This window comes from Triticum urartu, chromosome 3A, assembly GCF_056163025.1.
Source record: "Triticum urartu cultivar PI428250 chromosome 3A, HENAU_Tu73, whole genome shotgun sequence".
Lineage (NCBI taxonomy): Eukaryota > Viridiplantae > Streptophyta > Magnoliopsida > Poales > Poaceae > Triticum > Triticum urartu.
In genome coordinates, this window is record NC_141875.1 from 592,501,962 (window position 1) to 592,574,050 (window position 72,089).

Consider the following 72,089-nt stretch of genomic DNA (forward strand, 5'->3'; position numbering starts at 1 on the left):
ATCATATTGACATGTCATGATCATGCATCATAATGTGCATTGCATTGATTGTATTCTTTCTGTGTTTGCCGGTGATTGCCCCCCCCTGGGTAGACGTATGTTTCGACTACGTGTTCGATGACAACGATGAAGAGCTATATCATCTTCAGAAGTGCCAGGCAAGCAAAACCCCCTTGCTCATTCCGATACAATCCCACTCTCTCGCTCCTGCCCTCTTTTACTGCATTAGGACAATAACGATTCATCTGTTACTTGCTGCGGTAGTTGAACCCCTTATCCTCTGCATGACCTGTCATTGCCACAGTAAATAGATGAAACCCACTAGCATGAGTAGGAGTTGTTTTGAGCCCTAATGTGCCTACTCATTCATGCTTGTTTGTCATGCCTGTTATTGCATAGACTTGTGTCAGTTCTGATTCATCGGGGATGAATCGGAGGTGTGTGAACATGATTTGGTAAAGGTATCGATGAGAGGCCATGTAGGAGTACATGCTGGGTTGTTTCATTGAAGCCATCCTTAGGAACTGAGTTCTGTGTTTGTGATCCATGAAACAGCTACTACCACACATTGGGCCCTGAAATATGACCCCGCTCGACTTACTGACCCCTCTCGTCCTCTGTCCAGGTGTTGCAACTAGTTTCTGGTGTTTATAGGATATGTGTTGGCATCCATGCGTAGCGCTGACCCTAGTGGTGGGCTATGATGCGGTAGATACACCGTGGCACAGTGTACCGGGCGCCCGTTTGGTGTCTCGGGAACCCTGCACACATTGTTTGGGGCTGTGAGCGAAACTCCGGCCGGATCTCCTCGCGGATGGAACCCGAATAGGTGATAAACCTGGACTAGAGACTTGTGCGGTTAGTCAGGTCGTGGTCTACACCCACGTCGGCTTTCGCTTGAAGTCTGCCGAGCACATGTCGTGTGCATATGCTAAGTGGTGGAAACATGTGTGACGGAATACACCCCTGCAGGGTATAAAACTATTCGAATAGCCGCGTCCGCGGTAAAGGACTTCTGGGTTGCCTATAACAGTTCATAGACAAGTGAAAGTGGATACTCTAAAATGCGCAAGATAAGCGTGAGTGCTATGGATGGCGTTCTCGTAGGGAGACGGGAGCAGATCCATAGTGGTGTATTGATATGGTGAATATGTGGACTCGTGTGCGCCACCTCAAAAGAGTTACTTGCAGTCGTAGTTTAAGATAGCCACCGAGTCAAAGCTGGCTTGCTGCAGTTAAACTCCACCACCCCCCTGTTGATACTGATGCATATGTAGCTAGTTCTGATGTAAGTCTTGCTGAGTACTTTTGTACTCATGTTTGCTTAATTTATGTTTTGCAGAGAGACTTCAGTCTTGCTAGTAGTTTCGCGTGGACTTCGACGTTTAGCTTGATACCTCAGCTACGATATTGTGCCCTTGGCAGGATCTGGTAGATAGTCAGGCTTCTCAGCCTTTTTCATTTGTAGATGTCTGTACTTAGACATGTTAAGCTTCCGCAGGTGCTTTGATTTGTATGCTATGTTTTTTGGGTCATGAGACCCATGTTTGTAATATCTCGCTCCTCGGAGCCTAATGAATAAATATTTGAGTCGTAGAGTTATGTTGTGATGCCATGTTGTATTTACACATATCAAGCATATTGTGTGTATGATTGAAATGCTTGGTATGTGTGGGATCCGACAATCTAGTTGTTTATCCTTGGCAGCCTCTCTTATGGGGAAATGTAGTCTAGTGCTTCCATGAGCCATAGTAGTCCACTACAGCCCGGTTCACCGAAGTCCTGCTAGCCCAGCACTACTGCTCAGGACACTTGACTGGCTGGCATGTGTTTCACTTGGTTCCTGTGTCTGTCCCTTCGGGAAATGTCACGCGGTGACATCCGGAGTCCTTCCTAGCCTGCTACAGCCCGGGTTCCCGGAGTCCTGTTAGCCCAGTGCTACAGCCCGGATTCACACGTTGCTGACCGACATGCCCGATGTGATTCATGTATGCCTGTCCCCATAGGTTGGTGCCGCTTTGGGTTCACGACTAGCCATGTCGGCCCGGGTTCTCTGTCATATGGATGCTAGCGACACTATCATATACGTGAGCCAAAAGGCGCAAACGGTCCCGGGCCATGGTAAGGCGACACCCGTGGGAATACCGTGTGTGAGGCCGCAAAGTGATATGAGGTGTTACCGGCTAGATCGATGTGACTTGGAATCGGGGTCCTGACACTTGAGAAAAATAGCAAACGGTGGGTGAACAAATTACCGTTGGGCAATTGATAAAACTTCAAATACTCATGACGATATCTAGGCAATGATCATTACATAGCCATCATGTCCAAAATTAGTAGACCGATTCCTGCCTACATCTACTACTATTACTCCACACAACGACCGCTATCTAGCATGCATCTAGTGTATTAAGTTCATGGAAAAATGGAGTAATGCAATAAGAACGATGACATGATGTAGACAAGATCTATCTATGTAGAGATAGACCCCCATTGTTTTATCCTTATTAGCAACGATACATACGTGTCGGTTCCCTTTCTGTCACTGGGATCAAGCACCGTAAGATCGAACCCACTACAAAGCACCTCTTCCCATTGCAAGATAAATAGATCAAGTTGGCCAAAAAAAACCCAAATATCAAAGAAAAAATATGAGGCTATAAGCAATCATGCATAAAAGAGATCAAAGAAACTCAAAAACTTTCATGGATATAAAAAGATAGATCTGATCATAAACTCAAAGTTCATCGATCCCAACAAATACACCGCAAAAGAGTTACATCATATGGATCTCCAAGAGACATTGTATTGAGAATCAAGAGAGAGAGAGAGAGGAAGCCATCTACCTACTAACTACGGACCCGAAGGTCTACAAAGAACTACTCACGCATCATCGGAGAGGCACCAGGGGAGGTGGTGAACCCCATCCGAGATGTTGTCTAGATTGGATCTGGTGGTTCTGGACTCTGCGGCGGTGGGATGAATACTGCGTCGACTCCCCTAGGGTTTCTGGAATATTGGGGTATTTATAGAGCAAAGAGGCGGTCCGGGGGGCACCCGAGGTGGGCACAACCCACCAGGGCGTGCCTGGGCCTCCTGGCGCGCCCTGGTGGGTTGTGCTCTCCTCGAGCACCCCCCAGGCGCAGGAATGGCCCATTATGTTCCTTCTGGTCCATAAAAAATCTCCGTAAAGTTTCGTGGCATTTGGACTCCGTTTGATATTGATTTTCTGCGATGTAAAAAACATGGAAAAAACAGCAACTGGCACTTGGCACTATGTCAATAGGTTAGTACCAAAAATTGATATAAAATGATTATAAAACATCCAATATTGATAATATAACAACATGGAACAATCAAAAATTATAGATACGTTGGAGACGTATCAGTAACTCAAATATTCGCCTCCGCGATGAGATCGTAGAAACTTTATTTTCTTGTTACGATGATTCTCCACCTCACTATGAAATGCCTTGAACTTTTCAAATGTTTCAAACTTGTGTTTCATCAAGTAGATATATCCATACCTACTCAAATCATCTGTGATGGTCAAAAAATAACAATACCCACCGTGTGCCTCAATACTCATCGGACCACATACATCGATATGTATTATTTCCAATAAGTCATTAGCTTGCTCCATTGTTCCAGAGAATAGAGTTTCAGTCATCTTGCCCATGAGGCATGGTTCACAAGTATCAAATGATTCATAATCAAGTGACTCCAAAAGTCCATCTGCATGGAGTTTCTTCATGTGCTTTACACCAATATGACTGAAACATCAGCCACAAGTATGTTGCACTATCATTATCAACTTTGCATCTTTTGGCATTAATATTATGAATATGTGTATCACTATAATCGAGATTCAACAGGAATAGACCATTCATCAAGGGTGCATGACCGTAAAATATATTACTCATATAAATAGAACAACCATTATTCTCCGATTTAAATGAATAACCGTCTCGCAATAAACAAGATCCAGATATAATGTTCATCCTCAACGCTGGCACGAAATAACAATTATTGAGGTATAAAACCAATCCCGAAGGTAGATGTAGAGGCAGCGTGTGGGATGGCAATTTTATCCATGGATCTGGATACCCATGGATACCGACCCGGTTGGGCAAGGGTGTGGAGCGCATTTCTGCCCATGGGTCCGTGGATATGGATACCCACGAACAGCTGGGTTGGGCACGGTTATAGTTTGTGCTCCATGGATATGCAATGGATATCCATATGACATGTGGGTCCATATGCCAGTGACAGTAGAAAGAACGAATAAATAGGAAATGGCAGGCAATATGCAACTGGTGCCATAAGCTATATGCTGCAGAATCAACCTCTAGTATGACACGCTTAAGGATTCATCGTATTACTTGTTGCCTACTTATGCATGTAGCTTATGTTGTCATTTGTGAGTGAGTGATGATGAGTTAATTTTATCTTTTGGAAGGCTTCATGCTGACTTTTCTATGCCCATGGAGCTCCATGGGTATGTGGGTATCCAGCGCGTTTGGGCATGGGCACAAGTTGTGCCCATGGATAATTTGGTGGATGGGCAGAGGGTAGGAAGATGGGTCCTGGGTTGGATTTGGACCAGCTCCACCCGCCCTAAACCCGACCCATTGCATCTATGCCGACAGCGATAACATCGACCTTGGAACCATTCCCGACGCGCATCGTCACCTCGTCCTTAGCCAATCTTCGTTTATTCCGCAACTCCTGTTTCGACTTACAAATATGAGCAACCGAACCGGTATCAAATACCCAGGCCCTACTACGAGCATTAGTAAGGTACACATCAATAACATGTATATCAAATATACCTTTGTTCACTTCGCCATCCTTCCTATCCACCAAGTATTTGGGGCAGTTTTGCTTCCAGTAACCATTCCCTTTGCAGTAGAAGCACTCAATTTCAGTCTTGGGTCCAACTTTGGGCTTCTTGACGGGAGCGGCAACTTGCTTGCCATTCTTCTTGAAGTTCCCTTTCTTTCCCTTGCCCTTTTTCTTGAAACTAGCGGTCTTGTTAACCATCAACACTTGGTGCTCCTTCTTGATTTCTACCTCTGCGGCCTTAAGCATTGTGAAGAGCTCGGGAATTGTTTTTGTCATCCCTTGAATATTATAGTTCATCACGAAGCCTTTGTAGCTTGGTGGCACTGACTGGAGAACTCTGTCAATAACACTCAACTGGAAGATCAATTCCCAGCTAAGTAAAGTGGTTATGATACCCAGACATTTTGAGTATGTGTTCACTGATAGAACTGTTCTCCTCCATCTTACAGTTATAGAACTTGTTGGAGACTTCATATCTCTCAACCCGGGCATTAGCTTGAAATATCAACTTCAGCTCTTGGAACATCTCATATGCTCCATGACGTTCAAAACGCCTTTGAAGTCCCGGTTCTAGGCCGTAAAGCATGGCACACTGAACTATTGAGTAGTCATCAGATCGAGCTTGTCAAACATTCATAACGTCTACATCAGCTCCTGCAGTAGGTCTGTCATCTAGCAGTGCCTCAAGGACATAATTCTCCTATGCAGCAATGAGGATAATCCTCAAGTTAAGGACCCAGTCTGTGTAGTTGCTACCATCATCTTTTAACTTAGCTTTCTCTAGGAACGCATTAAAATTCAGGGGAACGGTAGCACGGGCCATTGATCTATAACATAGATATGCAAAACTATTAAGACTAAGTTCATGATAAATTAAGTTCAATTAATCAAATTACTAATGAACTCCCACTTAAATAAACATCCCTCAAGTTATCTAAGTGATACATGATCCAAATCAACTAACCCATGTCCGATCATCACGTGAGATGGGGTAGTCATCAATGGTGAACAACTGTATGTTGATCATATCTACTATATGACTCATGTTTGACCTTTTGGTCTCTAGTGTTTCAAGACCATGTCTGTACATGCTAGGCTCGTCAATTTTAACCCAAGTATTCTGCATGTGCAAAACTGTCTTACACCCGTTGTATGTGAACGTAGAGTCTATCACACCCGATCATCATGGCGTACTTCGAAACAATGAACTTTGGCAACGGTGCAAACTCAGGGAGAACACTTTTATCTTGAAATTTAGTGAAGGGATCATCTTATAATGCTACTGTCGTTCTAAGCAAATAAGATGCATAGTGATAAAGAAAAGCAATTACATGGCGCTTGCATTTCATACAATAATTAAGAGACAACCCTAAGGCTCCTGCCGGTTGTCGATATTACAAAACATGATCATTTCATACAACAACGTATATCACATCACGTCTTGACCAGATCACATCACAACACATGCCCTGCAAAAATAAGTTAGACGTCCTCTACTTTGTTGTTGCAAGTTTTACATGCCTGCTATGGGCTTCTAGCAAGAACCGTTCTTAACTACGCAAAAACCACAACGGTGATTGTCAAGTTTGTTGTTTTAATCTTCTTCAAGTACCGGCCGTAATCAAATTCAATTCAACTAAAGTAGGAGAAATAGACACCCGCCAGCCACCTTTATGCAAAACAAATTGCATGTCAGTCAGTGGAATCGGTCTCATGTGTGTGGACATGTAAGGTTAGTCCGGGCCGCTTCATGCCACAATACTGCCGAATCAAAATAAGACGTTGGTGGTAAGTAGATGACCATCACCGCCCTCAACTCCTTTTGTGTTCTACTCGTGCATATCATCTACGCATAGACCTGGCTCGGATGCCACTGTTGGGGAACGTTGCATGGAAAATTAAAAATTATCTATGCACACGCAAGATCTATCCATGGAGATGCATAGCAATGAGAGGGGAGAGTATGTCTATGTACCCTCGTAGACCATAAAGTGGAAGCATTTAACAACGCAGTTGATGTAGTCAAACACCTTCGCGATCCAACCGATCAAGTACCGAATGTACGGCACCTCCATGTTCAGCACACGTTCAACTCAATGACGTCCTCGCCTTTCTTAATCCAGCAAGACTGGCGAAGTAGTAGATGAGTTCCGGCAGCATGACGGGGTGGTGAACTTGTTCCCACAAGGCTTCGTCGTGCACTGCGGAAAACTAGATGGAGGACTAAACTGTGGAGAGGGGCGCCGCACACGGCTAAGAGATTGTCGTGGGTTTGTGTGGCGCCCCTCCCTCTCATATATATATATATATATATATATAGGTGGGGGGAGGCAGCCTTGCATGCGCCCCAAGGTGGCTAGCCGGCCCCCTTGGGTGCCTGCCCTTTAGTGCCCCCTTCCTTGTTTGCCTGCGGGGGGAAGGCAGGAGGAGGTGGCGCCCCCCCCCCCCTTCCTTCCTCTTAGGTGGAGGGAAGGAAAGAGGGGCTAGCCCTCTCCCCTTTCCATCCATAGGGCTAGCGGCCAAGGGAAGGGGCGCGCCATCTCTTTGTGGGCTTGTGTGTTCCCCCCTCTTGGCCCATAAGGCCCATTAACCTCCTGGGGCTTCCCGGAACCCCTTCCGGTGATCCGATGACTACTCGATACACTCCAAAACCTTTCTGGTGACCAAATAGCATCGTCCTATATATCAATATTTACGTCAGGACCATTCTGGAGCTCCTCGTCATGTCCGTGATCTCATCTGGGACTCCAAACAACATTCAGTCACCAAATCACATAACTCATATAATACTATATCGTCAACGAACGTTAAGCGTGCGGACCCTGGGTTCAAGAATGATGTAGACATGACCGAGACGCCTCTTCGGTCAATAACCAATAGCGGAACCTGGATGCCCATATTGGTTCCTACATATTCTACGAAGATCTTTATTGGTCAAACCTTATGACAACATACGTAATTCCCTTTGTTTGTCGGTATGTTACTTCCCGAGATTCGATCGTCGGTATCTTCATACCTAGTTCAATCTCATTACCCGCAAGTCTCTTTACTCATTCCATAATACATCATCTCGTAACTAACTCCTTAGTCACTTTGCTTGCAAGCTTCTTGTGATGTGTATTACCGAGAGGGCCCAGAGATACCTCTCTGATACACGGAGTGAAAATCCTAATCTCGATCCATGCCAACTCAACAGAAACCTTCGGAGATACCTATAGAGCATCTTTATGATCACCTAGTTACGTTGTGACGTTTGATAGCACACAAGGTATTCCTCTGGTATCCGGGAGTTGCATGATCTCATAGTCGAAGGAATATGTATTTGACATTAAGAAAGCAATAGCAATAAACTGAACGATCATATGCTAAGCTAGCGGATGGGTTTTGTCCATCACATCATTCTCCTAATGATGTGATCCCGTTATGAAGTGACAACACATGTCCACGGTTAGGAAACCTTAACCATCTTTGATCAATGAGCTAGTCTAGTAGAGGCTTACTAGGGACACGGTATTTGTTTATGTATCCACACATGTATTTAAGTTTCCGATCAATACAATTCGAGCATGAATAATAAACCTTTATCATGAATAAGGAAATATAATAATAACAACTTTATGATTGCCTCTAGGGCATATTTCCATCAGTGTGTGCATACCTCGAGTGGTTGGACTGCAATGCCAACGAATGTGCCGCCGCCAAGTCCAACTCCATCCTCAAGGCCCTCGATGTGCAAAGCGAGCGGGTCGATGCGCTTGCCGCTTGGAGACCGGAGCTTGAGGCCCGCTTCGCCAAGCTCGAGCTCTCCATCATCACATTGCAAGCAACATCCGCTGCACCTGTGACCTCTTCGGGTGGACCGCCGGTGATGCCTCCCCTCCTCATGGTGCCCGGTGACTTCCACGGGCTAACTAGCCACAACACGATGTGTCTCCCCAAAGGACTCCCGTCGGTGACCTTTGAGTAGCCGGCAGACCCTTCGGTCACAAGTATGGTTGCCCTCCCTACTCCTACGCTCTCTGCACCTATACTCACAGCCATGGGGCAGCAACTGCCCACTATGGCGTTCCCGGTTTCACTGGTGACAACCCCCAACTATGGCGCACGCTCATAGAGGAGTATTTTCACATGTTCGCAGTACACAATTCGTATTGAGTGCCGATGGCCATACTCAATTTCTCAGGCACTACAGCAATTTGGTTGCAATCAGTTCAGAGAAAATTGACAGGCATGGACTGGGACTCATTCACAGCTCTGCTTGCATGTGCTTTGGCCGTGACAAACACCAAATGACGATTCGATAGTTTTATGCCATTAAACAGCTTGGTTCTATCGCAGATTACATCAAGCGAGTTCAAGCATTGATTCATCATTTGATTTCCTATTCGGAATTAACTCATCACTATTTCTTCTTGACATGTTTCATCGAGGGCCTTCGACCGGATCTCCAATCCAGACACTACATGCTCGCTGGCTTTACTTCAGGAGGAATTAGCCGACGGCAAGGCGCTGCTGCAACACAACAAAGCGAAAACCTCATCGTCTACTCAAGCACAACATTCATACCCAGCAAGTACAAGCCCAACTCCAACATTCTTCAGTCGAACTGCTCTTGTTCCTATAATAGTAGAAGATTGCAGAGGCACTGATGTAGCACGAACCAGTCCTGAAAACTCCAAACAAAACACACTAAGAGCCTTTAGGTGAGCCCATGGGCTATGCTTCAGGTGTGGTGAATGTTGGGGGAAAGATCATACATGCCCAACCATGGTTTAGCTACATGTTGTGGAAGAGCTTCTAGACATGATAGCTACTAATTCAGATAGTGAGAACATCACCACAAAAACTGGTCGAAGGGGATGAAGAGAACTTGTGCACCCTGTCCCTTCAGGCGTTGGATGGCTCCCCGATTTTGGTGTCATGCAAATTCAAGCCTGGCTTCAAGGTCATGAGATGTTGTTGTTAGTTAACTCGGGCAGTTCCTCATTTGTCAATGCTCAAGTGGCCACCAAATTATAGGGGAAATTCGATCTTCCCACACCTTGCAGTGTGAAAGTGGTCGACGGGAGCATCATTCAGTGTCACCGTTACATACCAGCTTGTGCATGGTTTACTCAAGGCCATGAGTTTCCCACTGACTTCAAGATCATCTCAATGGGTGCCTACGACGCTATACTGGGCATGGATTGGCTTCGCAAATATAGTTCGATGCACGTCGATTGGGAAGCCCATCACCTATCAGTAACAACACCAAATGGGAAAGTTGCAATTGAAGGGATCCCATCTGCCGAACAACAACAATGCTCTATCATATCTTCTTCTGAGTCACTTAAGAATTGTAAGCACGGGTCAGTGGCTTATGTGGTGCACTTATCTGCTTTATCTGTAGATGGTACCACTGAAACATCAATACCACAAGATATTCTGCGTGTGTTGGAACATTTTATAGATGTGTTTGAAGAGCCAAAATCACTACCTCTGAGAAGAAGTCGTGGCCACATGATCCCACTAATCATTGGGGCTCAACCTGTCAACTTACGTCCCTACAAATATGATACGTCTCCGTCGTATCTACTTTTCCAAACACTTTTGCCCTTGTTTTGGACTCTAACTTGCATGATTTGAATGGAACTAACCCGGACTGATGTTGTTTTCAGCAGAATTGCCATGGTGTTATTTTTGTGCAGAAATAAAAGTTCTCGGAATGAACTGAAAAGCAACGGAGATTATTTTTGGAATATATAAACAATACTAGCGAAAGAATCAACGTCAGGGGGGCCACACCCTGTCCATGAGGGTGGGGGCACGCCTACCCCCCTGGGCGCGCCCCCTGCCTCGTGGGCCCCCTGATGCTCCACCGACGTCCATCCTGACTCCATATATTCACGTTCGGGGAGAAAAAATCAGAGATAAGGATTCATCGCATTTTACGATACGGAGCCGCCGCCAAGCCCTAAACTCTCTCGGGAGGGCTGATCTGGAGTTCGTTCGGGGCTCCGGAGAGGGGAATCCATCGCCATCGTCATCATCAACCTTCCTCCATCACCAATTTCATGATGCTCATCATCGTGCGTAAATAATACCATCGTAGGCTTGCTGGACGGTGATGGGTTGGATGATATTTATCATGTAATCGAGTTAGTTTTGTTAGGGTTTGATCCCTAGTATCCATTATGTTCTGAGATTGATGTTGCTATGACTTTGCTATGCTTAATGCTTGTCACTAGGGCCCAAGTGCCATGATTTCAGATATGAACCTATTATGTTTTCATGAATATATGTGAGTTCTTGATCCTATATTGCAAGTCTATAGTCACCTACTATGTGTTATGATCCGTTAACCCCGAAGTGACAATAATCGGGATACTTACCGGTGATGACCTTAGTTTGAGGAGTTCATGTATTCACTATGTGTTAATGCTTTGGTCCGGTACTATATTAAAAGGAGGCCTTAATATTCCTTAGTTTCCAATAGGACCCTGCTGCCACGGGAGGGTAGGACAAAAGATGTCATGCAAGTTCTTTTCCATAAGCACGTATGACTATATTCGGAATACATGCCTACATTACATTGATGAACTGGAGCTAGTTCCGTCTCACCCTATGTTATAACGGTCGCATGATTGATCGCATCCGACATAATTATCCATCACCGATCCATTGCCTACGAGCTTTTCATATATTGTTCTTTGCTTATTCACTTTTCCATTGCTATTGTTACAATCACTATAAAACCAAAACTGCTACCGTCACTTTTGCCACCGTTACCACTACTATCATATTACTTTGCTACTAAATACCTTGTTGCAGATATTAAGTTTCCAGGTGTGGTTGAATTGACAACTCAACTACTAATACTTGAGAATATTCTTTGGCTCCCCTTGTGTCGAATTAATAAATTTGGGTTAAATACTCTACCCTCAAAAATTGTTGCGATCCCCTATACTTGTGGGTTATCAATACTATTTTCTGGCGCCGTTGTCGGGGAGCATAGCTCTATTCTTTGAGTCACTTGGGATTTATATCTATTGATCACTATGAAGAACTTGAAAGATCAAAGAACCAAGATTTTCCCCTCAACTACGAGGGGAGGTTAGGAACTGCCATCTAGCTCTGCACTTGATTCACCTTCTGTTTTGAGTAAACTTGCAACACCTACACATGCTATTGATTCTGATAGGTCACATGTTATTGATGATGCCACTTCTGCTTTGCATGATATTTATGATGAAACTACTTCTATGCTTGATACTACTGTGCCACTAGGTGAATTTCTTGATGAACAACTTGCTAGGGCTAGAGAGAATGAAATTATTGAAACTGATAATATTGATGAAAGTGATGATGAAGATTCTCCCCCTAGATATGAATTGCCTGTTGTGCCTGAGGGTTATGTTATGGATGAAGAAACTGCTAGAGACTTTATTGCTTGCAATGATAGGAGTGATCTTAAGAAATTATTAGCTAAGCTGAAAGAAAAATCTCTGAATGCTAGAATGAAATATGACCCTACTTTTGCTACTTCACCTATCTTTATTACTGATAAAGATTATGATTTCTCCATCGATCCTGGGTTAATTACTTTGGTTGAATCTGATCCTTTTTATGGCTATGAATCTGAAACTATTATGGCACATCTTTCTAAATTAAATGGTATAGCCACCCTGTTTACTCATGATGAGAAAACTCGCTATTACTTTATCCTTAAGTTGTTTCCATTCTCATTAAAGGGTGATGCTAAAACATGGTTTAATTCTCTTGATCCTGGTTGTGTGCGTAGTCCCCAGGATATGATTTATTACTTCTTTGCTAAATATTTCCCCGCTCATAAGAAACAAGCTCCTTAAGGGAAATGTATAATTTTGTGCAAATTGAAGAAGAGAGTCCCCCACAAGCTTGGGGGAGGCTTCTCCGATTACTTAATGCTTTGCCTAATCATCCTCTCAAGAAAAATGAAATACTTGATATCTTTTATAATGGACTAACCGATGCTTCCAGAGACCACCTGGATAGTTGTGCTGGTTGTGTTTTCAAGGAAAGAACTGTTGATCAAGCTGAATTGTTGTTGAATAATATGTTGAGTAATAAAAATGATTGGACACTTCCTGAACCAACTCCTAAGCCAACTCCAAAGAAAACGGGTATTCTATTTCTCAGTCCTGAAGATATGCAAGAGGCAAATAAATCTATGAAAGAAAAAGGTATTAAAGCTGAATATGTTAAGAATTTACAACCTATTGAAGAAATACATGGTCTTGATAACCTGACACAGGTAGTGAAGGTAAATTCTCTCCATAGATTTGATGAAGGTGATATTCCTCGTTATAAGTCTGCTAGTCAATGCTTAGATGAGTTTGATAATTTTATTGTTAAGCAAGAAAACTTCAATGCTTAGGTTGGTAGACAATTGAAACGCAATGCTGATATGCTTGAACACTTGAGTGATTATATGTCTAGAGTTAAAGGTGAACTTAAACTTATTAGTAAACATGCTTCTATGGTTACCACTCAAGTAGAACAAGTACTTAAGGCTCAGAATGATTTGCTCAATGAATAAAATAGTAAGAAAAATGATAATGCTTTCAGAGTTGTGACTAGAGGGGGTAAAATGACTCAAGAACCTTTGTATCCTGAGGGCCACCCTAAGAGAATTGAGCAAGATTCTCAGAGAATTAATGTCGATGCACCTAGTCCTTATAAAAGGAAGAAAATGAAAAATGATAGGACTTTGCATGCTTCTAGTGAACCTGTTGTTGACACACTTGAGAATCCCAGTGATATTTCTATTTATGATGTTGAAACACAATCTGGTAATGAACATGAACCTAGTGATAATGTTAATAATGATGTTCAAGTTGAAGCTCAACCTAGTAATGACAATGATGTAGAGATTGAACCTGCTGTTGATCTTGATAACCCACAATCAAAGAATCAACGTTATGATAAGAGAGACTTTGTTGCTAGGAAGCACGGTAAGGAAAGAGAACCATGGGTTCAGAAACCCATGCCTTTTCCTCCTAAACCATCCAAGAAAAAGGATGATGAGGATTTTGAGCGCTTTGCTGAAATGATTAGACCTATCTTTTTGCGTATGCGTTTGACTGATATGCTTAAAATGAACCCTTATGCTAAGTACATGAAAGATATTGTCACAAATAAAAGAAAGATACCGGAAGCTGGAATCTCCACCATGCTTCCTAATTACACTTTTATGGGTGGAATACAAAAGAAACTTGGAGATCCAGGAGTACCAACTATACCATGCTCCATTAAAAGAAACTATGTTAAAACTGCTTTATGTGATCTTGGAGCCGGTGTTAGTGTTATGCCTCTCTCTTTAAATCGTAGACTTGATTTGAATAAGTTGACACCTACTGAAATATCTTTGCAAATGGCTGACAAATCAACTACTATACATGTCGGTATTTGTGAGGATGTGCCTGTTGTGGTTGCAAATGTTACTATTTTAACGGACTTTGTTATTCTTGATATTCCCGAGGATGATAGTATGTCTATTATTCTTGGTAGACCCTTTTTTAATACTACAGGGGTTGTTATTGATTGCAACAAAGGCAATGTAACTTTTCATGTTAATAGTAATGAGCATATGGTACACTTTCCGAGGAAACAACCTCAAGTCCACAGTATCGATTCTATTGGAAAAATTCCAACTATTACTATTGGAGGTTTTGAATTTCCTCTTCCTACTGTCAAGAAGAAATATGATATTCTTATTGTAGGGGACATGCATATCCCCGTTGAGGTAACCTAGTGTTATTCGAAAATTCTCCGGTTTCATGTTATTCGAAAAGGGTTTGTTAACAAGACTTGATCAACCTCGTTAGTGGATTCCTTTTGATGAGCATGAGATGGATGAATTTATAAAACACAACTCTCTGTACCCTCTTTTTACTTTCTATTATTTATATTAAATAAAGTAAAAATAGTATTTTCTGTCTGTTTTCTGAATTATCCATGCAATAAAAAATACCCCAAAAATAAAAGTTCTCCAAATGCCCTGAAAATTTAATATGATTTTTTCTAGAATATTTGAGAATATCTGGCACTGAGAACACACCAGGGGGACCCACCACGTGCCCACGAGGGTGGAGGGCTCGCCCCCTGCCTCGTGGACCCCACGTCGGTCCCCTCCACTTATCCTTGCACCCCACACACTTTGTCTTGCTCCAGAAAAAATCATCCACCAGCTCAAACCCGAGTTCTAGCTCATCTTGCTGCCATTTTCGATCTCCTTGTTCAAAGCTCCATTCACAAAACTGCTTTGGGGGATTGTTCTTCGGTATGTGACTCCTCCAATGGTCCAATTAGTTTTTGTTCTAGTGCTTTATTCATTGCAATTTTTTTGCTGCTTAGGTGACCCTGTTCTTGAGCTTGCATGTCAAATTTATGTGGTCAAAAGTAGTTTTAATGCATGATATGGCCTCTAGGCACTTGTAGGAGTAGTTGCTATCAATCTTGTTGAGTTTGGTTCACTTTCATTTTAAGTTACTAAAAATTTCAGAAATTTTCAGAAAAAGATGAAGATATTTTTGAGGGGCTCATCGAGCCGAAGCTCGAAGGATAAGCAAAGTGAAGAGAACAATAAGCCCAAGTATAATCTCCCTCGTACTGCGGAGGTTCGGCCGTGTGAATAGCCTTGTGATGAGTTCTTGAGAGAAGCCGGGATTTATGAAGATTTCTATTATTTGGCTGAGAATGCAGGCCTCACCGGCTTCCTCCACGACCAGCGTGAACAGTATCTCTTACTCACCAATATTTTGGTGCAAAATTTTCATTTCCATGCTAGAAGATCACCACCTTCGGTGGATTTTTATTTATATTATGAGTTTAAGGAGATGTCACTATTTGATTTCTACCGGGTCTGTATGATACCCTTTACGGGCAGCATAGAGGAACCGCATCATAACGATGTGGAAGGGTTTATTGATATGATTACTATAGGGGAAACGAGAAAGGTTTCCGATGCAAGAATCACTAGCATACATTTTCCTGTTCTGCGTTACTTTGCTATATTTGCTAGTAGATGCTTAATTGGTCATGGAACTGTGGAAACCTTAGTGCTCCTGATATTGTTGTTTTGCGCCATGCCTTGTTTCATGATACTACTTTCAGTTTAGGCGCTATTGTTGCTAAACGGTTGAATCTGAACCGTACAAAGGGCCCCGTCCTCGAAGGCATCTTTGCGTCGCGCCTTGCTGCACACTTTAACATACCTATCAGGCATTATGAGAAAGAGGAAAAGTTGCTGCCTCCTATTGTTCTAGATTATAAGAGTATGGTAGCACATGAGTTTATTGTTAAGGATAAGAAGGTACTTAAGTATAAATTGATATTTGATAAAATTATTATGAGATTATTACCTTGCCTATGCCCTCTTTGTTTAACATATTTTCAGGCACGTACCTCATTTTGCCTGAGTCCATTCATGCATACCAAGGCCAGATGTCAGCTGCAGAGCCTGAGCCGGAGCCACCACTTGATCCTTGTCGTCAGTCTGTTTATCAGTGGGATCCAGAGGAGATCGCCAACCAGTGGCACCTAGAGGACACTCCTCCATACACCGAAGAGGGCCACTTTGATCCTTGGGCATAGACCAACTTAGGCCAAAAGCCTAAGCTTGGGGAGTATATATTTCTCACTGACATTACATTCATGTTCACACACTCATGCCAGTTGTCGGTGCTCATACTTTTTCATTGTATCATCCATGCTAGTTTAATTTCTTTTTAAGCTTTCTTCTTGTGTGTTTGAAAAAACCTTAAGAAAAACAAAAAAATTAGTTGTAGCTTTTAGCTAGTTTACTTTCCATGCCTGTAGTAGTAGTAATTAAAAAGAAAACCCAAAAAGATTTCTCATTCTTCTTTTGCTTGTTGGGAGCTTTCCCGTGTAAATAGTTTTATTTCTTTCCTTTTCTTTGGGGTTCGAGAGGAGAAGGCCATGATTAAAATGTTGAGTGGCTCTCATATGCACCTTGTCTCCTCCTATGTATTGAATGCTTGCAGATTCCAGCTTAGTCCAAACACTATTCGGTTGTGCAAGTGAAAGGCAATAATGACAATATATGATGAACTGATTGACATGAGAAAAGCTGGTATGAACTCGACCTCTCTTGTTTTTGTAAATATGATTAGTTCATCATTCCTGATTTAGCCTATTATGAATGAAACATGTTTGCAATGAGATTATAGTTGCTTATGCCATGCTTAATTAGCTAGGAGTTTATAATGGTTTACCTTGTGTGCCAACATGCTATTAAAATGGTTGTGATGGGGTATGATGGGGTGGTATCCTCCTTTGAACGATTCGAGTGGCTTGACTTGGCACATGTTCACGCATGTAGTTGAAACAAAATCAACATAGCCTCCACGATATTTATGTTCATGGTGAATTATATCCTACTCATGCTTGCATTCAGTTTTGGTTAATTTTAATGCATGTTCATGACTGTTGTCGCTCTCTAGCTGGTTGCTTCCCAGTCTCTTTCTAGCCTTCACTTGTACTAAGTGGGAATACTGCTTGTGCATCCAATTCCATAAACCCCAAAGTTATTCCATATGAGTGCACCATACCTTCCTATATACGGTATCTACCTGCCGTTCCAAGTAAATTTGTATGTGCCAAACTCTAAACCTTCAAATAAGCATTCTGTTTTGTATGCTCGAATAGCTCATGTATCAACTAGGGTTGTCTGTATCTTCCATGCTAGACGGGTTATTCTCAAGAGGAGTGGACTCCGCTCCTCACTCACGAGAAAATGGATGGTTATGCCTAGTCCCATGCTCAAATCAAATCAAAATAATTGCAAACAAAACTCCCCCAGGATTATTGTTAGTTGGAGGCACCCATTGTTTCGGGCAAGCCATGGATTGATGCTTGTTGGTGGTGGGGGAGTATAAACTTTACCATTCTGCTTGGGAACCGCCTATAATGTGTGTAGCATGGAAGATATCCAGATCTCTCGGTTGTTATGTTGACAATGAAAGTATACCGCTCAAAATATTATTCAGCTCTATTTCAAAACTGAGCTCTGGCACCTCTACAAATCCCCGCTTCCCTCTACGAAAGGCCTATCTATTTACTTTTATGTTGAGTCACCATCCTCTTATTAAAAAGCACCAGTTGGAGATCACCGATGTCATTTGCATGTATTATTGTTAGTTTACATTGAGTATGACTTGACTGGATCTCTTTTACCATGAATTAGAATTTCCAGTCGGCCCTTGATCTTTAAAGGTGCTCTGCATTTATGTTTTGCGGTCTCAGAAATGGCTAGCGAGATACCATCTTGTTATATCATAGTATGATTTTTTTTGAGAAAGTGTTGTCATCCGAGATTTATTATTATTGCTCGCTAGTTGATTATGAAGGAAATATACCCTAGAGGCAATAATAAAGTTATTATTTATTTCCTTATATCATGATAAATGTTTATTATTCATGCTAGAATTGTATTAACCGGAAACATAATACATGTGTGAATACATAGACAAACAGAGTGTCACTAGTATGCCTCTACTTGACTAGCTCGTTGATCAAAGATGGTTATGTTTCCTAACCATAGACATGAGTTGTCATTTGATTAACGGGATCACATCATTAGGAGAATGATGTGATTGACTTGACCCATTCCGTTAGCTTAGCACTTGATCGTTTAGTTTGTTGCTATTGCTTTCTTCATGACTTATACATGTTCCTATGACTATGAGATTATGCAACTCCCGTTTACCGGAGGAACACTTTGTGTGCTACCAAACGTCACAACATAACTGGGTGATTATAAAGGTGCTCTACAGGTGTCTCCGAAGGTACTTGTTGGGTTGGCGTATTTCGAGATTAGGATTTGTCACTCCGATTGTCAGAGAGGTATCTCTAGGCCCACTCGGTAATGCACATCACTTAAAGCCTTGCAAGCATTGCAACTAATGAGTTAGTTCAGAGAAAATTGACAGGCATGGACTGGGACTCATTCACAGCTCTGCTTGCATGTGCTTTGGCCGTGACAAACACCAAATGACGATTCGATAGTTTTATGCCATTAAACAGCTTGGTTCTATCGCAGATTACATCAAGCGAGTTCAAGCATTGATTCATCATTTGATTTCCTATTCGGAATTAACTCATCACTATTTCTTCTTGACATGTTTCATCGAGGGCCTTCGACCGGATCTCCAATCCAGACACTACATGCTCGCTGGCTTTACTTCAGGAGGAATTAGCCGACGGCAAGGCGCTGCTGCAACACAACAAAGCGAAAACCTCATCGTCTACTCAAGCACAACATTCATACCCAGCAAGTACAAGCCCAACTCCAACATTCTTCAGTCGAACTGCTCTTGTTCCTATAATAGTAGAAGATTGCAGAGGCACTGATGTAGCACGAACCAGTCCTGAAAACTCCAAACAAAACACACTAAGAGCCTTTAGGTGAGCCCATGGGCTATGCTTCAGGTGTGGTGAATGTTGGGGGAAAGATCATACATGCCCAACCATGGTTTAGCTACATGTTGTGGAAGAGCTTCTAGACATGATAGCTACTAATTCAGATAGTGAGAACATCACCACAAAAACTGGTCGAAGGGGATGAAGAGAACTTGTGCACCCTGTCCCTTCAGGCGTTGGATGGCTCCCCGATTTTGGTGTCATGCAAATTCAAGCCTGGCTTCAAGGTCATGAGATGTTGTTGTTAGTTAACTCGAGCAGTTCCTCATTTGTCAATGCTCAAGTGGCCACCAAATTATAGGGGAAATTCGATCTTCCCACACCTTGCAGTGTGAAAGTGGTCGACGGGAGCATCATTCAGTGTCACCGTTACATACCAGCTTGTGCATGGTTTACTCAAGGCCATGAGTTTCCCACTGACTTCAAGATCATCTCAATGGGTGCCTACGACGCTATACTGGGCATGGATTGGCTTCGCAAATATAGTTCGATGCACGTCGATTGGGAAGCCCATCACCTATCAGTAACAACACCAAATGGGAAAGTTGCAATTGAAGGGATCCCATCTGCCGAACAACAACAATGCTCTATCATATCTTCTTCTGAGTCACTTAAGAATTGTAAGCACGGGTCAGTGGCTTATGTGGTGCACTTATCTGCTTTATCTGTAGATGGTACCACTGAAACATCAATACCACAAGATATTCTGCGTGTGTTGGAACATTTTATAGATGTGTTTGAAGAGCCAAAATCACTACCTCTGAGAAGAAGCCGTGGCCACATGATCCCACTAATCATTGGGGCTCAACCTGTCAACTTACGTCCCTACAAATATGATACGTCTCCGTCGTATCTACTTTTCCAAACACTTTTGCCCTTGTTTTGGACTCTAACTTGCATGATTTGAATGGAACTAACCCGGACTGATGTTGTTTTCAGCAGAATTGCCATGGTGTTATTTTTGTGCAGAAATAGAAGTTCTCGGAATGAACTGAAAAGCAACGGAGATTATTTTTGGAATATATAAACAATACTAGCGAAAGAATCAACGTCAGGGGGGCCACACCCTGTCCATGAGGGTGGGGGCACGCCTACCCCCCTGGGCGCGCCCCCTGCCTCGTGGGCCCCCTGATGCTCCACCGACGTCCATCCTGACTCCATATATTCACGTTCGGGGAGAAAAAATCAGAGATAAGGATTCATCGCATTTTACGATACGGAGCCGCCGCCAAGCCCTAAACTCTCTCGGGAGGGCTGATCTGGAGTTCGTTCGGGGCTCCGGAGAGGGGAATCCATCGCCATCGTCATCATCAACCTTCCTCCATCACCAATTTCATGATGCTCATCATCGTGCGTAAATAATACCATCGTAGGCTTGCTGGACGGTGATGGGTTGGATGATATTTATCATGTAATCGAGTTAGTTTTGTTAGGGTTTGATCCCTAGTATCCATTATGTTCTGAGATTGATGTTGCTATGACTTTGCTATGCTTAATGCTTGTCACTAGGGCCCGAGTGCCATGATTTCAGATATGAACCTATTATGTTTTCATGAATATATGTGAGTTCTTGATCCTATATTGCAAGTCTATAGTCACCTACTATGTGTTATGATCCGTTAACCCCGAAGTGACAATAATCGGGATACTTACCGGTGATGACCTTAGTTTGAGGAGTTCATGTATTCACTATGTGTTAATGCTTTGGTCCGGTACTATATTAAAAGGAGGCCTTAATATTCCTTAGTTTCCAATAGGACCCTGCTGCCACGGGAGGGTAGGACAAAAGATGTCATGCAAGTTCTTTTCCATAAGCACGTATGACTATATTCGGAATACATGCCTACATTACATTGATGAACTGGAGCTAGTTCCGTCTCACCCTATGTTATAACGGTCGCATGATTGATCGCATCCGACATAATTATCCATCACCGATCCATTGCCTACGAGCTTTTCATATATTGTTCTTTGCTTATTCACTTTTCCATTGCTATTGTTACAATCACTATAAAACCAAAACTGCTACCGTCACTTTTGCCACCGTTACCACTACTATCATATTACTTTGCTACTAAATACCTTGTTGCAGATATTAAGTTTCCAGGTGTGGTTGAATTGACAACTCAACTACTAATACTTGAGAATATTCTTTGGCTCCCCTTGTGTCGAATTAATAAATTTGGGTTAAATACTCTACCCTCAAAAATTGTTGCGATCCCCTATACTTGTGGGTTATCAATACTATTTTCTGGCGCCGTTGTCGGGGAGCATAGCTCTATTCTTTGAGTCACTTGGGATTTATATCTATTGATCACTATGAAGAACTTGAAAGATCAAAGAACCAAGATTTTCCCCTCAACTACGAGGGGAGGTTAGGAACTGCCATCTAGCTCTGCACTTGATTCACCTTCTGTTTTGAGTAAACTTGCAACACCTACACATGCTATTGATTCTGATAGGTCACATGTTATTGATGATGCCACTTCTGCTTTGCATGATATTTATGATGAAACTACTTCTATGCTTGATACTACTGTGCCACTAGGTGAATTTCTTGATGAACAACTTGCTAGGGCTAGAGAGAATGAAATTATTGAAACTGATAATATTGATGAAAGTGATGATGAAGATTCTCCCCCTAGATATGAATTGCCTGTTGTGCCTGAGGGTTATGTTATGGATGAAGAAACTGCTAGAGACTTTATTGCTTGCAATGATAGGAGTGATCTTAAGAAATTATTAGCTAAGCTGAAAGAAAAATCTCTGAATGCTAGAATGAAATATGACCCTACTTTTGCTACTTCACCTATCTTTATTACTGATAAAGATTATGATTTCTCCATCGATCCTGGGTTAATTACTTTGGTTGAATCTGATCCTTTTTATGGCTATGAATCTGAAACTATTGTGGCACATCTTTCTAAATTAAATGGTATAGCCACCCTGTTTACTCATGATGAGAAAACTCGCTATTACTTTATCCTTAAGTTGTTTCCATTCTCATTAAAGGGTGATGCTAAAACATGGTTTAATTCTCTTGATCCTGGTTGTGTGCGTAGTCCCCAGGATATGATTTATTACTTCTTTGCTAAATATTTCCCCGCTCATAAGAAACAAGCTCCTTAAGGGAAATGTATAATTTTGTGCAAATTGAAGAAGAGAGTCCCCCACAAGCTTGGGGGAGGCTTCTCCGATTACTTAATGCTTTGCCTAATCATCCTCTCAAGAAAAATGAAATACTTGATATCTTTTATAATGGACTAACCGATGCTTCCAGAGACCACCTGGATAGTTGTGCTGGTTGTGTTTTCAAGGAAAGAACTGTTGATCAAGCTGAATTGTTGTTGAATAATATGTTGAGTAATAAAAATGATTGGACACTTCCTGAACCAACTCCTAAGCCAACTCCAAAGAAAACGGGTATTCTATTTCTCAGTCCTGAAGATATGCAAGAGGCAAATAAATCTATGAAAGAAAAAGGTATTAAAGCTGAATATGTTAAGAATTTACAACCTATTGAAGAAATACATGGTCTTGATAACCTGACACAGGTAGTGAAGGTAAATTCTCTCCATAGATTTGATGAAGGTGATATTCCTCGTTATAAGTCTGCTAGTCAATGCTTAGATGAGTTTGATAATTTTATTGTTAAGCAAGAAAACTTCAATGCTTAGGTTGGTAGACAATTGAAACGCAATGCTGATATGCTTGAACACTTGAGTGATTATATGTCTAGAGTTAAAGGTGAACTTAAACTTATTAGTAAACATGCTTCTATGGTTACCACTCAAGTAGAACAAGTACTTAAGGCTCAGAATGATTTGCTCAATGAATAAAATAGTAAGAAAAATGATAATGCTTTCAGAGTTGTGACTAGAGGGGGTAAAATGACTCAAGAACCTTTGTATCCTGAGGGCCACCCTAAGAGAATTGAGCAAGATTCTCAGAGAATTAATGTCGATGCACCTAGTCCTTATAAAAGGAAGAAAATGAAAAATGATAGGACTTTGCATGCTTCTAGTGAACCTGTTGTTGACACACTTGAGAATCCCAGTGATATTTCTATTTATGATGTTGAAACACAATCTGGTAATGAACATGAACCTAGTGATAATGTTAATAATGATGTTCAAGTTGAAGCTCAACCTAGTAATGACAATGATGTAGAGATTGAACCTGCTGTTGATCTTGATAACCCACAATCAAAGAATCAACGTTATGATAAGAGAGACTTTGTTGCTAGGAAGCACGGTAAGGAAAGAGAACCATGGGTTCAGAAACCCATGCCTTTTCCTCCTAAACCATCCAAGAAAAAGGATGATGAGGATTTTGAGCGCTTTGCTGAAATGATTAGACCTATCTTTTTGCGTATGCGTTTGACTGATATGCTTAAAATGAACCCTTATGCTAAGTACATGAAAGATATTGTCACAAATAAAAGAAAGATACCGGAAGCTGGAATCTCCACCATGCTTCCTAATTACACTTTTATGGGTGGAATACAAAAGAAACTTGGAGATCCAGGAGTACCAACTATACCATGCTCCATTAAAAGAAACTATGTTAAAACTGCTTTATGTGATCTTGGAGCCGGTGTTAGTGTTATGCCTCTCTCTTTAAATCGTAGAATTGATTTGAATAAGTTGACACCTACTGAAATATCTTTGCAAATGGCTGACAAATCAACTACTATACATGTCGGTATTTGTGAGGATGTGCCTGTTGTGGTTGCAAATGTTACTATTTTAACGGACTTTGTTATTCTTGATATTCCCGAGGATGATAGTATGTCTATTATTCTTGGTAGACCCTTTTTTAATACTACAGGGGTTGTTATTGATTGCAACAAAGGCAATGTAACTTTTCATGTTAATAGTAATGAGCATATGGTACACTTTCCGAGGAAACAACCTCAAGTCCACAGTATCGATTCTATTGGAAAAATTCCAACTATTACTATTGGAGGTTTTGAATTTCCTCTTCCTACTGTCAAGAAGAAATATGATATTCTTATTGTAGGGGACATGCATATCCCCGTTGAGGTAACCTAGTGTTATTCGAAAATTCTCCGGTTTCATGTTATTCGAAAAGGGTTTGTTAACAAGACTTGATCAACCTCGTTAGTGGATTCCTTTTGATGAGCATGAGATGGATGAATTTATAAAACACAACTCTCTGTACCCTCTTTTTACTTTCTATTATTTATATTAAATAAAGTAAAAATAGTATTTTCTGTCTGTTTTCTGAATTATCCATGCAATAAAAAATACCCCAAAAATAAAAGTTCTCCAAATGCCCTGAAAATTTAATATGATTTTTTCTAGAATATTTGAGAATATCTGGCACTGAGAACACACCAGGGGGACCCACCACGTGCCCACGAGGGTGGAGGGCTCGCCCCCTGCCTCGTGGACCCCACGTCGGTCCCCTCCACTTATCCTTGCACCCCACACACTTTGTCTTGCTCCAGAAAAAATCATCCACCAGCTCAAACCCGAGTTCTAGCTCATCTTGCTGCCATTTTCGATCTCCTTGTTCAAAGCTCCATTCACAAAACTGCTTTGGGGGATTGTTCTTCGGTATGTGACTCCTCCAATGGTCCAATTAGTTTTTGTTCTAGTGCTTTATTCATTGCAATTTTTTTGCTGCTTAGGTGACCCTGTTCTTGAGCTTGCATGTCAAATTTATGTGGTCAAAAGTAGTTTTAATGCATGATATGGCCTCTAGGCACTTGTAGGAGTAGTTGCTATCAATCTTGTTGAGTTTGGTTCACTTTCATTTTAAGTTACTAAAAATTTCAGAAATTTTCAGAAAAAGATGAAGATATTTTTGAGGGGCTCATCGAGCCGAAGCTCGAAGGATAAGCAAAGTGAAGAGAACAATAAGCCCAAGTATAATCTCCCTCGTACTGCGGAGGTTCGGCCGTGTGAATAGCCTTGTGATGAGTTCTTGAGAGAAGCCGGGATTTATGAAGATTTCTATTATTTGGCTGAGAATGCAGGCCTCACCGGCTTCCTCCACGACCAGCGTGAACAGTATCTCTTACTCACCAATATTTTGGTGCAAAATTTTCATTTCCATGCTAGAAGATCACCACCTTCGGTGGATTTTTATTTATATTATGAGTTTAAGGAGATGTCACTATTTGATTTCTACCGGGTCTGTATGATACCCTTTACGGGCAGCATAGAGGAACCGCATCATAACGATGTGGAAGGGTTTATTGATATGATTACTATAGGGGAAACGAGAAAGGTTTCCGATGCAAGAATCACTAGCATACATTTTCCTGTTCTGCGTTACTTTGCTATATTTGCTAGTAGATGCTTAATTGGTCATGGAACTGTGGAAACCTTAGTGCTCCTGATATTGTTGTTTTGCGCCATGCCTTGTTTCATGATACTACTTTCAGTTTAGGCGCTATTGTTGCTAAACGGTTGAATCTGAACCGTACAAAGGGCCCCGTCCTCGAAGGCATCTTTGCGTCGCGCCTTGCTGCACACTTTAACATACCTATCAGGCATTATGAGAAAGAGGAAAAGTTGCTGCCTCCTATTGTTCTAGATTATAAGAGTATGGTAGCACATGAGTTTATTGTTAAGGATAAGAAGGTACTTAAGTATAAATTGATATTTGATAAAATTATTATGAGATTATTACCTTGCCTATGCCCTCTTTGTTTAACATATTTTCAGGCACGTACCTCATTTTGCCTGAGTCCATTCATGCATACCAAGGCCAGATGTCAGCTGCAGAGCCTGAGCCGGAGCCACCACTTGATCCTTGTCGTCAGTCTGTTTATCAGTGGGATCCAGAGGAGATCGCCAACCAGTGGCACCTAGAGGACACTCCTCCATACACCGAAGAGGGCCACTTTGATCCTTGGGCATAGACCAACTTAGGCCAAAAGCCTAAGCTTGGGGAGTATATATTTCTCACTGACATTACATTCATGTTCACACACTCATGCCAGTTGTCGGTGCTCATACTTTTTCATTGTATCATCCATGCTAGTTTAATTTCTTTTTAAGCTTTCTTCTTGTGTGTTTGAAAAAACCTTAAGAAAAACAAAAAAATTAGTTGTAGCTTTTAGCTAGTTTACTTTCCATGCCTGTAGTAGTAGTAATTAAAAAGAAAACCCAAAAAGATTTCTCATTCTTCTTTTGCTTGTTGGGAGCTTTCCCGTGTAAATAGTTTTATTTCTTTCCTTTTCTTTGGGGTTCGAGAGGAGAAGGCCATGATTAAAATGTTGAGTGGCTCTCATATGCACCTTGTCTCCTCCTATGTATTGAATGCTTGCAGATTCCAGCTTAGTCCAAACACTATTCGGTTGTGCAAGTGAAAGGCAATAATGACAATATATGATGAACTGATTGACATGAGAAAAGCTGGTATGAACTCGACCTCTCTTGTTTTTGTAAATATGATTAGTTCATCATTCCTGATTTAGCCTATTATGAATGAAACATGTTTGCAATGAGATTATAGTTGCTTATGCCATGCTTAATTAGCTAGGAGTTTATAATGGTTTACCTTGTGTGCCAACATGCTATTAAAATGGTTGTGATGGGGTATGATGGGGTGGTATCCTCCTTTGAACGATTCGAGTGGCTTGACTTGGCACATGTTCACGCATGTAGTTGAAACAAAATCAACATAGCCTCCACGATATTTATGTTCATGGTGAATTATATCCTACTCATGCTTGCATTCAGTTTTGGTTAATTTTAATGCATGTTCATGACTGTTGTCGCTCTCTAGCTGGTTGCTTCCCAGTCTCTTTCTAGCCTTCACTTGTACTAAGTGGGAATACTGCTTGTGCATCCAATTCCATAAACCCCAAAGTTATTCCATATGAGTGCACCATACCTTCCTATATACGGTATCTACCTGCCGTTCCAAGTAAATTTGTATGTGCCAAACTCTAAACCTTCAAATAAGCATTCTGTTTTGTATGCTCGAATAGCTCATGTATCAACTAGGGCTGTCTGTATCTTCCATGCTAGACGGGTTATTCTCAAGAGGAGTGGACTCCGCTCCTCACTCACGAGAAAATGGATGGTTATGCCTAGTCCCATGCTCAAATCAAATCAAAATAATTGCAAACAAAACTCCCCCAGGATTATTGTTAGTTGGAGGCACCCATTGTTTCGGGCAAGCCATGGATTGATGCTTGTTGGTGGTGGGGGAGTATAAACTTTACCATTCTGCTTGGGAACCGCCTATAATGTGTGTAGCATGGAAGATATCCAGATCTCTCGGTTGTTATGTTGACAATGAAAGTATACCGCTCAAAATATTATTCAGCTCTATTTCAAAACTGAGCTCTGGCACCTCTACAAATCCCCGCTTCCCTCTGCGAAAGGCCTATCTATTTACTTTTATGTTGAGTCACCATCCTCTTATTAAAAAGCACCAGTTGGAGATCACCGATGTCATTTGCATGTATTATTGTTAGTTTACATTGAGTATGACTTGACTGGATCTCTTTTACCATGAATTAGAATTTCCAGTCAGCCCTTGATCTTTAAAGGTGCTCTGCATTTATGTTTTGCGGTCTCAGAAATGGCTAGCGAGATACCATCTTGTTATATCATAGTATGATTTTTTTTGAGAAAATGTTGTCATCCGAGATTTATTATTATTGCTCGCTAGTTGATTATGAAGGAAATATACCCTAGAGGCAATAATAAAGTTATTATTTATTTCCTTATATCATGATAAATGTTTATTATTCATGCTAGAATTGTATTAACCGGAAACATAATACATGTGTGAATACATAGACAAACAGAGTGTCACTAGTATGCCTCTACTTGACTAGCTCGTTGATCAAAGATGGTTATGTTTCCTAACCATAGACATGAGTTGTCATTTGATTAACGGGATCACATCATTAGGAGAATGATGTGATTGACTTGACCCATTCCGTTAGCTTAGCACTTGATCGTTTAGTTTGTTGCTATTGCTTTCTTCATGACTTATACATGTTCCTATGACTATGAGATTATGCAACTCCCGTTTACCGGAGGAACACTTTGTGTGCTACCAAACGTCACAACATAACTGGGTGATTATAAAGGTGCTCTACAGGTGTCTCCGAAGGTACTTGTTGGGTTGGCGTATTTCGAGATTAGGATTTGTCACTCCGATTGTCAGAGAGGTATCTCTAGGCCCACTCGGTAATGCACATCACTTAAAGCCTTGCAAGCATTGCAACTAATGAGTTAGTTGCGGAATGATGTATTACGGAACGAGTAAAAGGACTTGCCGGTAACGAGATTGAACTAGGTATTGAGATACCGACGATCGAATCTCGGGCAAGTAACATACCGATGACAAAGGGAACAACGTATGTTGTTATGCGGTCTGACCGATAAAGATCTTCGTAGAATATGTAGGAGCCAATATGGGCATCCAAGTCCCGCTATTGGTTATTGACCAGAGAGGTGTCTCGGTCATGTCTACATAGTTCTCGAACACGTAGGGTCCGCACGCTTAAACGTTCGTTGACGATATAGTACTATAAGAGTTATGTATGTTGGTGACCGAATGTTGTTCGGAGTCCGGGATGAGATCACGGACATGACGAGGAGCTCCGGAATGGTCCGGAGATAAAGTTTGATATATGGGATAATAGTGTTTGGTCACCGGAAGGGTTCCGGAATTCACCGAAAGGGGTTCCGGATGTTTCCCGAAATATTTGGGTACGAGAACACTTTATTTGGGCCAAAGGGGAAAGCCCACAAGGTTTTTGGAAAGCGCAAAAGGAAGTTTTGCGAAGTCCAGATGCCGGGAACCCTGGCGTCTGGCCCTGGAGTCCGAGAAGGACTCTTGCCTTTCGGGTGAAACCGACTTTGTGGAGGCTTTTACTCCAAGTTTCGACACCAAGGCTCAACATATAAATAGAGGGGTAGGGCTAGCACCCAAGACAGATCAAGAAACACCAAGCCGTGTGCTGGCAACCCCGTCCCCTCTAGTTTATCCTCCGTCCTAGTTTTCGTAGTGCTTAGGCGAAGCCCTGCGGAGATTGTTCTTCACCAACACCATCACCACGCCGTCGTGCTGCTGGAACTCATCTACTACTTCGCCCCTCTTGCTGGATCGAGAAGGCGAGGACGTCACCGAGCCGAACATGTGCAGAACTCGAAGGTGCCATGCTTTCGGTACTTGGATCGGTCGGATCGTGAAGACGTACAACTACATCAACCGCGTTGATATAACGCTTCCGCGAACGGTCTACGAGGGTACGTAGACAACACTCTCCCCTCTCGTTGTTATGCATCACCATGATCTTGCGTGTGCGTAGGAATTTTTTTGAAATTACTACGTTCCCCAATAGTGGTATCCGAGCCTGGTTTTATGCGTAGATGTCATATGCACGAGTAGAACACAAGTGAGTTGTGGGCGATATAAGTCATACTGCTTACCAGCATGTCATACTTTGGTTCGGCGGTATTGTTGGATGAAGCGGCCCGGACCGACATTACGCGTACGCTTACGTGAGACTGGTTTTACCGCCGTGCTATGCACACAGGTGACTAGCGGGTGTCAGTTTCTCCAACTTTAGTTGAACCGAGTGTGGCTACGCTCGGTCCTTGAGAAGGTTAAAACAGCATCAACTTGACAAAATATCGTTGTGGTTTTGATGCGTAGGTAAGAACGGTTCTTGCTAAGCCCGTAGCAGCCACGTAAAACTTGCAACAACAAAGTAGAGGATGTCTAACTTGTTTTTGCAGGGCATGTTGTGATGTGATATGGTCAAGACATGATGCTGAATTTTATTGTATGAGATGATCATGTTTTGTAACCAAGTTATCGGCAACTGGCAGGAGCCATATGGTTGTCGCTTTATTGTATGCAATGCAATCGCTCTGTAATGCTTTACTTTATCACTAAGCGGTAGTGATAGTCGTGGAAGCATAAGATTGGCGAGACGACAACGATGCTACGATGGAGATCAAGGTGTCGCGTCGGTGACGATGGTGATCATGAAGGTGCTTCGGAGATGGAGATCACAAGCACAAGATGATGATGGCCATATCATATCACTTATATTGATTGCATGTGATGTTTATCTTTTATGCATCTTATCTTGCTTTGATTGACGGTAGCATTATAAGATGATCTCTCACTAAATTTCAAGATAAAAGTGTTCTCCCTAAGTATGCACCGTTGGCAAAGTTCGTCGTGCCCAGACACCACGTGATGATCGGGTGTGATAAGCTCTACGTCCATCTACAATGGGTGCAAGCCAGTTTTTGCACACGCAGAATACTCAGGTTAAACTTGACGAGCCTAGCATATGCAGATATGGCCTCGGAACACTGAGACCGAAAGGTCAAGCGTGAATCATATAGTAGATATGATCAACATAGTGATGTTCACCATTGAAAACTACTCCATTTCACATGATGATCGGTTATGGTTTAGTTGATTTGGATCACGTGATCACTTAGAAGATTAGAGGGATGTCTTTCTAAGTGGGAGTTCTTAAGTAATATGATTAATTGAACTTAAATTTATCATGAACTTAGTCCTGGTAGTATTAGCATATCTATGTTGTAGATCAATAGCTCACGTTTAGCTCCCCTGTTTTATTTTTGATATGTTCCTAGAGAAAACTAAGTTGAAAGATGTTAGTAGCAATGATGCGGATTGGATCCGTGATCTAAGGTTTATCCTCATTGCTGCACAGAAGAATTATGTCCTTAATGCACCACTAGGTGACAGACCTATTGCAGGAGCAGATGCAGACGTCATGAACGTTTGGCTAGCTCAATATGATGACTACTTGATAGTTTAGTGCACCATGCTTAACAGCTTAGAATCGGGACTTCAAAGACGTTTTGAACGTCATGGACCATATGAGATGTTCCAGGAGTTGAAGTTAATATTTCAAGCAAATACGCGAGTTGAGAGATATGAAGTCTCCAACAAGTTCTATAGCTAAAAGATGGAGGAGAATAGCTCAAGCAGTGAGCATGTGCTCAGATTGTCTGGGTACTACAATTGCTTGAATCAAGTGGGAGTTAATCTTCCAGATAAAATAGTGATTGACAGAATTCTCTAGTCACCATCACCAAGTTAGTAGAACTTCGTAATGAACTATAATATGCAAGGGATAACGGAAACGATTCCCAAACTCTTTGTGATGCTGAAATCGACGAAGGTAGAAATTAAGAAAAACATCAAGTGTTGATAGTAAACAAAACCACTAGTTTCAAGTAAAGGGACAAAGGGAAGAAAGGGGAACTTCAAGAAAAACGGCAAGCAAGTTGCTGCTCAAGTGAAAAAACCCAAGTCTAAACCTAAGCCTGAAACTGAGTGCTTCTACTGCAAAGGAACTGGTCACTGGAAGCGGAACTACCCAAGAAATTGGCGGATAAGAAGGATGGCAAAGTGAACATAGGTATATTTGATATACATGTTATTGATGTGTACTTTGCTAGTGTTTATAGCAACCCCTCAGTATTTGATACTAGTTCAGTTGCTAAGAACAGTAACTAGAAACGGGAGTTGCAAAATGAACAGAGACTAGTTAAGGGTGAAGTGACGATGTGTATTGGAAATTGTTCCAAGATTGATATGATCATCATCGCACACTCCCTATACTTTCGGGATTAGTGTTAAACCTAAAATAAATGTTATTTAGTGTTTGCGTTGAGCATGAATATGATTGGATCATGTTTATTGCAATACGGTTATTAATGTAAGTTAGAGAATAATTGTTGTTCTGTTTACATGAATAAAACCTTCTATGGTCATACACCCAATGAAAATAGTTTGTTGGATCTCGATCATGGTGATACACATTTTCATAATATTGAAGCCAAAAGATGCAAAGTTAATAATGATAGTGCAACTTATTTATGGCACTGCCGTTTAGGTCATATTGGTGTAAAGCGCATGAAGAAAATCCATACTGATGGGCTTTTGGAATCACTTGATTATGAATCAGTTGATGCTTGCGAACCATGCCTCATGGGCAAGATGACTAAGACTCCGTTCTTCGGAAAAATGGAGCGAGCAACAGATTTGTTGGAAATCATACATACTGATGTATGTGGTCCGATGAATATTGAGGCTCACGGCAGGTATCATTATTTTCTGATCTTCACAGATGATTTGAGCAGATATGAGTATATCTACTTGATGAAACATAAGTCTGAAACATTTGAAAAGTTCAAAGAACTTCAGAGTGAAGTGGAAAATCATCGTGACAAGAAAATAAAGTTTCTACGATCTGATCGCAGAGACAAATATTTGAGTTACGAGTTTGGTCTTCAATTAAAACAATGTGGAATAGTTTCACAAAATCATGCCACCTGGAACACCATAGCATAATGGCGTGTCTGAACGTCATAACCGTACTATTATTGGATATAGTGCAATCTATGATGTTTCTTACCGATTAATCACTATAGTTTTGGGGTTATGCATTAGAGACAGCTGCATTCACGTTAAAAAGGGCACCATCTAAATCCGTTGAGGCGACACTGTATGAATTGTGGTTTGGCAAGAAACCAAAGTTGTCGTTTCTTAAAATTTGAGGTTGCAATGCTTATGTGGAAAAGTTTCAACCTGATAAGCTCAAACCCAAATCGGAGAAGTGCGTCTTCATAGGATACCCAAAAGAAAATGTTGGGTACACCTTCTATCATAGATCCAAAGGCAAGTTATTCATTGCTGAGAATGGATCCTTTCTAGAGAAGGAGTTTATCTCGAAAGAAGTGAGTGGGAGGAAAGTAGAACTTGATGAGGTAACTGTACCTGCTACCTTATTGGAAAGTAGTTCATCACAGAAATCTGTTTCTGTGACTCCTACACCAATTAGTGAGGAAGCTAATGATGATGATCATGTAACTTCAGATCAAGTTACTACCGAACCTCGTAGGTAAACCAGAGTGAGATCCGCACCAGAGTGGTACAGTAATCATATTTTGGAGGTCATGTTACTTGACCATGACGAACCTACGAACTATGAGGAAGCGACGATGAGCCCAGATTCCACAAAATGGCTTGAGGCCATGAAATATGAGATGAGATCTGTGACGCCCCGAGACCGTTGCACCAGGTATCCTCCAGTTATTCGCTATTGTTGCCTTGTCATTTGCTTGCATGTCATGCAGTTCATATCATGTCATCATGTGCATCGCATTTGCATACATGTTCGTCTCATGCATCCGAGCTTTTTCCCCGTTGCCCGTTTTGCATTCGGGCGCTCCTATGTCCTCCGGTGTCTCCTTTTGCCTCTTTTCATCTGCGGGTGTTTAACGTTCTCGGATTGGACCGAGACTTGCCATGCGGCCTTGTTTTACTACTGGTAGACCGCCTGTCAAGTTTCGTGCCATTTGGACTTCGTTTGATACTCCAACGGTTAACTGAGGGACCGTAAAGGCCTCGTGTGTGTTGCAGCTCAACACCCTTCCAAAGTGGCCCAAAACCCATCCAAACCTCCTCCATCATCTCGGTCGTTCGATCACGATCGCGTGGCCGAAAACCGCACCTCATTTGGACACTCCAAACTCCTTCTGCGTATAAATAATCATTCCCCCGTCCAAATCTGAGAGAGAGAATACCCTAACCCTAATCCGCCTCGTTTTCCGTCCCCCAACAGTGCCAAACGCAGCCTTCCACCGCGCGGGCCCGCCAGATCCATCTCCGGCCCGCCCAAGCCCATTTGGGCCCGAGCGCGCCGCCGCCCGCACCCGTCTCGCCGGAGTTTCCCCGCCGCTCGTCCCTGTCGTCGCCGGCGAGCTCCACCACCGGAGTTTTCCTCGGCATCCGCTCCACATCGCCAGATCTCGCAGCGCGCCACCGCCCGACTGCCTCGCGTCGCTGCTCCTCTCGCCGGCGCCGCCGCATCGCGCCTCCCGCGCCGGCTCCCCGCCGCCCCGACTTGCTCCCTGCCGGACCTCGTCGAGGTGCGCCGCCTTGGGAGACCCCAAGCTCCACCGCACTGGTCCCACCTCCAGAAGCGCAGTCGTCGACCACCGCGGCCAGATCCGGGGTCCCCGTGCCCGGATCCGCTCGTTCCCGGTCTTTCCCGGCCTCCTCCGCCCTTCCTTGCCCGCTCAGGCCGCTGCCCCACCGTCGAACGGGCGGCGCCGCTGCTCCGGTCTCCCGATCCGGGCGAGATCGGGAGGAGGACGACCACCGTGTGGGCCTCCTCCAGCGCGGCGCCTCATGGGACCGGCCTGCTGCTCCCGGCCCAGATCCCCGCCGGCCCGATCCACCACCGTCTTGGGCATCACCTAAACCTCGCCCAGGGCACGTTATAACATATAGCATTCCTCCTGTTTTTTTTCGAAAACGGCTAAGTCCTGATATTTCAGATTCATGTGCTCATGTTCATCATGCCATAACTCATCACCCGTTGCTCCGATTCGTGCGTGTAGCATATCAAAATGTTCATCTCGACGAGCAAATCATTTCATCTCATTGCATCATTTTCATTTCAGCTCATCTTGATGCCCTAAATGCTGTTGGAAGAGGGCTATGTGATGATAGTTTCAGATCTGTTTCAGCAAATGCACTTTTGTCATTTTTGCCATGATTAATGCGTGCATACTATGATCCTGAGCTCTACATGTGTTTTGATGTATGCCATGCCATCTTTACAGGGGTGTATATCATGTATTTTTGTGATCTTTCTGGCGACTAGCACAAGCATGCAAAGTAGCTTACTCAATGATGCTGATTTCAGGGACTTAGAATTTCACTAAGTCCTTGTCCTGTAATTGTTTTTATGCCATATGTTCATGTTGTTTCCTAGTGATCCGTGCATCTTTTGAGCATGATCAGTAAGGATGTTTTGTAGATATTGTGGTGCTCTATCCATCCATGTATTTGTTTGCAATTATGGAGCACCCTAGCTTGAGTCAATCGAGCTCTACTTTTGTTATAAAATGTTCCTGGCAGATTGTTAACATGTTTAGCAATTTTGCCGAGCTTGTTGTTGTTGATCCATGCATGCTATGTTGTTGTTCTTGCCATGCCTAGCTTCTATGCCATGTCTACTTTCTGGGTGTATGCTTAGTTTGTCATGCAATGCCTTGTGGTGAGCGTATCGAGCTCGTAAACATGCCTACTTGATGTCTGTTTTGCATGCTCCATTTTTCACTAAATCTGAATCTGTTTTCGTTAATTGCTATGTTCACATGCTTGCAATTGTATTTTCTGATCCCTTTTGGCTCATGGTCCCTAAGGGATTTTTGTTGTATGCTTTGAGTAGCTTCATGCCATGCCTTGCTTTGCCATGATATGTTCCTGTAGCATGTAGTTTTCATGCTCTAAAGATTGCTTCCTGATGATACATTCCTGACATGTTAATTTCTCTAAGTCTAAAACTTGTTATCTTTTGCACTTTTGACATGCTTGTTTGAACTTGCCATTGATTGAATTAGTCGTAGCTCAGTGTTCATCTTTTGTCAAGCATCTTGAGTGGATCCCTGCCATGTATTTTGTTGCTATGTTTGGGTGTAGTAGCTTATTTATCTTGATGCATTTAGATTGCCTCATGCTGTTAATCGCAGACCGGTGCCATATTTGTTTTGCTTGCCATTTCCAAACCGTGCATCCGATTCCGACGATCTTTATATCGTTTTCGACCGAAATCATCTCCTCTTTCCAATGGCACTCTTGGATTTCCAATTTGAGGCCAGGTTCATTCATTCCTTTCCAAATCATGCATATGCATCACATACCGCATCCCGCATATCATACCATGTTCGCATCATGTTGTTTGAGCATTGCCCGTGGTTGATTGTGTCTCCCTTTGCTTGTGTTCTTGCTTTGGGGAGAGCCGGGAGAGGAGTTCGTGTTCGAGGAGCCCGTTGAGTACGTTTACGAGGATCAAGCTTTTCGTCTTCTCGGAGAACTTTGCAGGCAAGATGACCATACCCTCGAAATCACTTCTATCGTTGCTTGCTAGTTGCTCGCTCTTTTGCTATGCCTATGTTGTGATACCTACCACTTGCTTATCATGCCTCCCATATTGTTAAGCCAAGCCTCTAACCCACCTTGTCCTAGCAAACCGTTGTTTGGCTATGTTACCGCTTTGCTCAGCCCCTCTTATAGCGTTGTTAGTTGCAGGTGAAGTTTGGAGTTTGTTCCTTGTTGGAACATGGATATTTTGTTGGGATATCACAATATCTCTTATTTAATTAATGCACCTATATACTTGGTAAAGGGTGGAAGGCTCGGCCTTATTCCTGGTGTTTTGTTCCACTCTTGCCGCCCTAGTTTCCGTCATATCGATGTTATGTTCCCGGATTTTGCGTTCCTTACACGGTTGGGTTATAATGGGAACCCCGTGACAGTTCGCCTTGAATAAAACTCCTCCAGCAAGGCCCAACCTTGGTTTTACCATTCGCCACCTAGCCTCTTTTCCCTTGGGTTAGGCCAGCCCAAGGGTCATCTTTATTTTTACCCCCCCCCCCCGGGCCAGTGCTTGTCTAAGTGTTGGTCCGAAACAGAGCCACTTGCGGCGCCACCTCGGGGAAACTTGAGGGCTGGTTTTAGTTGTACGTAGTGTTCATCCGGTGTTGCCCTGAGAACGAGATATGTGCAGCTCCTATCAGGATGTCGGCGCATCGGGCGGTCTTGCTGGACTTGTTTTACCACTGTCGAGGATGTCTTGTAACCGGGATGCCGAGTCTGATCAGATTGTCTTGGGAGAAGGAATGTCCTTCGTTGACCGTGAGAGCTTGTGATGGGCTAAGTTGGGACACCCCTGCAAGGTTTTGAACTTTCGAAAGCCGTGCCCGCGGTTATGGGCAGATGTGAATTTGTTAATGTCCAGTTGTAGAAAACCTGAAGTTTAACTTAATTAAAATGCATCAACAGCGTGTGTAGCCGTGATGGTCTCTTTCCGGCGGAGTCCGGGAAGTGAACACGGTGTTGGAGTTATGTTTGACGTAGGTTGTTCTAGGATCACTTCTTGATCATAGTTTATCGACCGTGCTTTGCCTTCTCTTCTCGCTCTCATTTGCGTATGATAGCCACCAAATGTGCTAGTCGCTTGCTGCAGCTCCACCTCATACCTTTTCCCTACCTATAAGCTTAAATAGTCTTGATCGCGAGGGTGTGAGATTGTTGAGTCCCCGTGACTCACAGATACTTCCAAAACCAGTTTGCAGGTGTCGATGATATCGTGCAGGTGATGCAACCGAGCTCAAGGAGGAGCCTGATGAAGACCTTGTTCGTAGTGTTGTTTCGTTTACAGTTGATCAATAGTGGAGCCCAGTTGGGACGATCGGCGATCTGTGTAGCATTTGGGGTAGTCTTCTTTTATTTTGGTTCCGTAGTCGGACCTTGAGTGTATCTGGATGAATGTAATGTGTTATTCATGTATTTGTGTGAAGTGGCGAGTGTAAGCCAACTATGTTTCTCTTTCCCTTATGTATTACATGGGTTGTGTGAAGATTACCTCACTTGTGACATTGCTTTCAATGCGGTTATGCCTCTAAGTCGTGCTTCGACACGTGGGAGATATAGCCGCATCGAGGGCGTTACAAGTTGGTAATCAGAGCCTTCCCCGACCTTAGGAGCCCCCAGCTTGATTGAATCGCTGGCGTTGTTGAGTCTAGAAAAATGTTTTGAGTCTTATAGGATTATATATCGGAGAGTAGGATTCTTTTTACTTCTCAGTCCCTTCGTCACTCTGGTGAGGCACCCTGACGTAGAGTTTTGACTCTTCTCTTCTCAAATTTCACTAAAAAATTTAGGATCACGCGGGTATCTTGGAATCATTCCGATGGTTTTGTGACGAGAACATTGTTCTTGGTGCCTCTTGACATTTAGGGGTTGTGGCAGTGTCCCGGGGAGTTGAGCTCCGAGGTGTTGTCGTCACAATTTTATCGTTGCAATTCTGGAATACCTGAGTTTCGCCGACATCGAAAATCTCTTTTATGCAGTTGTTGGTGAGATAACCTCGACGCCGCCCAGTACTGGGGCGGGAGTTCGGGAGTATTGCCATAACTCGTATAACGAATGCTTTTCGAAGGTTGAGGTAAACGATTTCCGAAGGTTTCTTGGTTATGTGTTGAAGGATGGATACAGCTGGATGTAGGATTTGCTAGTTTTGGGTGAGATATTATGCTTCCCCTGTATCCCCAACACCTGATTGCATAACCGGAAAGGTTCGGGAGTTTATAAGTGGGTATTCAAGTAGCTCTTAGGATATCTTTCTGACAGATGTATGATATGAAATTGGGGTTCGACGTCTAGTGGTCCGCCTATCCACGGTTGGTTTTACAGTGGTCTCATTGTGTCTTAAAGAGTCCTTGGCTATGCTGACTCGGGGACGCTTCGTATGTCATGTGCACTACCTTTTACATGATGGTGTTGTACAATCGAGCCCGTGTAGGCCCCACCACGAAAACTTCGGACGAAATCTCTATCATATGTTTGTTCCAGCTTATTTTGCAAGCCAATCCTTTTGTTTTGTTTTGAGTTGTGGTATTCGAGTTGCTTCGAAGTCAAGTGTTGATTCCATGCCTTTTCCTAAGTGGTGTTCTCATATTCCTATGTGGATACTAATCCTTCATGATAATCGAGATTGTCACGTCAATCCTTTTCAACCGGTGTGTTTTCTCTTCAAGTGGATCCGTTTTTTCTCAACATCCGTAAGATTCAATCTCAGATTTCTCAACGGTGTTCATTTCATTCGTCCCAAGTTGTTTTTGTTTTCCCGCCCACCCACCCTTTTTCTTCAAGGACTCAGATTGCTTAATCGAGTATCCATCTTATTGATGTGTAGTCTCTCCATTCTTTTCCTTCAATGTTCTTATCTGGTGATTCTCATGAAGATTCTCTACAAGTTCATCATTATTCATTCTTTTTTCTCTGGTGGATTCAATTCAAGTTTCGTTGATCATATCCTTTCCTTGTTTTAAATGTTTTCTCATGTCGGTGCACCTCTTTATCATTCACTTCTCACTATTCATTTGTTCCGGAGTGTTGAAGATATCTCAGAAGATTCTAGTTTCCATCCTAAATTCGTTCAAGCTTTTGCGAGGATGTTACCTTATTCAAGCCATTAATTTCAACCAGCGCAATCTATCTTTTAAATCATCAACGGTGTTTCTTTTGAGTGGGCCCTAACCCATAGGTCTTTTCCCAGGATCTTACCTGACTCTTCTTATTTTACCGGAGCTTCTCAAATTCTTTTCCAAGTTTGACGTAAGAATGAATTATCATCAGTCAAATGTCTTTCTCCAACATCTTTCAAATTCTTTTCATCGTTGGTTCAACATTTCTAATTTTCATCCCGGAGTATCTCAACAATTCATGGTGGTGTTTCTCATCATCATTCTCTGCATTTGAAGACCGAAGAAGAGTTTTACCTCCATATCTTATCAGTTCTCTCAGAGATTCGTGGTTCTAGTTTAAGGCCATCCTCTCATAATTGTTTTGATTGTGAGAATTCCTTTCACCTATCTGGAGTCCATCACTTCAGGTTTATTCATTCTCAGCTTTGAGTTATCATTCTCCAACCTACCGGTGCTTCTTTCAAATATCCTCTTCTCAATTCGTGATCTCTTCGTTCTCATGTATCTTAACTCTCTAATGTATCTTCGTTCATTTGCTAATTCTTACCGGTGATTCATCCTTTTACTTCATTCGTTGTTCAATTCTTACGGTGGTTCTTCCAGGATTCTCTTCCACTGTTATCTTATCAATTCATTCGTCGTTCCAATCATACCGGTGGTTCGTTGAAGACCTTCTCAAGTTTGCGCTATATCTATCTTAAATCCTTTCTACGAGAATAAGTAGTATGCCAATTCCATTGCTTGCCATCAATTTGAATTAGTGAAGGATAAGCATAATGTAATTCTTATTCTTGTTTCATCGAGTTTATTCAATTTCATTTTCCGGAGTGGTTCATCATATCACATTCTCAGTTCGAGATGCTTTATCTTTTCTTTTCTGGAGTTCCAAGTCTCCACTTTATCTCGTCGCAAAGCTTCATATAATCATTGCAAGGCTTCAACCTTATTCTTTTCATCCTTCTTTTCGTGTGATCACTCTTCTGTTGCCGGAGTTCTTCATGGAGGTTCTACATGTTGGTTCATAAAGGATTTAATTCCTTCTTGAAGTGTTCATCAAGATTCTTTTCAGAGGAGCTCAATCATTCTTCATTTTGCAATCTGGAGTACAATTCTTTCTACCGTACCATTGGAGGTGGTATTATGTCATTCTTGATAATTTGAGTTCATGTTTCATGATTCACACGTTGTTAAGAATGAGGTATTTTAAATCCATCAATCCCTTCGTTGGAGTTATCTTGTGTCATGTTTCACCTAAAGCCTTACCTAAGCATTGTTTCTATCTATGGTGCTTATAAATGATCCAAGTTCTTCATTTATCCTCTCGGTGATATAAGCTTTCTCGTCTCCTTGTTGATATCAATCCAATCTATCGTTTCTGTCAGTGGCAGAATTTCAACTCAGTTTTGAGATGTTTTCCATAAGTCCACAACAAGCTTACTCTTTTCGTTGTTTTTTTTCAACTACTCCGTTCGACCCTTCTCCTAAGTATGCCTTTTCAAGCTCTTTTGTGACAGAAGTTGGCATTTTCTTCTCCATTCTCCTATTTCAATTATCTATCTTCTATTCTTTTGTTCCAGAGGCATTGTGATGTTGCTCTCTTCAACCCATCTTCTTGTTTTTTCAGGATCGTGTTCTTTTCTTGGGTTATCCATTTAACCAGAGTGTTGTGTCCTTTTGATCAAGCTCTTTCATTTTATCAAGTATTTCATCTCTTTTCAACCGAAGTGCTACCCGAATCGGTTCTTTCTTTTCCTCTGTCCTAACGGAGGTTTTCAACTTTGCTCATCTTCGTTGTATTCTTTCTTTCAAATTTGCTCAACCTTGCAAGGTTCTTTGGGTTCACTTGTTTTTCAAAGAAGCAACTTAGTTTTACCTCTTCTCTTTCTCTTCTGTTTTCCCTCCGGTCCCATTCTAGATCTCGGGATGAGATCCTCTCGTAGTGGTGGAGTGTTGTGACGTCCCGAGACCGTTGCGCCAGGTGTCCTCCAGTTATTCGCTATTGTTGCCTTGTCATTTGCTTGCGTGTCATGCATTTCATATCATGTCATCATGTGCATCGCATTTGCATACATGTTCGTCTCATGCATCCGAGCTTTTTCCCCGTTGCCCGTTTTGCATTCCGGCGCTCCTATGTCCTCCGGTGTCTCCTTTTGCCTCTTTTCGTGTGCGGGTGTTTAACATTCTCAGATTGGACCGAGACTTTCCATCCGGCCTTGTTTTACTACCGGTAGACCGCCTGTCAAGTTTCGTGCCATTTGGACTTTGTTTGATACTCCATCGGTTAACCGAGGGACCGTAAAGGCCTCGTGTGTGTTGCAGCCCAACACCCTTCCAAAGTGTCCCAAAACCCATCCAAACCTCCTCCATCATCTCGGTCGTTCGATCACGATCGCGTGAACGAAAACCGCACCTCATTTGGACACTCCAAACTCCTTCTGCGTATAAATAATCATTCCCCCATCCAAATCTAAGAGAGAGAATACCCTAACCCTAATCCGCCTCGTTTTCCGTGCCCCAACAGTGCCAGACGCAGCCTTCCACCGTGCGGGCCCGCCAGATCCATCTCCAGCCCGCCCAAGCCCATCTGGGCCCGAGCGTGCCGCCGCCCGCGCCCGTCTCACCGGAGTTTCCCCGCCGCTCGTCCCTGCCGTCGCCGGTGAGCTCCACCACCGGAGTTTTCCTCGGCATCCGCTCCACATCGCCGGATCTCGCAGCGCGCCACCGCCCGACTGCCTCATTGCTGCTCCTCTCGCCGGCGCCGCCGCACCGCGCCTCCCACGCCGGCTCCTCGCCGCCCCGACTTGCTCCCTGCCGGACCTCGTCGAGGTTGTTGACACACGAACACGTCACGTGTACCCTCGACGCCGGGGGTGATGCACCGCAGCTCACGTCGAAGGAGACCCGACCGACAGCGCGATACTCAAGACAGTCGACAGGCGCTTTTGCAGACCCGAAAACCCCACACCCCCGGGAGGGACCCCGTCAGGGAGTGCGGCGGCTATGGGCTGCCCTAGGTCGATTCGCTCGCCCCTAGAGCCTCGGAATTCGCAGCTCTCAAACACGAAGAACAACGAAGAACGAGATAGAAAACGGTGGAGAGATAAAACGTAGATGAAAAAGTAGTATATTGATTTGTTCGATTGTGTGTTGCTCAATCGGCCGTCACCCCCAACATATATAAGAGGCGGCTGGACTTCCCGTACAAGTAAAGGATTCATCTAGGCTTTCCTTACAAGAAAAATTACATCAATTCACGTCCTAGAGTCCTAATTCTATTCCAACTCGGATTCAGTCTGAATCTGGCCCAAACTTTGTCTTCCTTCTTGCCTGGGCCGCCGGGCTTGCATAGGATCTCCGATCAAGACGGACCAAATATCAAACTTGTGCGCCTCGACGATACGAACAACTCTCATGTTGATCACTTTTTCAAATAAGGCCATCTTGAATACTTTTCGAGGTCATCTTTATCTTCCAGTCGGACTCGGTCTTGCAGTAGACTGGATTATCCGAGTCTCGTAGTGAATTTGTAGGCTATATACTATCTCTGATGATGATGACTCAAAAATCAAAGTTTACCGTCTTGATGATACGCACAACTTCTGTATTGAACACTTCTTCATCCGAGGTCATCTTGATAAACTTTCAGGTATATGTTCAGTTTCACTCGGATTCGAGCTCATCCACTCGGATTAGAGTCATTCACTTGGATCGTCCGACTGGACTTTTTCACTCGGATGTTTAGAATCTTTCACTCGGAATACAATTTTCACTCGGATGACCATATTTTCACTCGGAAGGCAATATTTCCACTCGGATGACTATATTTCCACTCGGAAGGCATTATTTTATTCGATCGGCAAGTTTTCGTCCCGATAGCAATCTTTTCACTCGGAATATTTTTACCTGGAGGACAATTTCACTCGGATGACCATATTTCCACTCGGATGACTATATTTCCACTTGGATAATAATAAGTTCATCCGGTCAGCAAACTTTCACTTGACCGGTAAATTTTCACTCGACCATAAACTTTCATTTGGATGGTAAACTTTTCACTCAGATTTTCCGACTGAAAACATAGCCTGATGTTGAATTGTCTCTCCAGGCCTCATACGACCTCGGATTGAGACGAATTATATATGAAAATCGATTGGTTCGACGAGAGGAAACTTTTCCGTGTTGAAGGTTTTTCAATTCAAGGCCATCTTGAGGGCCGAATTGCTCACGCATTGTATCAGACACTCATCAACATGTGTCTGGTGTCAAGCGTAATATTTTGGTCTCTGGCCTGTCCAGACCGTATTGACTATAACTTTTGCATATAAACTCGGATTAAGATGATTTATATATGAAAATCGATCGCCTCGACGAGATGAAGACAATCCCTTTAGAGCACTCCTTCATCTGAGGTCATATTGAGGGCGTAATCGGCCGAAAAGCACTCAGAACACTAAATTTTGTCACTCGGAGTACAACTTCGGCCACTGAGATGAGGTCGAATGGCGATAGCCTAAACATCAAAGTTGTTCCACTTGACGACGTGAAACTTTCTCATGCTGAAAACCCTTTCACTCTGTATCTTGCCAAAATCAGGTGTCAACACATGCCCCCCTGTTTTTCGGCAAAGCTTGCACGCCGAAAAATAATATGCATGGTGTTCGTTCTATGGACGATGTCAACACTCCATCGGCCATTTATTTTTCTCAGGGCGATAATTATGTATCGGCCATGTTTGTGCCAAGGGCGATAATCGTATATCGGCCATTGCCCACTTAGGCTTCCTGCCACACACTCGGGTGGTACTTCTTCAAATATTTGCCATTGAGAGCTCGAGGTAACAATGCCCCTTGTATTGATTCCACCAAATATGAATTTCCGGGAACAACTCTTGTAATTCTAAAAGGACCTTCCCAACTTGGAGACCACTTCCCGAATTTTCTATCTCTTGAACCAATCGGCAGAATCACTTTCCAAACGAGATCACCAACTTGAAAATTCTTCAACTTGACTTTCTTATTGTAAGCCCTTGTCACCCTCAACTTATCTCTCTCTATGGCATTCAAAGCAGCCAAACGTTTATCAGCAACCTCATCAATGTTGTCCATCATCAAGTTGTAGAAGTCTATTGCCGATAAATCATTTTGTTTGGCTATTCTCAAAGCATTCAAATTTACTTCCACCGGTAAAACAGCCTCCTGACCATATACTAGCTCATATGGAGTCACTTTCGTAGCACCATGCCTTGAGATTCTATGTGCCCATAATGCCTCAGACAACAAGTCATGCCATCTCCTTGGATTATCCTCAATCTTCTTCTTAATGAGCTTGATTAAAATTTTATTGCTAGACTCAGCTTGTCCATTAGCTTGGGCATAATATGGAGAGGAATTGAGCAACTTTATGTTATAAGATTCGGCAAACTCTCTGACTTGGTGTGACATGAAAGATGAACCTTGATCTTTAGTTAACATTTGAGGAATACCGAATTTATGAATAATGTGCTCGGTTATGAATTGAATTACCTCCGTATGCGTCATGTTCTTGAGAGGTACTGCTTCAGACCATTTAGTGAAATAATCAGTTGCCACCAATACGAACCGATGCCGTTTTGAGGAAGACGGATGGATTTGTCCAATGAAATCTAAACCCCAATCTCTGAAAGGCCACGGTTTGATAATAGGATGTAACATAGCAGCAGGAGCCAATTGAATATCACCAAACTTTTGACAAGCTTCACACCCCTTATAATATCTGAAGCAATCATTAATCATAGTCGGCCAATAAAACCCAGCATGTCGCAATAACCATTTCATCTTGGGAGCCGACTGGTGAGTGCCACAAATACCTTCATGTACTTCTCCCATAGAAACTCTTGCCTGGTCCTCGTCCAAACACTTTAGAAGAACATCATCGACGGTTCGGCGGTAAAGACCATCATCTCTTATTGTATACTTGAAAGCCATACGCCGAACAACCCTGTCCACCCTTTCACTCGGATTGCACAAGTAATCAACAATGGGCTTCCTCCAGTCGGGATTGTCACCTGCACTAGACTTTTTGTTAATGGCCGAATCAGTGGGTTCAAGTTCGGCCTCTCCCATATTGGCAAGACAAGACATCGGTCTTTGAGAGATATGAAACATGCCATGATCAACATGATATCCGGATGCTTGTTGTGCCAATTCATTTGCTTTCCAATTGTCATGTCTAGATATATGAGCAATGCTAAAGCAATCCAAAGTAAAAATTATATCTAGACATCTATCAAGATAAACATTAAGTGATTCGTCCAAACACTGAAAGACTTTGGATATTTGCTGCACCACTAGTAACGAATCACCATAAGCCTCAATATGTGTAGCACCTATAGCAAGTAACATCTCTAGGCCGAATAACAATGCTTCATATTCGGCTTGATTGTTTGTGCAAAAATATTCTAAGCGGCATGAGGCTTCAAAAACAGCACCATGAGGAGATATATAAACAATACCAACACCTTGGCCATTGCTACAAACTGAACCATCAAAGTATAATCTCCATGGTACTAATGAAACAAGGTTCATATCAACATCATGCTTGTTATTAACCCGATGTTCAACAATGAAATTAGCAACAATTTGGACTTTCATGGATTTTAGAGATTCATAAGCCAAATCATATTCAATCAAAGCATAAGCCCACTTGCCAATTCTACCACTAAGAATTGGCCTATGCAACATGTATTTAATGACATCGGTTTGACAAGCTACTACACAAACACTCGGCACTAAATAATGTCTCCGTTTTGTGCAAGCATAATATAAGCATAGACATAATTTCTCAATAAATGTATACCTTGTCTCTGCGTCCAATAAGCGGCGGCTCAAATAAGTGATGGCATGCTCTTTTCCTTCGGTCTCTTGAGTTAGAACAGCACCAATAACTCCTTCCTCTGCTGCAATGTAAAGTCTGAAGGGTTCCCTATGCTTGGGTGCTCTCATCACCGGGGGAGTGCACAAATAATTCTTGATCATATCAAATGCTTCTTGCTGTTTTGCCCCCCAAGTGAAATCAGCATCATTCTTTAACCAAAGGATAGGAGTAAATGCATCAACTTTCCCTGATAGATTAGCTATGAACCTTCTCAAATAATTGACCTTGCCAAGGAACTTTTGCATATCTCTCTTGCATGTTGGAGCCTCCACTTTCTGTATAGCCTCTATCTTTTTGGGATCAATCTCTATACCATCTTCATGAATAATGAAACCCAAAAACTTGCCAGCTAACACGCCGAAAGCACACTTCAAAGGATTCATTTTCAGTCCATACTTTTTCATTCTTTCAAAAGCTAAATGCAAATTGGCCAAGTGAGATTCAAAAGCATCCGATTTGACAACAATATCATCAATATAAACTTCAAGTATGACACCGAGTAAATCATGAAAAATCAAATTCATAGCCCTTTGATATGTGGCGCCAGCATTTTTTAATCCGAATGTCATCACTGTCCACTCGAATAAACCAAGGAAACCAGGGCATCGAAAAGTTGTCTTGTACATGTCCTCTTCGGCCATAAAAATTTGGTTGTATCCGGCATTACCATCTAGAAAGCTAATAACCTTATGTCCAGAAGCATCATTAATAAGCATATCGGCTATTGGCATAGGATACTCATCTTTGGGTGTAGCCCTATTCAAATCTCTGAAGTCAATGCACACCCTCAACTTACTGGACCCTTTCTTCTCCACTGGGACAATGTTAGAAATCCACTCGGCATACCTGCAAGGTCGAATGAAATTAGCATCAAGCAGTCGACCGATCTCTTCCTTGATCCGGTCATATGTTTTCGGATTAAATTTTCTGGCCGACTGTTTATAAGGTCTAAAACCGACCTTTATAGGCAACCGATGTTCCACTAGCTCTCGGCTTAATCCTGGCATCTCATGATATTCCCATGCAAAGCAACAAACATATTCTTTCAATAGCTCGATTAACTTAGCCTTACAATCGGCTTTCAAATTTTTGTTTATAAATGTCGGTCGAGTGACTGAACCATCTCCAATATCTACCTCTTCTAACGGATCGGTTGATGTAAAACCTTGTCCAAGTTTATCCATGTCATCCAACTCCTCTATAGACTCATACATATCGTTCTCATTGGACCGATACTTTACAAGACGTTTTTGTAACCACTCGAAATTAGGATCCATTTAAACATATCATACCTTGGAGCCGATTGCATTCACTCGGCTTTAAAGAGACGGGCACAAAACCATTCTTGGTTGCGCTGAGAAAATCAAATTCTGATAAGTCACGTCCCGTCAAGCAAGTAGCATTGGGATGTTGCCAATCCACCGATGCATCGGCCAAAGCAACACAGGCCGAGTTATCCGCGTGAATAACTTCCACTTCATCATCAACCCACTGAATCAAAAACTGGTGCATAGTGGATGGCATGCACTGGTTTGCATGAACCCAATCGCGGCCTAGTATGACGTTGTAGTTACCTTGCACCTCAGCGACAAAGAATGCAGTAGCCAAAGTTTTGCTTCCGACTGTAAGCTCCACATACATCACACCTTTGGCTTCAGTTTTCTCTTTGCCTTCAAATCCATTGAGCACCATATTGGTCTTGATCAATTCTTCATCAGGCAAACCCAATCTCTTGAAGACCGAATAGGGCATAAGATTTACCACAGCACCACCATCAACAAGCATCCGAGTGAGCGGCGACCCATTGATATGACCTCTGAGATATAATGGTTTAAGATGCGTTACTAGTTCTTTTAGCTTCTCGAATATTGCGTTTTTAGGGCCAAAATCCAGCTGAGCCACCTTCCCTTCTTCATCTACAGCACGAAACTCAGCAGGTAAGTAGTACACCATATTGATCCATACCTTCATGAACCGGTGTAGATTCATAGTCCACCATATCAGCCTCCTCCTCGAGTGCATCCACCGATTCTGAAATTTGTCCGAGTGAAGGAGAAGTAAGAATTGTCGCAGACGATGTGATATTTGTTGCATCGTCCTCCTTTGGTGATGTAGGTGTTGCTGTGATAGATGTAGAAGCTATTGTATCTTGTATTTGTTTAGGCCTCCACACTTGTTTTGCTGGAACCATGGGTCGAGTGTCATTGAACAACTTATCCCTTTGTTTCTCGGCCTCCTTTCCTGCCATCTCTTGACTCCTTAACCTCTGTAGTTTCCTCTTTTGTGTCTTTGTTAGCCCTGGAGGACACCACTTTGGCTGAGTGTATTTAGGATCTCTCGTTTTTACCTGGCTGGTGCTTGCTTCATGGTCATTGGCCGAGTGCTTTGGCACGATAGCAAGTATCGGCTCAGTCGGATTGCTATGCACAATCGGCTGTCGTATGGCGAATGTTTCGGTGCCCAAGATAAGTGAGTCGGCATCCATTTTCTCCTTGCCTTTTGCCGATTCAATTGCTGCAACACTTGGTGATTTAACACGCCATTCTTTTCGACTTTCCAGATGCATGAAATTTCCACTCGGGCGCACCTTTTTACTCGGATGGAATCCACTCGGATGGAATTCACTTGGATGACTTCCACCTGGGTGCATTCTTACACTCGGATAATTTCCACTCGGTCGCATATTTTGACCAGCCGACTGATAGTCACCGATGTTGAGTCGGCCATTATATGAGTAGTCAAGTCGATCCCAAACAGATTGCGTATACTCTTCTGGAAATTGTGCCCTTGGTCCACTCGGTTTTGTATACCGACTGAACATATCAGCTGATGGTGACCTTGGTCATTTCAGATGAGTCGGTCGATTGAAACTAGAACCGGCCGAGTGGTTAGCATACTTGGACAGCAACATATCAAAAGTTGGCTTGATCCACTTACGCTGCACTTTAGCTTCATTCTTCTTCCACTTGCCAACTTCTGGACTCTTGGGCTTGACAAATTTAACACGAGTATTTTCTTGCACTTGCGGTTGCCCCCCGAGTGTAGGGTTCTTGATGGTGATTTTGATTACTTCCTTGCCATCGGGTTGCTTATCAAGCATAGCTTGTCTCCCCAAGACCTTGTTGTCCTCCTTGTCTTTCCTGGGCTCACCAACAATGACATTAGCTTTATTAGCAGATTTGGCTACCTCCAGCCGAATGAGTAGTTTCTTCCCCTCCAAACCCATGGTATTCATTGAAAAAGGTTGTTTATCAACTTGCATCTCAGAAAAGTTCAATCGTCCGTCATTAATGGCCGATTGTATCTGTCGTCGAAAAACATTGCAATCATTAGTAGCATGAGAAAAATAATTATGATACTTGCAATAAGCACGCCGTTTTAGCTCTTCAAATGGCGGTAAAGTATGAGATATTCTAATAATCTTAGCCTGCAGCAAAGCATCAAATATTCTATCACACTTAGCAATGTTAAAAGTAAATTTCATTTCTTCATCACGATTCTTATGAATCGGTTTCAGATCATTGCAAGTAAAGGGTTTGGCCTTAGATGGCCAAACAAATTCAGTAGCAAAAACATCACCCTCATCGTCCGAGTGATCACTATCATGTTCCACCATATTCATCTTTGGACGATCAGCTTTGTATCTATGCACTTCCTTGAGATCTTTGCTTTGTCTTTCCTGAGCCAAAGCCCTTTGTAAGACTTGGTTAATATTTAAGAATTCATGACCTTCTAGCTTTTCTCTAATGGGAGTTCCCAAACCACTCAGCACTAGGTCTGCCAAGTCTCTCTCGGTTATCACCAAACTAAAACACCGGTTTTTTGTTTCTCTGAATCTCTTGACATAATCGGAGACCGATTCATCATGCTTCTGTTTAACCGATGTTAGATGTGACAACTTGAGTTCATTGTCGCCACTATAAAAGTGATCATGAAATTTCTGCTCTAGCTACGACCAAACCCGAATGGAACCATGTGGTAAAGAAGAAAACCATGAAAATGTGGTACCAGTTAATGATAAAGGAAATAAACGCACTTTCAATTCATTCAATGAGCCTGCCTCACCCAATTGTGCTAAATATTGACTAACATGCTCACATGTGGTTTTTGTGCCTTCTCCATTAAATTTAACAAAATCTGGAATTTTATATCCTGGAGGGCACTGGATGGCATCAAAGTACTCGGGGTACGGCTTTTGGTAAATCTGATTCCGAGGTAACTCAACTCCAAAATTCTCTCGAAGCATCTTAGCCATCTCCTCTCTAAGATTAGCTAGACCATCATCCATAGTGGACGATGAAGCTTGTGGTAGTGGCATAGGAGGAATAGGGTTACTAGCTGTAGGTAGGAATTGTGGCATGTATGTCGACCCATAATTTGGTAGTGGTCGAGTGGTTGTAGCTGTAGGTAGGGTTTGGTTCGGCGTTGCCACCGAACCTGGCATGCTCATAATAGGGTTGATGGGTGCAGTCACAATCTGATTTGTTTGGGTAGGATAATAAGCCATCGGCACGGGAGGCGCCAATGCAATAGGTAAAGCCATATTAGGGTTTTGCACACTAGCAGCTACACCATCATTACCACTAGACGATTGAGATATATTCTTCTGAGCATTAGTATTTTCTATGAAAGTTTGATAGACTAGATTGTTACCATCAGCAATACGACTTTCAATCTCAGCCCACTGCTCAGGAGAAAAGGCAGTACTTACAGAGGGTTTAACCTGCTCGGCTTGAAGAGGAGGGAACTTGATTTCTTCAATCGGAGTGATGTTGCCTTGGCGATCTTTCTTGAATTTTGCAAGGAACTCCTGCAGGTCCTTCTCCTCGCGCGCCTTCTTGTACTCCTCATAGACTTGGCGATGATCGGCCGATATCTCATCAAGACTTGGCTTAATGATGCTATCGGCGTCTACCTCAGATGGTTTGGGAAGATCGGACATGGTGGATGATGATGATTGATCTTCGCTCCCCAGCGGAGTCGCCAAAAAGTGTGTTGACACACGAACACGTCACGTGTACCCTCGACGCCGGGGGTGATGCACCGCAGCTCACATCGAAGGAGACCCGACCGACAGCGCGATACGCAAGACAGTCGACAGGCGCTTTTGCAGACCCGAAAACCCCACACCCCCGGGAGGGACCCCGTCAGGGAGTGCGGCGGCTATGGGCTGCCCTAGGTCGATTCGCTCGCCCCTAGAGCCTCGGAATTCGCAGCTCTCAAACACGAAGAACAACGAAGAACGAGATAGAAAACGGTGGAGAGATAAAACGTAGATGAAAAAGTAGTATATTGATTTGTTCGATTGTGTGTTGCTCAATCGGCCGTCACCCCCAACATATATAAGAGGCGGCTGGACTTCCCGTACAAGTAAAGGATTCATCTAGGCTCTCCTTACAATAAAAATTACATCAATTCACGTCCTAGAGTCCTAATTCTATTCCAACTCGGATTCAGTCTGAATCTGGCCCAAACTCTGTCTTCCTTCTTGCGCGGGCCGCCGGGCTTGCATAGGATCTCCGATCAAGACGGACCAAATATCAAACTTGTGTGCCTCGACGATACGAACAACTCTCATGTTGATCACTTTTTCAAATAAGGCCATCTTGAATACTTTTCGAGGTCATCTTTATCTTCCAGTCGGACTCGGTCTTGCAGTAGACTGGATTATCCGAGTCTCGTAGTGAATTTGTAGGCTATATACTATCTCCGATGATGATGACTCAAAAATCAAAGTTATCAAAGTTTACCGTCTTGATGATACGCACAACTTCTGTATTGAACACTTCTTCATCCGAGGTCATCTTGATAAACTTTCAGGTATATGTTCAGTTTCACTCGGATTCGAGCTCATCCACTCGGATTAGAGTCATTTACTTGGATCGTCCGACTGGACTTTTTCACTCATATGTTTAGAATCTTTCACTCGGAATACAATTTTCACTCGGATGACCATATTTTCACTCGGAAGGCAATATTTCCACTCGGATGACTATATTTCCACTCGGAAGGCATTATTTTATTCGATCGGCAAGTTTTCGTCCCGATAGCAATCTTTTCACTCGGAATATTTTTACCTGGAGGACAATTTCACTCGGATGACCATATTTCCACTCGGATGACTATATTTCCACTTGGATAATAATAAGTTCATCCAGTCAGCAAACTTTCACTCGACCGGTAAATTTTCACTCGACCATAAACTTTCATTCGGATGGTAAACTTTTCACTCGGATTTTCCGACTGAAAACATAGCCTGATGTTGATTTGTCTCTCCAGGCCTCATACGACCTCGGATTGAGACGAATTATATATGAAAATCGATCGGCTCGACGAGAGGAAACTTTTCCGTGTTGAAGGTTTTTCAATTCAAGGCCATCTTGAGGGCCGAATTGCTCACGCATTGTATCAGACACTCATCAACATGTGTCTGGTGTCAAGCGTAATATTTTGGTCTCTGGCCTATCCAGACCGTATTGACTATAACTTTTGCATATAAACTCGGATTAAGATGATTTATATATGAAAATCGATCGTCTCGACGAGACGAAGACAATCCCTTAAGAGCACTCCTTCATCTGAGGTCATATTGAGGGCGTAATCGGCCGAAAAGCACTCAGAACACTAAATTTTGTCACTCGGAGTACAACTTCGGCCACTGAGATGAGGTCGAATGGCGATAGCCTAAACATCAAAGTTGTTCCACTTGACGACGTGAAACTTTCTCATGCTGAAAACCCTTTCACTCTGTATCTTGCCAAAATCAGGTGTCAACAGAGGTGCGCTGCCATGGGAGACCCCGAGCTCCACCGCACCGGATCCCACCTCCAGGAGCGCAGCCGTCGACCACCGCGGCCAGATCCGGGGTCCCCGTGCCCGGATCCGCTTGTTCCCGGTCTTCCCCGGCCTCCTCCGCCCTTCCTTGCCCGCTCAGGCCGCTGCCCCGCCGTCGAACGGGCGCCGCCGCTTCTCTGGTCTCCCCGATCCAGGCGGGATCGAGAGGAGGACGACCACCACGTGGGCCTCCTCCAGCATAGTGCCTCATGGGCCCGGCCTGCTGCTCCCGGCCCAGACCCCCGCCGGCCCGATCCGCCACCGTCTTGGGCCAAGCCCATGGTGAGGCACCACCTAAACCCCGCCCAGGGCACGTTATAATATATAGCGCTCCTCCTATTTTTCTTTCGAAAACGGCTAAGTCCTGAGATTTTAGATTCATGTTCTCATGTTCATCATGCCATAACTCATCACCTGTTGCTCCGATTTGTGCGTGTAGCATATCAAAATGTTCGCCTCGACGAGCAAATCATTTCATCTCATTGCATCATTTTCATTTGAGCTCATCTTGATGCCCTAAATGCTATTGGAAGAGGGCTATGTGATGATAGTTCCAGATCTGTTTCAGCAAATGCACTTTTGTCATTTTTGCCATGACTAATGCGTGTATGCTATGATCCTGAGCTCTACATGTGTTTTGATGTATGCCATGCCATCTTTACAGGGGTGTATGCCATGTATTTTTGTGATCTTTTTGGCGACTAGCACAATCATGCAAAGTAGCTTACTCAATGATGTTGATTTCAGGGACTTAGAATTTCACTAAGTCCTTGTCCTGTTATTGTTTTTATGCCATATGTTCATGTTGTTTCCTAGTGATCTGTGCATCTTTTGAGCATGATCAGTAAGGATGTTTTGTAGATATGGTGGTGCTCTATCCATCCATGTCTTTGTTTGCAATTATGGAGCACCCTAGCTTGAGTCAATCGAGCTCTACTTTTGTTATAAAATGTTCCTGGCAGATTGTTAACATGTTTAGCAATTTTGCCGAGCTTGTTGTTGTTGATCCATGCATGCTATGTTGTTGTTCTTGCCATGCCTAGCTTCTATGCCATGTCTAATTTCTGGGTGTATGCTTAGTTTTTCATGCAATGCCTTGTGGTGAGCGCATCAAGCTCGTAAACATGCCTACTTGATGTCTGTTTTGCATGCTCCAGTTTTTCACTAAGTCTGAATCTGTTTTCATTAATTGCTATGTTCACATGCTTGCAATTGTATTTTCTGATCCCTTTAGGCTCATGGTCACTAAGGGACTTTTGTTGTATGCTTTGAGTAGATTCATGACATGCCTTGATTTGCCATGATATGTTCCTGTAGCATGTAGTTTCCATGCTCTAAAGATTGCTTCCTGATGATACATTCCTGACATGTTGTTAATTTCACTAAGTCTGAAACCTGTTATCTTTTGCACTTTTTCCATGCTTGTTTGAACCTGCTATTGATTGAATTAGCCGTAGCTCAGTATTCATATTTTGTCAAGCATCTTGAGTGGATCCCTACCATGTATTTTGTTGCTATGTTTGGGTGTAGTAGCTTATTTATCTTGATGCATTTAGATGGCCTCATACTGTTAATCGCAGACCAGTGCCATATTTGTTTTGCTTGCCATTTCCAAACCGTGCATCCGATTCCGGCGATCTTTATATCGTTTTCGACCGAAATCATCTCCTCTTTCCAGTGGAACTCTTGGATTTCCAGGTTGAGGCCAGGTTCATTCATTCCTTTCCAAATCATGCATATGCATCACATACCGCATCCCGCATATCATACCATGTTTGCATCATATTGTTTGAGCATTGCCCGTGGTTGATTGTGTCTCCCTTTGCTTGTGTTCTTGCTTTGGGTAGAGCCGGGAGACGAGTTCGTGTTCGAGGAGCCCGTTGAGTACGTTTACGAGGATCAAGCTTTTCGTCTTCTCGGAGAACTTTGCAGGCAAGATGACCATACCCTCGAAATCACTTCTATCGTTGCTTGCTAGTTGCTCGCTCTTTTGCTATGCCTATGTTGTGATACCTACCACTTGCTTATCATGCCTCCCATATTGTTAAGCCAAGCCTCTAACCCACCTTGTCCTAGCAAACCGTTGTTTGGCTATGTTACCGCTTTGCTCAGCCCCTCTTATAGCATTGTTAGTTGCAGGTGAAGTTTGGAGTTTGTTCCTTGTTGGAACATGGATATTTTGTTGGGATATCACAATATCTCTTATTTAATTAATGCACCTATATACTTGGTAAAGGGTGGAAGGCTCGGCCTTATTCCTGGTGTTTTGTTCCACTCTTGCCGCCCTAGTTTCCGTCATATCGGTGTTATGTTCCCGGATTTTGCGTTCCTTACACGGTTGGGTTATAATGGGAACCCCGTGACAGTTCGCCTTGAATAAAACTCCTCCAGCAAGGCCCAACCTTGGTTTTACCATTCGCCACCTAGCCTCTTTTCCCTTGGGTTAGGCCAGCCCAAGGGTCATCTTTATTTTTACCCCCCCCCCCCCGGGCCAGTGCTTGTCTAAGTGTTGGTCCGAAACAGAGCCACTTGCGGCGCCACCTCGGGGAAACTTGAGGGCTGGTTTTAGTTGTACGTAGTGTTCATCCGGTGTTGCCCTGAGAACGAGATATGTGCAGCTCCTATCAGGATGTCGGCGCATCGGGCGGTCTTGCTGGACTTGTTTTACCACTGTCGAGGATGTCTTGTAACCGGGATGCCGAGTCTGATCAGATTGTCTTGGGAGAAGGAATGTCCTTCGTTGACCGTGAGAGCTTGTGATGGGCTAAGTTGGGACACCCCTGCAAGGTTTTGAACTTTCGAAAGCCGTGCCCGCGGTTATGGGCAGATGTGAATTTGTTAATGTCCAGTTGTAGAAAACCTGAAGTTTAACTTAATTAAAATGCATCAACAGCGTGTGTAGCCGTGATGGTCTCTTCCCGGCGGAGTCCGGGAAGTGAACACGGTGTTGGAGTTATGTTTGACGTAGGTTGTTCTAGGATCACTTCTTGATCATAGTTTATCGACCATGCTTTGCCTTCTCTTCTCGCTCTCATTTGCGTATGATAGCCACCAAATGTGCTAGTCGCTTGCTGCAGCTCCACCTCATACCTTTTCCCTACCTATAAGCTTAAATAGTCTTGATCGCGAGGGTGTGAGATTGTTGAGTCCCCGTGACTCACAGATACTTCCAAAACCAGTTTGCAGGTGTCGATGATATCGTGCAGGTGATGCAACCAAGCTCAAGGAGGAGCCTGATGAAGACCTTGTTCGTAGTGTTGTTTCGTTTACAGTTGATCAGTAGTGGAGCCCAGTTGGGACGATCGGCGATCTGTGTAGCATTTGGGGTAGTCTTCTTTTATTTTGGTTCCGTAGTCGGACCTTGAGTGTATCTGGATGAATGTAATGTGTTATTCATGTATTTGTGTGAAGTGGCGAGTGTAAGCCAACTATGTTTCTCTTTCCCTTATGTATTACATGGGTTGTGTGAAGATTACCTCACTTGTGACATTGCTTTCAATGCGGTTATGCCTCTAAGTCGTGCTTCGACACGTGGGAGATATAGCCGCATCGAGGGCGTTACAAGTTGGATCTTCAAGAGGAAGACGGACGTTGATAGTAGTGTTACTATCTACAAAGCTAGAATTGTCGCAAAAGGTTTTCGACAAGTTCAAGGTGTTGACTATGATGAGAGTTTCTCACTCGTATCTATGCTTAAAGTCTGTCCGAATCATGTTAGCAATTGCCACATTTTATGAAATCTGGCAAATGGATAAACAAAACTGCATTCCTTAATGGATTTATTAAAGAAGAGTTGTATATGATGCAACCAAAAGGTTTTGTCAATCCTAAAGGTGCTAACAAAATATGCGAGCTCCAACGATCCATCTATGGACTGGTGCAAGCATCTCGGAGTTGGAATATACGCTTTGATAAGTTGATCAAAGCATATAGTTTTATACAGACTTGCGGTGAAGCCTGTATTTACAAGAAAGTGAGTGGGAGCACTACATCATTTCTGATAAGTATATGTGAATGACATATTGTTGATCGAAGATAATGTAGAATTATTCTGCAAAGCATAAAGGAGTGTTTGAAAGTAGTTTTTCAAAGAAAGACCTCGGTGAAGCTGCTTACATATTGCGCATCAAGATCTATAGAGATAGATCAAGATGCTTGATAAGTTTTTCAATGAGTACATACCTTGACAAAGATTTTGAAGTAGTTCAATATGGAACAGTCAAAGAAAGAGTTCTTGCCTTTGTTACAAGGTGTGAAACTGAGTAAGACTCAAAGCCCGACCACGGCAGAAGATAGAAAGAGAATGAATGTCATTCCCTATGCCTTGGCCATAGGTTCTATAAAATATGCCATGCTGTGTACCAGATCTATTGTATACCCTACAATGTTTCTGGCAAGGGAGTACAATAGTGATCTAGGAGTAGATCACTGGACAGCGGTCAAAATTATCCTTAGTGGAATAAGGATATGTTTCTCGATTATGGAGGTGACAAAAAGGTTCGTCGTAAAGGGTTATGTCGATGCAAATTTTGACACTGATCCAGATGACTCTAAATCTCAATCTGGATACATATTGAAAGTGGGAGCAATTAGCTAGAGTAGCTCCGTGCAGAGCATTGTTGACATAGAAATTTGCAAAATAATTATGGATCTGAATGTGGCAGACCCATTGACTAAACTTCTTTCACAAGCAAAACATGATCACACCTTAGTACTCTTTGGGTGTTAATCACATAGCGATGTGAACTAGATTATTGACTCTAGTAAACCCTTTGGGTGTTGGTCACATGTCGATGTGAACTATGGGTGTTAATCACATGGTGATGTGAACTATTGGTATTAAATCACATGGCGATGTGAACTAGATTATTGACTCTAGTGCAAGTGGGAGACTGAAGGAAATATGCCCTAGAGGCAATAATAAAGTTATTATTTATTTCCTTATATCATGATAAATGTTTATTATTCATGCTAGAATTGTATTAACCGGAAACATAATGCATGTGTGAATACATAGACAAACAGAGTGTCACTAGTATGCCTCTACTTGACTAGCTCGTTGATCAAAGATGGTTATGTTTCCTAACCATAGACATGAGTTGTCATTTGATTAACGGGATCACATCATTAGGAGAATGATGTGATTGACTTGACCCTTTCTGTTAGCTTAGCACTTGATCGTTTAGTTTGTTGCTATTGCTTTCTTCATGACTTATACATGTTCCTATGACTATGAGATTATGCAACTCCCGTTTACCGGAGGAACACTTTGTGTGCTACCAAACGTCACAATGTAACTGGGTGATTATAAAGGTGCTCTACAGGTGTCTCCGAAGGTACTTGTTGGGTTGGCGTATTTCGAGATTAGGATTTGTCACTCCGATTGTCGGAGAGGTATCTCTAGGCCCACTCGGTAATGCACATCACTTAAAGCCTTGCAAGCATTGCAACTAATGAGTTAGTTGTGGAATGATGTATTACGGAACGAGTAAAAAGACTTGCCGGTAACGAGATTGAACTAGGTATTGAGATACCGACGATCGAATCTCGGGCAAGTAACATACCGATGACAAAGGGAACAACATATGTTGTTATGCGGTCTGACCGATAAAGATCTTTGTAGAATATGTAGGAGCCAATATAGGCATCCAGGTCCCGCTATTGGTTATTGACCTGAGAGGTGTCTCGGTCATGTCTACATAGTTCTCGAACCCGTAGGGTCCGCACACTTAAACGTTCGTTGACGATTTAGTACTATATGAGTTATGTATGTTGGTGACCGAATGTTGTTCGGAGTCCGGGATGAGATCACGGACATGACGAGGAACTCCGGAATGGTCCGGAGATAAAGTTTGATATATTGGACAATAGTGTTTGGTCACCTGAAGGGTTCCGGAATTCACCGGAAGGGGTTCCGGATGTTTCCCGAAATATTTGGGTATGAGAACACTTTATTTGGGCCAAAGGGGAAAGCCCACAAGGTTTTTGGAAAGCGCAAAAGGAAGTTTTGCGAAGTCTAGGGGCCAGACGCCAGGGTCCCTGGCGTCTGGGTCCAAATGCCGGGAACCCTGGCGTCTGGCCCTGGAGTCCGAGGACTCTTGCCTTTCGGGTGAAACCGACTTTGTGGAGGCTTTTACTCCAAGTTTCGACCCCAAGGCTCAACATATAAATAGAGGGGTAGGGCTAGCACCCAAGACAGATCAAGAAACACCAAGCCGTGTGCCGGCAACCCCGTCCCCTCTAGTTTATCCTCCGTCCTAGTTTTCGTAGTGCTTAGGCGAAGCCCTGCGGAGATTGTTCTTCACCAACACCATCACCACGCCGTCGTGCTGCTAGAACTCATCTACTACTTCGCCCCTCTTGCTGGATCGAGAAGGCGAGGACGTCACCGAGCCGAACGTGTGCAGAACTCGGAGGTGTCGTGCTTTCGGTACTTGGATCGGTCGAATCGCGAAGACGTACAACTACATCAACCGCGTTCATATAACGCTTCCGCGAACGGTCTACGAGGGTACGTAGACAACACTCTCCCCTCTCGTTGCTATGCATCACCATGATCTTGCGTGTGCATAGGAAATTTTTTGAAATTAGTACGTTCCCCAACAGATCATGTCATTGATATGAGTAAACATGAGACCTAAATGTTATTGTGAATATGGTTAGTTCATAATCTTTGCTGAAAACTTGAATGTTGGCTTTACATATTTGCAACAACAAGAGCAAACAAAGTTTGTAAAAGTTTTTCTTTATCACTTTCAGTTTATCAACTAAATTGCTTGAGGACAAGCAAAGGTTTAAGCTTGGGGGAGTTGATACGTCTTCGTCGTATCTACTTTTCCAAACACTTTTGCCCTTGTTTTGGACTCTAACTTGCATGATTTGAATGGAACTAACCCGGACTGATGTTGTTTTCAGCGGAATTGCCATGGTGTTATTTTTGTGCAAAAATAAAAGTTCTCAGAATGACTTGAAAATCAACGGTGATTATTTTTGGAATATATAAAAAATACTGGCGAAAGAATCAACGTCAGGGGGGCCACACCCTGTCCACGAGGGTGGGGGCGCGCCTACCCCCCTGGGCGCGCCCCCTGCCTCGTGGGCCCCCTGATGCTCCACCAATGTCCATCCTGACTCCATATATTCACGTTCGGGGAGAAAAAAAATCAGAGAGAAGGATTCATCATGTTTTACATTACGGAGCCGCCGCTAAGCCCTAAACTCTCTCGGGAGGGCTGATCTGGAGTCCGTTCGGGGCTCCGGAGAGGGAAATCCGTCGCCATCATCATCATCAACCTTCCTCCATCACCAATTTCATGATGCTCACCGCCGTGCGTGAGTAATTCCATCGTAGGCTTGCTAGACGGTGATGGGTTGGATGAGATTTATCATGTAATCGAGTTAGTTTTGTTAGGGTTTGATCCCTAGTATCCATTATGTTCTGAGATTGATGTTGCTATGAATTTGCTATGCTTAATGCTTGTCACTAGGGCACGAGTGCCATGATTTCACATCTGAACCTATTATGTTTTCATGAATATATGTGAGTTCTTGATCCTATCTTGCAAGTCTATAGTCACCTACTATGTGTTATGATCCGTTAACCCCGAAGTGACAATAATCGGGATACTTACCGGTGATGACCGTAGTTTGAGGAGTTCATGTATTCACTATGTGTTAATGCTTTGGTCCGGTACTCTATTAAAAGGAGGCCTTAATATCCCTTAGTTTCCAGTAGGATCCCGCTGCCACTGGAGGGTAGGACAAAATATGCCATGCAAGTTCTTTTCCATAAGCACGTATGACTATATTTGAAATACATGCCTACATTACATTGATGAACTGGAGCTAGTTCTGTGTCACCCTATGTTATAACTGTTGCATGATTGGTCGCATCCGACATAATTATCCATCAATGATCCATTGCCTACGAGCTTTTCATATATTGTTCTTCGCTTATTTACTTTTCCGTTCCTATTGTTGCAATCACTATAAAACCAAAACTGCTACCGTTACTTTTGCCACCATTACCACTACTATCATATTACTTTGCTACTAAATACCTTACTGCAGATATTAAGTTTCCAGGTGTGGTTGAATTGACAACTCAGCTGCTATTACTTGAGAATATTCTTTGGCTCCCCTTGTGTTGAATCAATAAATTTGGGTTGAATACTCTACCCTTGAAAACTGTTGCAACCCCCTATACTTGTGGGTTATAAAAATACAAGCCGGAACTCAAGACTAAAATTGAGCGTCAAGTTTTTTGATGGGCAATGGCAGTGGTTCTGCCTTTTCATATAAGAAGGAAGCAAAGGATCAAAGATCCCAGTGTCTCATACAGAGAGTGGCCGCTCAGATTCAACAAAAAAGAAAAGAAAGAAGAAAGGAGGGGAGGAGGCAAACACTATCTAAAAGCCTCTCTGTACATACTCATCTCCTCTCTAGATAAAGCAGCAACAGTCTCGGGAGAACATCTCTTACCCTCAAAAGTTCTTATATTTCTTTCTTTCCATAGGTTCCAGGCAATATAAACCACCGTGGTAATCTCGGGAGCCAACTCGGGTCTCTTGTGTAGCACCCATACCTGTCGCCACCAACCTTTGATAGTGATGTTCGTTCAGCCAGCCTCCGCAGCGGCTCCGTCAGAATGATGGAAAGAGAACCAGACCTCCCGAGCATAAGGACACATCAGGGTAATGTGCGCGACCGTCTCAGGTTCTTGGTCACACAGCACGCATTGTGCCGAATGAGGCCATCCCCTCGCCATCAACCAATCGGAAGTCCAGTTCCGATTCTGTAATAGGAACCACAAGTAAAATCGTACCTTGGGCTCAGTTTTAACCTTCCAAACCGCGTGTAGAGAGGGCGCATCAATGTGGCCAAAGAACTGACAAACATATGCAGATTTTGTAGTGTAAACCCCATCCTTATTCATCTTCCAGGAGATAGAATCAGGCTCATCAGAGAGAGTCACAGATTGGAGCATCTCCCAAAGCTGAATAAATTGATCAATCATCCTCACATTATCCATCCTTTGAAGGCCCTTCATCCTTCATCGAGCGTCAAGTTTAGGAATTGTGGTTGCAGGTATTATTTAGAGGAGCTTTAGTGCTTTTTCATCTCCAGCTCTCCTAGTAAAAAGAAGGACGACACTTGGCACCTTATGTGGACTACAGATGTCTGAATTCAATGACAATTATCAGTAGGTATCTGTTCCACTCATCGATGAACTACTTAATGAACTACAAGGATCACAGTGGTTCTCCAAACTTGACCTACGTGTTGGCTATCATTAGATTCATTTAGCCGATGGCGAAGAGTACAAAACAACATTCCAAGCACATTCAGGGCACTGGGAATATAGAGTCATGCCGCCAGTACCTACATGCAGGCCCTGCAACTTTCCTAGATGCAATGCAAACAACTCTAAAGCTAGTTATGAGAGTCTGTGTGGTGGTGTTCTTTGATGATATTTTGGTCTTTAGTAAAACCTTCTGCGATCCCATCCAACATCTCACTCAAGTTTTGCAGCTCCTGCATGCAAATCATTGGAAAGTTAAGTAGTCCAAATGCTTGTTTGGATAGAGACAAATTTAGGACATATGATCAGTGCCGAGGGAGTAGCCACAGACCCATGCAAAATTCACACAATTCAGCAGTGGCCTACACCAACATCAGCCAAAGAGGTTCGTAGTTTTCTTGGTTTGGCAAGATACTACATGAAATTCGTCAAACACTTTGGTATCATTGCACGCCCTCTTTTCAATCTGCTCAAGAAAAACCAGCCATTCCTGTGGACATCATAGACACACACTACCTTTCATCTACTACATAAGAGTTTGACAACTCATGTTCTTCAATTACCAAACTTCACTAAACCTTTCATGATCGACACTAATGCTTGTGATTATGGCGTAGGGGCAATGTTACATAAAGGTAGCCACCTGATTGCTTACATGAGCAAAACTTTGGGTCCCTAGAACTGTGGCCTCTCTACTTACGAGAAAGAATGCCTTGCTATTCTCATGGCGGTTGAGTAATGGCGCTCTTATCTGTAGACCGGGGAGTTCATCATTAGAACGGATCATAGGAGCTTGGTACATTTAGATGACCAGAGATTGTCGACTCCATGGCAGCAAAATGCATTCACCAAGCTAATGGGATTGCAATAGAAAATTTGTTATCGTCCGAGAACAACAAATAATGATGTCGATGCCTTATCCCGTCGTCAACATCCTGACACACAACTGACTGCTACATCTGAATGCAAAACTACTTGGCTGGATGAAGTCGTGGCCAGTTACACAAACAATACTCAAGTGCAGAACATCCTAGCAAAAATAGCTACCAAACCCAATCGCAAACAAATATTCACTGTTGTCCAAGGCCTGTTGTACTTTTGAGGTAGACTGTGGCTTGGTGGCACGGCAGAAAATCTTAAGAGCCTTCCATGACAACTCAGTGGGGGGACACTCAGGGTTCCCATCTCTTTGCTTGGCCTAAGATGAAAGAGTAGATTCGACGATATGTGCAAACTTGTACTATCTGCCAACAGGCTAAGCCAGAACAGGTCAAGTACCCAGGACTGCTGGAACTATTGCCACCTACAGGAGCTTGGCAAGTAGTGACTCTGGACTTCATTGATGGTCTGCCATAGTCACACAAATACAATTGCATTCTGGTGGTTGTTGACAAGTACACTAGATATGCTCACTTTCTTCCTCTCAGTCATCCATTTACAACAGCCAAGGTTGCTAAATCATAGCTTGACAACGTCTACAAACTCCATGGTCTCCCAGTACCTATAATCTTAGAACATGACCTGGTGTTCACTGGTAAATTTTGGAAGGCGCTATTCAGGATCATCGAGATTGAGTTGAACATGAGTGTCCAATATCTGTTGCTTCATCCATGCTTGCCCGAACAAATGGAGTCAATACCTCTCCCTTGCTGAATTCGGGTACAACTCGAGCTTTCACTCTGCTCTGAAAACCTGCCCTTTTGCTGCTCTGTATAGTCATGAACCATGTCATTGTGGGATTGAAGCTGCATCTACCTGCAAAGTTCCTGCTCTCAAGGATTGGCTCGAGGAACACAAACTGATGCAACAGATTCTGAAACAACACCTCAGTCGATCCCGCAACATCATCAAAACACACGGTGACAAGAAATGGAGCTACAGAGCTTTCAAACCGAGCGATTCTGTTTTCATCAAAGCAACCCCATGTTCAAACATCAGTGGAACGCAGAGCAAATCACAATCTGGCATTCAAATACTTTGGGCGTTTTTGAGTTTCGCAAATGATCAACCCAATCGCTTACAAGGTGGGTCTGCCGAAAGGATCAAAGGTACACCCTATTTTTCATGTTTCATAACTTCGTCTTTGCTCTCTCCCCAGGCACAGCAACATCTTCAGAGTTGCGCAACCCTTTGAAGTTGTTCTCACACCAGTGGAAATCATCACCCGTCGATGGCGCCAAACACCCATGAGGCGTCGTGAGCAAGTTCTCGTCTGCTGGTCTGACCCCGCCGTCCTTGACGCAACTTCGAAAGATGCCATTGCTTTGAAGGAGTGTTTCCCAGATGTGTCGGCTTGGGGACAAGCCACGGCTCAAGAAGGGGGATGTTAGCGTCCCAAGAACCGAGGACAAGAAAGCAGCCATGGCAGCCCAACCCAACAACTCTGCCATGGCAGCAGAAAAGAGCAACATGAGAACAAGTGGCCATCAAGCGCTACTGCCGGCTGACTCAGCATCATCAACCAATCAGGGAGAACGACGCATCAACAGCCGTCCACGTTGACTGGCTCGGCCAAGCCGTAAGTACGTGGGACCCACTTGGCTAAACGCTACTTAAGGAGAGAAGCGTGATGAGAGAAGTATACTGGCATGAACCAGAACCGATACGACGAGTGTCCTTCAGTTTTCTTTCTTCTACATAAAGTTGTATGTGAAAGTTGAGAGAACACACCTCCTGTTTACGTATCATCGAGATCGACAGAGAACAAGCTCCTAACATTTTTCTTTATGTTTTTCTGTTTTTTATTTTCTCTCACATTCATTTTCTTTTCCAAAGTTTTATTTTTGTTTTATTTTTTTCTTTCCCTATTTATTTTTTCTTTTTCTTGTTTGAAAATTTCAAATATTGTTTGGAATTTCCAAAAATGTTATTGTTTTTTAAAATTTGTTCATAAGATTTGAAAAAATGTTCGTGTTTGAAAGATGTTCACATTTTCAAAATTTTGTTCAAAGTTAAAAAATGATTTCTTTCAAGAAGTTCAGGAATTTCAAAAAATATTTTCGTTTCCAATATATGTTCACAATTTGAAAAAATATTCATGTTTCAAAAAACATACAGGAATTAAAAAAATCTTCTCATTTTCAAAATTTGTTCACAGATTTCATAAAAATGTACAAGCTCAAAAAACTGTACGGGGGGTTTCAACATTTTGTTCGCAATTTCAAAAAATGTTCCCATGTTTAAAATTTTGTTCACATTTCCAAAAAACGTACCAATACATATGTTGTTCACATTTAAAAAAAAATATTCATGTTTTAACTTTTTGTTCTGAATTTAAAGAATGTTCTTGTTTCCATTTTTTGTTCCAAAATTAAAAACTGTTCATGATGTCAGGAAATATTCAGGAATTTCAAAAAATGTTCGCATTTTTGTTACCTTTCTTTTTGTTTTTGTTTTCTTTTTTCCTGTTTATATTATCTAGCTTTTCTTTTTTTCTGCTTATTTTCCTTTATGTTTTTCTTTTTTATTTTCTTCCATATTCAATTTCTTTTTCCAACTATTTCTTCTTTTTCCTATTTATTTTATTCAAAAATTTCAAATATTTTTGGAATTTAAAAAATATTTTGGTCTTTAAATTTGTTCATAATTTTTTAAAAATATTCGTGTCTCAAATATGTTCTTGTTTTCAAAATTTTGTTCATGATTTAAAAAAAATATTCGTCTTTCAAGAAGTTCAGTAATTTCAAAAAATGTTCTCGTGTCCAATGTATGTTCATGTTTCAAATAATATTCAGGGGTTTCAAAAAATATTTTGGTTTTAAAAATTTCTTCACATTTTTCATAAAATTGTACATGCAAAAAAATGTACGCGGTTTCAATATTTTGTTTGCAATTTCAAAAAATGTTCCCATATTTTAAATTTTGTTCACATTTCCAAAAAAGCATACCGATACGTATTTTGCTTGCATCTTTGAAAAAACTATTCATGTTTGAACTTTTTTTAAATATGAAAAATGTTATTGTTTCCATTTTTTCTAAAATTTAAAATTCTTCATGATCTCATGAAATATTCAGGAATTCAAAAAATGTTCGCATTTTTTGTTCCTGTTTTATTTAAATCGGATTTACAATACTGGTTCACTTTTCAAAAAAGAGTTTGGAATATCAAAAAAAGTACGGCATTTCAAAATTGTTTGCAATTTTCCAAAAATGTTTTTAAAATGTTTCCCAAATCTCAACGCCTGATGTGTGCTCATATAGTGTTTTGTGCATTTATTTCCAATAGCTGATGTGTGGTGTATTGGCTAACCGCTTGTGGTTAGGAGCCTGCGTTGTGCGAGGTCTCTGGATTGAATCCTGCACCTCCCGGGTTTTCTTTTTGTCGCGCGCGAGGAAACAACAAGCGACACATGGGTGGGCCGGCCCAGGCGGAGGACTTCCTCTGCGAACCCAGCCATTTTGCCTCATTTCGCGGCAAATAGGAGGTCCCGTGCTCGCGTGGTTCCGCGCACAAGGCCAAGGGTGCTCCTATTGGACACATAGAGAACCCGCGACTTGGCCGGCCCACTAACAGTAAACGAAGTAGAGCGTGACATAAAAATGAAGGAAATAAACGGGGAGCTGCCAGGAATCGAACTCGAGATTTTTCAGTCTAAACGTGTAATGCTAGCTACTCAAGTTGTCATCTGCTGATATAAGGAGAGCGAGATTGTTTTAAGAAGCAGAACATTTGAAACAATTTTTACACAACATGTTCAAATGTTTCTTGAAAATTTTGGGAAATTTAATTGTCAAATAATTTTTTTAAAATGGAAATATTTTTTCGGAGCTCTAAATATTTTTAAATCAATTTTTCGAAAAATATTAACAAATTTTGGAAACCAAACAATTTTCTAATATGTGACCATTTATTGAAAACGGAAAAAAATCGAAATTCTAAACCAAATTTGAAACCACGAATTGTTTTTTGAAGTCCGCGAACATTTATTTGATACACGAACATCTTTTAAATCTCTGAAAGCAAACTTTGAAAAATTGGAATATATTTTGAAAACTGAGAACAAAAATCAAATTTCAGATTTTTTTAAGACATGAACAAAATTTGGAACTCTAAATTTTGGAAAGTGCAAACAAATTTTGAAATTCCGAATATTTAGGAATTTTAGCATAATTTTTCAAAAGGTGAAAATAATATTAAAACTAGAAAAAACTAGAAAAGCTCTTTTTTCGAAATTCCAAACATTTTCTGAAATAGCAAATTTTTTTTGAAAACATGAACAAAATTTCATAACTCTAAACATTTTTTGAAAACCTGAAACAATTTGGAAATTCCAAAGATTTGTTGAAATTGGAACAAATTTTGAGAACGTGTAATTTTTTTGAAAATCTAAACATTTTGCATACCTAAACAAATATAGAAATTCTGAATGAAATGCGAACAATTTTAGAAAACGTGAACATATTTAGGAAGTTTCGATCAGTTTTCACAAATATTAAGAATACTTTAATAAGTAGATCATTTTTTGAAATTGTGGTTTTTTAAAATAATAGTAAAAAGAAAACTTATATTAAGAAAAGAAAACAAATAAATAAAAAATTACTGAGAAAACAAAATAAATAACAAACAAATAAAAAGAAAACGAAACTAAAAAATAAAAAGAAAACGAAACTAAAAAATAAAAAGAAAAAAATCGGTTGCAGGTCAGGAACCTTCCAGAAAGTTGACAAAACTTGTAGCTGGCATGATAAACCCTCGACGGTCCGGGAGCCGGGTGCGAGAAGAAAATGGGAGGCGCTGGAGGAGGGATGGATCAAAGCCAATGCTGACGGAGCATTCTCCAAGGACAGAGGAAAGGGAGGTGCGGGGGTAGTGCTCAGAGATCATAATGGTGGCTTTCGGGCTGCCGCTTGCTCTTTCGTCGACTGAGCCCCCAGTGCTGAGATGGTGGAAGTGGCAGCCTGTAAACGAGCTATTCAGTTGGTGAGTGAGGCTAACGTGCAGAATCTTCATGGCGAGCTGGATTGCCTGGGAGTTGTAGCGGCGATCAACAAGTCTGAACAAGACCTCTCCATCTTGGGGCCGAGTGTTGAGGAGATTAAGCAGATGCTTAACCAGTTTCTGCATGTGAAGGTTACATGGACAAAGCGAGAAGCAAATGGTGCCGCGGATAAATTAGCCAAAATAGGATTAGGTGATGAAGTCTGTAATGTTTGGTGGTCTGCTCCACCGGAGTCTATTATCCAGGTTCTCTCTGATGAGATTGTTGGGAAACGTAGTAATTTCAAAAAAAATCCTACGCACACGCAAGATCATGGTGATGCATAGCAACGATAGGGGAGAGTGTTGTCTACGTACCCCCGTAGACCATTCGCGGAAGCGTTATATCAACGCGGTTGATGTAGTCGTACATCTTCACGATCCGACCGATTCAAGTACCGAAAGCACAGCACCTCCGAGTTCTGCACACGTTCGGCTCGATGACGTCCTCGCCTTCTCGATCCAGCAAGAGGGGCGAAGTAGTAGATGAGTTCCGGCAACATGACGGCATGGTGACAGTGTTGGGGAAGATCAATCTCCGCAGGGCTACACCTAAGCACTACGAAAACTAGGACGGAGGATAAACTAGAGGGGACAGGGTTGCCGGCACACGGCTTGGTGTTTCTTGATGTGTCTTGGGTGCTAGCCCTACCCCTCTATTTATATGTTGAGCCTTGGGGTCGAAACTTGGAGTAAAAGCCTCCACAAAGTCGGTTTCACCCGAAAGGCAAGAGTCCTTCTCGGATTCCAGGGCCAGACGCCAGGGTTCCCGGCGTCTGGCCCCTGGACTCCGCAAAACTTCCTTTTGCGCTTTCCAAAAACCTTGTGGGCTTTCCCCTTTGGCCCAAATAAAGTGTTCTCGTACCCAAACATTTCGGGAAACATCCGGAACCCCTTCCAGTGAATTCCAGAACCCTTCCGGTGACCAAACACTATTATCCCATATATCAAACTTTATCACCGGACCATTCCGGAGTTCCTCATCATGTCCGTGATCTCATCCCGGACTCCGAACAACATTCGGTCACCAACATACATAACTAATATAGTACTATATCGTCAACGAACGTTTAAGCGTGCGGACCCTACGGGTTTGAGAACTATGTAGACATGACCGAGACACCTCTTTGGTCAATAACCAATAGCGGGACCTCGATGCCCATATTGGCTCCTACATATTCTACGAAGATCTTTATCGGTCAGACCGCATAACAACATACGTTGTTCCCTTTGTCATTGGTATGTTACTTGCCCGAGATTCGATCATCGGTATCTCAATACCTAGTTCAATCTTGTTACCGGCAAGTCTCTTTACTCGTTCCGTAATACATCATTCCGCAACTAACTCATTTAGTTGCATTGCTTGCAAGGCTTAAGGGATGTGTATTACCGAGAGGGCCCAGAGATACCTCTCCGACAATCAGAGTGACAAATCCTAATCTCGAAATACGCCAACCCAACAAGTACCTTTGGAGACACCTGTAGAGCACCTTTATAATCACCCAGTTACGTTGTGACGTTTGGTAGCACACAAAGTGTTCCTCCGGTAAACGGGAGTTGCATAATCTCATAGTCATAGGAACATGTATAAGTTATGAAGAAAGCAATAGCAATAAACTAAATGATCAAGTGTTAAGCTAACGGAATGGGTCAAGTCAATCATATCATTCTCCAAATGATGTGATCCCGTTAATCAAATGACAACTCATGTCTATGGTTAGGAAACATAACCATCGCTAGTGACACTCTGTTTGTCTATGTATTCACACATGTATTATGTTTCCGGTTAATACAATTCTAGCATGAATAATAAACATTTATCATGATATAAGGAAATAAACAATAACTCTATTATTGCCTTTAGGGCATATTTCCTTCAGTCTCCCACTTGCACTAGAGTCAGTAATCTAGATTACACTGTTATGATCCTAACACCCATGGAGCCTTGGTGCTGATCATGTTTTGCTCGTGGAAGAGGCTTAGTCAATGGGTCTGCAAAATTTAGATCCGTATGTATCTTGCAAATTTCTATGTCTCCCACCTGGACTAAATCCCGGATGGAATTGAAGCGTCTCTTGATGTGCTTGGTTCTCTTGTGAAATCTGGATTCCTTCGCTAAGGCAATTGCTCCAGTATTGTCACAAAAGATTTTCGTTGGACCCGATGCACTAGGTATGACACCTAGATCAGATATGAACTCCTTCATCCAGACTCCTTCATTTGCTGCTTCCGAAGCAGCTATGTACTCCGCTTCACATGTAGATCCCGCCATGACACTTTGTTTAGAACTGCACCAACTGACAGCTCCACCGTTCAATAAAAACATGTATCCGGTTTGCGATTTAGAATCGTCCGGATCAGTGTCAAAGCTTGCATCAACATAACCATTTACGATGAGCTCTTTGTCACCTCCATAAACGAGAAACATATCCTTAGTCCTTTTCAGGTACTTCAGGATGTTCTTGACCGCTGTCCAGTGATCCACTCCTGGATTACTTTGGTACCTCCCTGCTAGACTTATAGCAAGGCACACATCAGGTCTGGTACACAGCATTGCATACATGATAGAGCCTATGGCTGAAGCATAGGGAACATCTTTCATTTTCTCTCTATCTTCTGCAGTGGTCGGACATTGAGTCTTACTCAATTTCACACCTTGTAACACAGGCAAGAACCCTTTCTTTGCTTGATCCATTTTGAACTTATTCAAAACTTTGTCAAGGTATGTGCTTTGTGAAAGTCTAATTAAGTGTCTTGATCTATCTCTATAGATCTTAATGCCCAATATGTAAGCAGCTTCACCGAGGTCTTTCATTGAAAAACTCTTATTCAAGTATCCCTTTATGCTATCCAGAAATTCTATATCATTTCCAATCAATAATATGTTATCCACATATAATATCAGAAATGCTACCGAGCTCCCACTCACTTTCTTGTAAATACATGCTTCCCCAAAAGTCTGTATAAAACCAAATGCTTTGATCACACTATCAAAGCATTTATTCCAACTCCGAGAGGCTTGCACCAGTCCATAAATGGATCGCTGGAGCTTGCACACTTTGTTAGCTCCCTTTGGATCGACAAAACCTTCCGGTTGCATCATATACAATTCTTCTTCCAGAAATCCATTCAGGAATGCAGTTTTGACATCCATCTGCCAAATTTCATAATCATAAAATGCGGCAATCGCTAACATGATTTGGACAGACTTAAGCATCTCCACGGGTGAGAAAGTCTCATCGTAGTCAATCCCTTGAACTTGTCGAAACCCTTTCGCAACAAGTCGAGCTTTGTAGACAGTAACATTACCGTCAGCGTCAGTCTTCTTCTTGAAGATCCATTTATTCTCAATTGCTTGCCGATCAATGGGCAAGTCAACCAAAGTCCACACTTTGTTCTCATACATGGATCCCATCTCAGATTTCATGGCTTCAAGCCATTTTTCGGAATCTGGGCCCACCATCGCTTCTTCATAGTTCGTAGGTTCATGATGATCCAGTAGCATGACTTCCAGAATAGGATTACCGTACCACTCTGGCGCGGACCTTACTCTGGTTGATCTACGAGGTTTAGTAATAACTTGATCTGAAGTTTCATGATCATCATCATTAACTTCCTCACTAATTGGTATAGTTCTCACAGGAACCGGTTTCTGTGATGAGCTACTTTCCAATAAGGGAGCAGGTATGGTTACCTCATC